Source organism: Lotus japonicus, chromosome 4 (genome assembly GCF_012489685.1).
Source record: "Lotus japonicus ecotype B-129 chromosome 4, LjGifu_v1.2".
NCBI lineage: Eukaryota > Viridiplantae > Streptophyta > Magnoliopsida > Fabales > Fabaceae > Lotus > Lotus japonicus.
In genome coordinates, this window is record NC_080044.1 from 10867282 (window position 1) to 10938962 (window position 71681).

The 71681-nt window shown below is 35.7% G+C and overlaps 6 protein-coding genes across 10 annotated transcripts in view; 3 read left to right on the plus strand and 3 right to left on the minus strand.

The window, feature by feature from the left end:
* The window catches only part of LOC130710416 (uncharacterized), a 6435-nt gene extending 6404 nt beyond the window's left edge, over positions 1-31 (plus strand). Inside the window, exon 8 of the mRNA XM_057559683.1 lies at positions 1-31. This exon is cut by the window's left edge and continues 237 nt beyond it. The gene's annotated coding sequence lies outside the window, so the exon portion shown is untranslated.
* A 1277-nt stretch (positions 32-1308) lies between these two features.
* On the minus strand, positions 1309-4745 carry LOC130710417 (14 kDa zinc-binding protein). 2 transcript variants are annotated; one of them, XM_057559684.1, is made up of 6 exons: positions 4609-4745; positions 4440-4523; positions 2839-2925; positions 2095-2242; positions 1623-1740; positions 1309-1512 (listed from the first exon to the last, which is right to left on the minus strand). In XM_057559684.1, exons 1-6 carry the CDS (start codon positions 4638-4640, stop codon positions 1445-1447), a joined length of 537 nt encoding a protein of 178 aa, XP_057415667.1. In that variant the 5' UTR covers positions 4641-4745; the 3' UTR covers positions 1309-1444. The 2 variants fall into 2 exon arrangements, with proteins under 2 accessions (XP_057415667.1, XP_057415668.1); XM_057559685.1 differs by lacking the exon at positions 4440-4523 and having other exon boundaries at positions 4609-4703.
* A 15-nt stretch (positions 4746-4760) lies between these two features.
* On the plus strand, positions 4761-7170 carry LOC130710418 (sulfiredoxin, chloroplastic/mitochondrial). Its single transcript, XM_057559686.1, has 5 exons — positions 4761-4900; positions 4986-5155; positions 6409-6442; positions 6658-6751; positions 6946-7170. The coding sequence occupies exons 1-5, from the start codon at positions 4792-4794 to the stop codon at positions 6959-6961; spliced, it is 423 nt and encodes a 140-aa protein (XP_057415669.1). The 5' UTR covers positions 4761-4791; the 3' UTR covers positions 6962-7170.
* Positions 7171-11576: 4406 nt separating this feature from the next.
* LOC130710891 (DNA-directed RNA polymerases II, IV and V subunit 3-like) lies at positions 11577-15826 on the plus strand. Its single transcript, XM_057560278.1, has 3 exons — positions 11577-12142; positions 12668-12905; positions 15302-15826. Exons 1-3 carry the CDS (start codon positions 11697-11699, stop codon positions 15572-15574), a joined length of 957 nt encoding a protein of 318 aa, XP_057416261.1. The 5' UTR covers positions 11577-11696; the 3' UTR covers positions 15575-15826.
* Positions 15827-16931: 1105 nt separating this feature from the next.
* Positions 16932-36740, minus strand: LOC130714745 (protein NAP1). Of its 2 annotated transcripts, XM_057564688.1 has the most exons (24): positions 36568-36739; positions 35693-36132; positions 35530-35604; positions 33200-33280; positions 32690-32770; positions 32474-32556; positions 31892-31976; positions 31035-31160; positions 30827-30934; positions 29903-29947; positions 29682-29824; positions 27818-27950; positions 26397-26507; positions 26084-26162; positions 24160-24353; positions 23689-23834; positions 22742-22823; positions 22477-22587; positions 20897-21022; positions 20694-20833; positions 20510-20606; positions 18517-19508; positions 18047-18256; positions 16932-17862 (listed from the first exon to the last, which is right to left on the minus strand). In XM_057564688.1, exons 2-24 carry the CDS (start codon positions 36113-36115, stop codon positions 17382-17384), a joined length of 4152 nt encoding a protein of 1383 aa, XP_057420671.1. In that variant the 5' UTR covers positions 36116-36132; positions 36568-36739; the 3' UTR covers positions 16932-17381. The 2 variants fall into 2 exon arrangements, with proteins under 2 accessions (XP_057420671.1, XP_057420670.1); XM_057564687.1 differs by having other exon boundaries at positions 29682-29947; positions 36568-36740.
* A 2736-nt stretch (positions 36741-39476) lies between these two features.
* Positions 39477-45664, minus strand: LOC130714652 (chaperonin 60 subunit alpha 2, chloroplastic). Of its 3 annotated transcripts, XR_009011373.1 has the most exons (10): positions 45472-45664; positions 45200-45362; positions 44250-44371; positions 43942-44149; positions 43706-43851; positions 43226-43532; positions 42701-42951; positions 41440-41640; positions 39920-40440; positions 39477-39736 (listed from the first exon to the last, which is right to left on the minus strand). XR_009011373.1 is itself a non-coding variant. In XM_057564573.1 (9 exons), the coding sequence occupies exons 1-9, from the start codon at positions 45553-45555 to the stop codon at positions 40153-40155; spliced, it is 1770 nt and encodes a 589-aa protein (XP_057420556.1). In that variant the 5' UTR covers positions 45556-45664; the 3' UTR covers positions 39768-40152. The 3 variants fall into 3 exon arrangements, 2 of the variants coding, with proteins under 2 accessions (XP_057420556.1, XP_057420557.1); XM_057564573.1 differs by lacking the exon at positions 39477-39736 and having other exon boundaries at positions 39768-40440; XM_057564574.1 differs by lacking the exons at positions 39477-39736; positions 45472-45664 and having other exon boundaries at positions 39768-40440; positions 44270-44371; positions 45200-45216.
* Between the last annotated feature and the right edge of the window lie 26017 nt (positions 45665-71681).

Here is a 71681-nt window from a genome sequence, read left to right on the forward strand (position 1 = left end):
TTTCTAATACTAATGAATACTTATGCTTCAACACCGTTATCCAAAAATGAAAAGACCAAACATTTTTACGTCAGTAGTTATACACGAAAGCTCTTATATGTACCACTCCATGTTTTTCCCATAATTATGAATAAAAATGTTTGTAATTATGGGACAACTTTTACAGAACTCTATATAAAAATATTTAGGCACGAATTAATCAGTATTTCCGTCATGATGGATTAGAATGACAAGCCAACAATAGTTTGGTAGATGACAATCAAATGAAAACCAAACAAATAATTAATCAAATAAAGAGGGATCATGGATTAATAATTGAGAGGACAAGTGTAGACAACACCTAATCTATCCCAAATCATAAAAACAACTCAATTATTATTTTTAATTGATTTTCTATGCAAATGTTCGTTAATTTTACTTCTACGTGTTTTTGGTTTAAGGAATTTGTCACATAATTCAATTCCATTCTAAGTTTCGGTCACTCACACACTAATTCAAATTATAAATTACTACATTCGATCCATGTGGATATGATATTCAGTTTGTATCTTTTTTTTTGAAAGTAGTTTGTATCTTTTTATTACTTCATGACAATCAATACACAATTGGAGCCTTAAGACATATCAATTTTATTTCCAAATTTAATTCTCTCGATCTTCTTCTATGATGCAGTTTTCAGAAAACCCAAAGAATTTCCCCCCTAAAAGAAGAAAGAAGCATACCATCACTGTTTTTGAAGGACAAATGTGAGGCATTATTGTTATCCATACCACCATAAAAATGAAATTGAGAAATCGATGAAGGAGATGATTAATTCAGGAATAATACATCACAACCAAAGCACTTTCTCCAGTCCGATTATTTTGGTGAAGAAAAGGGGTGGGAGTTGAAGGATGTGTCTGGGATTAACGAGTCTCGAACAACATAACCATACCAGACAAATTTCTCATAGCTGTGATAACTCGTTTCTTCCAAGTGAAAGAAGGTGGAAGCAGTACAGGGGGACTTAGTGGATCATGATAAGATTCTTTGCCAGAAAGCACAAATAAGCTTGAAAAGTCAAGCAGATAAGAGGAGGGAGCAGTGTTTTTTAAGTTGTTGAATGAGCAATTCTGAAGTTGTGCCCTCATAGACAACATTTCAGCAAGGTATATGAATCTTTTCAAGTCGTCGAACGCTTATGTGCGATAGATTATAAGCTCACGCTTCCTAATTCTTCAAGAATACATCTCGTGTTCCATGTTTCTTCGCTCTCAAGATTTGCTCGTGCGTGAGAATAAGATATTTCTTTGTGAATCATCACAGACATTATGAAAAGGGTGCTCTATTTTATTAAAATAGACCCACAATGCTTCATTTATTTTGAAAGTATAATAAGTTCAGGTTTGCTAATACAATTATTTCTAAACTCTCACAGAAACTAACAAGGATTAACTTTCAACCTTCACCCAGGTGGCCATTTCATTTGTCTCCCACCAAGAACATGCAGGTGCAGATGATACACACTTTGACCTAATAAGAATAAGAAATTGGAATTAGTGGTGCAGAGTGATAAACGGTACCATACCTTATAAGCAAGTGAAGAAAATTTTGAGATGATGGCCACAAGAAAAAGAACTTACAGCCAGCAGGACCACTGTTGATGACGACACGAAATCCATCGAGGATACCTTCTTTCTCGGCTACTATTTTGGCAGCATAGAGGAGCTGACCCAGTATCTCTCCATGTCTAGCTTCAGCCTGCAAATGGAGATTTTCAAGCCTTAGATCAAAATGCTCCTTTGCTCAGTCAGAGAAAGGGCAATGTATTAAGAGATACTAGGAAAAAATCCCAAGATAAAGGATTACATCGAAGAATAATCTAAATAGCTCACATTTAGCTAGAAACTAAATAACGATTGTTCAACTCAAGGACTCAGAGTTAATCTAATTGTTTCAGTTCTTAATTCATAATAGTGGCCATCAATTGATCAAGACTATCTTGTGAGTCTCACGACTAAATTTAACAAGCCATTTGCTATCTTTTTCTTCGTGATAGAAGCCAGATACTTCTAAACAGAATAATCATACAGGACATTCTATTGGTATACATACCTTTGCAAGTTCTGTTAATCCATCTCTAAATTTTGGAATGATCAGAACATGAACCGGAGCCTCTGGATTGATGTCCCGGAATGCTAGGACCTTTTCGTCTTCATATACAACACTTGAAGGGATTTCCTTATTTATGATCTTGTCAAATCTGCAAAGGAAAAATAACATAAAATAATTGTGTGCATGCAAGAGAGAGATTTCCATAGTTTTAGTCTTTATAATTCTAGTGACATTTTACATTTAAAATTAATTAACCGTGAACAACACATGTGTCGTCGAAAGAAAGAAATGGAACATAAATATTGGTGAAATATTTCGAAAAATTTCAACCTTGCATTTATAGCAGTGCTCCCTTTCATTTTGTTTAAAAATGAGATTTTAAAGCAATGATAACTAAACCATAAGGAATTCAGGAATAAGAAAGTAAATTTATTTATTGAAAACTATAACTTCTTTAGTTAGAAATGCATATATGTTGTACTTTTCAATAATTATTTTCTTTTTCTTGATTCCTTAATCAGTATTCAGTACCCACACTCTATAGCAAGAGCCTAAAGAAATAAACTATGCATTTAATGTCAAACCATTCAATGTTCTTTGATTTTTAAGTATCTCGAAAGTTTGTTAGGTGTATTGGTTTGTGAAGAGTCAAATCTACAGTAGTTCCATGTATATGTTTCAGAATGATAAGCACACTCAATGACTTTAAAATGACAATAGTGGGATAAAGTTAAGTGCAGATACATGGTTGGAGCTCCACTATCAGCATTGACAGCAGCTGTTTTAGCTGCAGCCTCTTCATTGTTTGCAGCATTGGTGCTAAAAGGAAACCTGTGAGAAGCAAACAAAATGTCAACAGACATCGATCCACTATAAGTCAATAGCTAGCTACTAATACGAACACAATAAAATAAAAAGGCAAACAAACAGCATAAAAGTGACATAACTTCAAAACAATTCTGGTTCTCAACAAGTTATACTAAAGTTTGTATTGCATGTCATTAGAAAATTGTATTTATTGTTGTAGCTTGATAAGGATTCATATCCAGGAAATGTAGGACCTCGGTTTAATAATTGCCTTGTTAGAATTTGGTTTTAAATTTAATAACCACTATGCAGCAGTTTGTGGAAGTTATGTATTTAAGTTTTAATGGTGTGGTAGACGGTAGGGATAAGGAGACAGTATGAGTATGTTTTCGTGGTTTATGGACAGAGATAATCTCTGCAGGAGATTCTGAACTTTGGGACAGCAAGAACTTGGAGGAGTTACTGTCATTTCTGTATATTGGTGTGATTTAAGCATATTTTATATTTGTGTTCTCTTATATTTGCTTCGACTTGCCAGATAGAAAGGAGGGAATTCCTGTGAGAAGCGACGGGTATGATTATGACACATGCAACGGAGTGACTTCACAAATTGGGACAGAAACTGGAAGGGACAGAAGGCAGGAAGAAAGAGTTGAGATTCGGGTAAGTATGGCTGAGAAATTGGTAAAAATGAGCATAAAAGGCGGCTGTAGACGAGTTCTGAGAAAATACTATTAGGGATGAGAAAATTAATGAGCAAGCGTGCAGAAGAGGAGCAAGGAAGTTTGCTGCATAGAGAAGAAGAAAACAGCGAAGATTCAAGCAATGAATACAATATGGCAGTTAAGAATGTGGAACTTCCATCCTTCAATAGTGAAGACCCTATTGGATGGAACACCTGGGGAGAAACTTATTTTGGAGTTCAAAATATCAGTAAAGAAATGAAGACTAAATTGGCTAAGTTAACCATGGGAGGTTCAATTTTTTTAGGGAAACAAAAGATTGGCTTACATGGGAGAAGTTGAAGAGAGGAATGGTGATATGATTTAGGGGGCCACAGTAAGAATACCCTTTCCATGAACTGGCTGATTTGAAACAAGAGAGGTCGCTGGACGAGTTTATAGCAGCATATTTCTCATTACAAGTTACACGTTTACCCAAAGACCAATATTTGGGTGGGTTCCTACCTGAAATTAAGCACCAAATGCAAACTTTTCATCCCAAAATCAGAATCTAAAGCCTTACTATACTATTGGATGGAATGGGATAGAGTTCATTCCATTTCATCCAATTATAAATAATCCAAATAATAGAATAGATAATTATTTCATTTTGTTCCATCATTTTTCATCAAATATGAACATAGCTTGCTCTAAAGTATCTTTTCAAGGTACTACCTGACTTTTCTGGAAATAGCTAACATGTATAATCATATTTTTGTAAATAGCATTACATTTTTCCATCTCACCAACAAAGCAATTATGAATTTTATGACCTTGTCCAAACAGAAAATTGAAAAAATAAAAATAAAAAAACACCTGCGACATTGAACAAATTTTGAAACACCGAGAATGTTCGCTTTGATAACGAAAGCTCTTTGTGACATCAATGGCGAGTAGCTCCTGTATTTGAATCATTTCACATTCAAATACAAATACAAATACACACACACACATAAAGGAGTGGAATGAAGTGTGAAAAGTTCACCTAAGAAAATTGAAAGGAACCGTCGCTGCCATGTTTGCAACTCCCCTCCAAGCAAGGAGTGAAGCGAGCTTGAAAATTGAGTGTGGACTGGAATAGTAGTATCTTATACAAGAACAATCTCAGCCGTTCAAAATTTTGTGGGGGCCACGCTTCTATGTATATATATATACATAGAAAAAACACATGTGCATAGAAGAAGAAAGAAAACAAAAAAAAAAAATGGCAAATTTTGTTTTGCAGGTTCCAATTACGTTGAGGAGTTTCACAGTGTCTGCATCATCCAACTCCAACGGTGCTCAAATGCTCAATCTTTTTCTTTCTGTAAATTAAAATTTGTATTTTTTTTAATTTTAATTTTAATTGTATTTTTTATTTAGGGGCTCCTCCTGGTGGCTCTGGAAGTGGTTGTGGTGGTGGTGGGGGTCCAGTACTTCTGGAGCTTCCTCTGGATAAGATTAGAAGGCCTTTGATGAGGACAAGAGCAAATGATCAGAAAAAAGTTGAGGAATTAATGGATAGTATTGCTGAAATTGGTCTGCAAGTGCCTGTAAGCACTTTCCCTTTTGCCAAATTTGTTTTTCAAAATCTTTGTGTGGCTTTTGAGTTTATATATTTCTGCTATGCTGGGTTAGACCTTTTATTTAGTTAATCCCATTGGATGTAGTTTGAATTGGACTTTAAGCTGAGATACCCTTTGTAGTTTGAATATGAAGTATTTTTAATGGATTTGTTGGAACTGTTTTTCACTGGAAATTGGAATAGCAATATTTGTGTTGCATGCCACACAATTCATGGCTATTATTTGGGTCAATTATGATAGTTATACTACTTTTGTGAAAGTCACGAGAACGGTTATTGAATTTGTGTCAAGCATGTCTCTTTTCAGAATAAGAAGAATTGTGAAAGTAGACTATTGTGTTTGAATTGTGAAGTCTTAATACGACTTTGCAACAAGAACAAAAAAAACAAAGCTTGACTAATCTTCTAGGGAAACTATTCTGAACAAAATGGGGAATAGATTGTGCATGCTTGCAATCAAAATTGATCACCTTTTATGGATGGGAGACCTCTGCTAATTTTAACACCATTATAACTCTGGTGACTTTGTTTGATCTGTGCAATAACTCTGATGTGTGCATACACCTTCCCACTGTTCAGTAACACTGAATCCATGCCTGAGGGATATGTTTTTTGGGTCCTGCTCCGATAAAGTAAGTATCTCATTTTATAGGGTAAAGTAAGTCACGTTTACCATTGATTGAGTAGATCCATTGACTTTTCAAAGTAGGTAATCATTACTAATGTTCACGATGACTTACTTTACCCTCCAAAGTGACTCTCTCACTTTAGAGGAGCCAAACCCATGTTTTTATTTTTGCTCCATCGGAAGATTCAAACCCATGTTTTGTTGGGTTGCTAAATTTAAGGCCCTGAAATTGATGGTATAAAAGGACATATTTTGAAATTTATATAGCCAATAAAATGCCATACTATTTTTACTTATTTCTTGTTTTCAAAGATTTGAAGGTATTTTGAAAACAGTGCTCTGTTATTGTCACCACTTTCTGCACAAACATTTAGAAACAGAAAACACTAGATAATTTTGTAATTATGATAAAAAACATGAAATGAAATCAGAAAATGTTTTTATGAAATAAAAAACACCCTTAGTTTGGTATGATTTACTTGCATTGTATGTTTTTAAGACCTAGAATTCATCCATTTTCTAATTATATAAATTTCTGATTCATCAAAATATCTTGCTCAGCTGCTAATTTAAGTTGCTTTGAAGTGATACAGATTGACGTCCTTGAGGTCGATGGGGTCTACTATGGTATGTGCATTTCTAGATTGTGTATGACTTTATGGCATCTTATTATATAAAATTGATGTATCTGTATAGCTTTGTCATGCACATTAGCTTAAGACAAATGGAAAGAAAGTTGAAGGACTTGAAACAAAAAACCTAAAATATGTTTGAGGATCAACATGTTTCCTATCAATGGTTTCTCACAGTTAGGCAAAAAATCTATTCTCTTTGGTGTGTAGGTTTCTCTGGCTGTCACCGCTACGAGGCTCACCAGCGCCTTGGACTCCCCACCATCCGTTGCAAAATTCGCCGTGGTACAAAAGAGACTCTAAGGTTAGTTAGAGCCGTTTTGATATGGACTAAAGAACACTTATTGGAGCTTCTTTGCTAAAAAATGCTATAGATAAGCTCCAATAAGTACTCTTTGACTTGCATCCAAATAGGCTCTTGTTTTCTTTACTCTTACAAAAGCATATGTGACTTGGATTCTTTGTCTCGGCTGATAGATTTTCTTTCTCATCATGTAGGCATCATTTGCGCTGAAAAATATCTATACTTTTATCTCTCAAACTAGTGGTTCAGTTCCAAGTAATGACAGAAGTCTCTTGCTTCACATATACAGTGATTCCTGTCGATAATGTACTGTGCTATAGTTGTATACATACATACATGAAGATGAAAATGTTTCCTTTTAATGACCTAGAGGACAATGCTCCTAATCTAATTTTATTGTCCAAGTAATATGTTGTATATGTTACAACCTCCTCCTACCGACAGCTTTTTGAAAGCCGACGAGATCATTATCCACGGCTTTTTGACCGTCGGTAATTAATCATTACTGATGATTCTGATTACCAACAGCCTCAGTTTTTTTCTTGTAGTGTCTGTAGCAACAAAAACAAACCAGGCAGCAACTACAGTCGTAAAACAAAAATAAAAACAAATGCAAAGCGTAGGGAGAAGTAAGAGTGAATGAAGGTGGTGGTGTGGATGCGGGTAAAAATCCAAAAGTCTTGGTTATTATTTCTGATTGGTGTGTTTAAATTTGGATGATGAGGGGATGTAGTTGTGAGCTTCGCATGTTGAACAACAAAGAGAGGAGAAAGATATGAAAGTTGAAAGGTGGTTTTTAAGGTTTAAAACAGTGACACAGTAAATTTATGTGGGGGCAACACATACATAAGTTTTTTTTTTTTTTTGTCTTTGTCACTAGTCTCCACGGAAAAAGGGGCTCTACGTGACTAATCTGATAAATTACTCCCTCTGTTCCTAATTATAAGACCTAGTTTCAAAATTTTCATGTTCCTAAATATAAGACCTCTTACAAAAATCTAGCAAAAGGTTTTGTATTATTTCATATTCACCCCTCACATTAATTGTATGTTTTCAATTCCAAAGTTACCACCTACCATTAATTACTACTATTCCAACTAACTATGAATGCAATGATTATTAGTGAGAGAAAATGACAAAGGGTAAATAGGGAAGAATGTATGCATTTTTAAAAAATCAATACACTAATTAGTCACATTAAGTGCTTTCTTAATAAGCGCAATTTTTTGGAATAGGTCTTATATTTAAGAACGGAGGGAGTATTATTTTTGACCTCAGGGAGGATCGAATCCGGGCCAGAAGCCTAGGCAAAATCCTTTAAGGAATGCACATTCACCACTTGTGCCACCCCTTGTGGTTACTATAATTTAATATATGAATACATACAATAATTGTTCACTAAGAATTTCCATATTTTAAAAATAATTAATAGTTAATTTTATCATTTTATTAATCACAACTCTTACGGTATTGTATCTGACCCATATGTCCTTGGAGCTCCACCTACCTAACTCATATATCTCCAGCTTCTACCACTTGAGCTATCCTACTGGGATGTCTAAACCACACAATATAAATGTTGGGTAAAATTGCCTTTAACATAGGTGGTTCAATAATATTTAATGTGTCTTAGAAAATAAGAGCTGAGAGTAATCACAAGGACATGCCAAATGGGGTTGAATTGTGTCTGTGAGAATTTTTCGTTGGTTGACAACTTTTAATCATTATGAGTTAAAGGTTCTCTTTCTAACGTTTAATCAAAGGGTGGTGCGGCGGATATACGTTTGTGAGCTTGACGATCAGAAAAGGATAGAAGATTTGAAAACTCAAATTTTATACTTTTTTTTAGAAATCAAAATTATATTGATATAATCATGAGGAAATTAGCAAAAAAACACAATAACCCTCCTCAAATGGATCAAAAGCGGGCAAAGTCATATAGCAACACAAATACCTAAACAACAAAAGCCCCCGATGGCGACAAAGCGCCCCAAAAAGAGAAAATCCCAACAAGAGAGAAAAGGGCCCAAGACACTAGGGAAGAAAAACCAAACAGGGGACAAGAAGAGCCGCAACCCAAAAAATCCTAACAAAACCCCAAAAGAGATCCGTCAATATACAAAACCTGATAGGGATCACCATAGAGCCTAGGATGATTAGCAACAATATGTGCGGCCAAACTCTGAATGGCTTCCTCCTCAGAACCCGATGGGGGCGACACCTTATTCACCCAATTGTAGGCTACATTCAATCCTTAGGGCCTGTTTGGTATGTCGTATAGTATAAGGCCTGATAGTATAAGGCTTGATTGTATTAGGTCTGATAGGATAAAGCCTGATAAAATTTTAATACTATACAGCGTTTGGTCATACATTGTATAATTTGGTAGCGACAATAGTGGTGGTATTGGATGGGGATGATGGTGGCGGCGGCGGCGGTGGTGGTAGTAGTGGCGTTAGCGGCGATGGCGGCAGTGGTGGAGGGTGGTGGTGGTGGCGGTGACGACGGTGGTGGTGGCGGCGGGGGTGGTAGTGAAGATAACGATGACAGTATCAACGATGGTGGCAGTGGTGGCGGCGACAGTGGTGGTGGTGGCGGTGGTGGTGGTGGTAGTGAAGATAACGATGACGGTATCAATGATGGTGGCAGTGGTGGAGCGTGGTGGTGGTAGCGTCAGTGGCGGTAGTGGTGGCGGCGGTGGTAGGGAAGGGTGGTGGCGGCGGAGATGGTGGTAGTAGTTGCAATAACGATGACAGTATCAACGATGGTGGTGGAGGGCGGTGGCGGCGACAGTGGTGGTGGCGGTGGCGACGGTACTGGCGGCAGTGGTGGCAGCGGTGGTAGTGGAGAGTGGTGGTGGCGGCGGTTGATTAAATATATTCAAGTAGTTTATACATCACACTCTTATCATGCCTTATCCATCATCTATAGGGTGGATTAAATAATCCATCATTTTAATGTATAAGAGAGGATTGATGTATAAGTTTATACATTACAATGTGAGCACCAAACAATGAATAAGTCAATAATGTATTGTATAAACTTATACTATCATGCATAATACGGTGTAACAAACGGGCCCCTAGTATTTCACCAAGATTTTAACAAGTATTAACAAGGATTTTTCCTACAAATACTATTAAGGATTTGGTTGTTAGGGGCTCTCCTCAAGTATTCTTTACTAAACCTCTCCAGACTTGTTAAGTATTCTTTTCCCAAGTCTTTCTAAGCCTTGATTGAGTGTATTTATATGTAACAAACAATATAAATTAGGATTTCCTTCAATAATATGGTGTTACCAATGAAGAAGAAATATATTGATTTGAACTTGAGTTGTTCTTTAGGTTTGGGTGACATTGTTGTTCTATTAAAAGATGTGATGTCTTTTTCATTGATATTGTTATATTTACGTCATAAAAAGGAGATGTAATGTGCATATTGATCATTGTGTTGGAAGTTCCTATTAAATGTATGCAACCACTAAAATTATTTTTTTCTACATACTTAATTGAATAATAGAGCGACAATCTTGGTTAACCACTAATAAACTCGTTTGACTCAGCCGAGTTCTTTTGAAACCGGTGACTCGACCTGTTGGAAGAACCGGTTGAACTTTGGAAAAATACAGGAAAAAAAGCATTATCCGTGACATAGAGAAAGTAAAAAAAAATGATCCGTGAAATATATATAAGCTCAAATCTATATCATAGATAGAGAAGTTTGTAGATGAAGAGAAAAGTGTGGAAAAAAAAATCAGTGTTATAATGGATGGAGCATGATCTTGACTTGAAGATGAGAATGTCATTTTTTATGGAACTTGGAACCACATTGGTTGAAGGGGATTGGATTTGGAACCTCATCTATTAGATTTGCCACCCCACTTTAAAGTGGAGAAATATGGAACTGTCCCTACGCCTTAACTTCGGAAAATGAATTTTCGGAGAGCTTCGAAAGTTAAAGTTCCGAAGTATATTGGTATTGAACAGAACACGAGGACTCAAACCTTTCACTTTCATATTAGTACTTTGGAACTTTAACTTCAAGTTCCGAAGAGTAGTTCTGACATTTTTTTAAAAGTTTGGGGTGTCCGACCAGGTATCTGGGATGCCAAATACAACTCCCGTGGTTGAATGACATATCTATTCTGATAAAATACGGCACAATGGAGGAGAAGGGAGGCACAATGAACATTTATCTCTTTTTTTTTGTTAGGGTCGATTCTGTTTTGTGGGCTTGTCTGTGTAGGCCCAATCTTGCTTTTTATTTTTATTTTTTAAACCATGCCTATATGGACTAGATTACGAATTAAAAAAGAATAGGTTGTGTCATTTTTTTAATCAATTCAAAATTACAAATCCAAAATTATGCAATGCAAAAAAGTAATACTAAATAATATTTCCCCTCTTTTACACAATCTTCATTTTTTTTATTAATTTTCACACACTCTTTTTTTTTGAAAGGCACACACTCTTTATATACATATTACATACGCATGAGATATATTTTATGAGAATAATATTTTTATGTGGGAAAAAGAGAATAATATACACACACCGAGTTAACCTATCCAACTAATGACTGAGTGGTCAAACCATTAACTCAGTGTCCTGATTGAGTCGATCATTGAGTCGAGTTTAATAACACTGCTTTCAACTCAAAAATGTGAAAACTGAGTTAACCCAATCAACCCGCATTTTAGCGTGTTAATAGCGGTTACCACCTCTACTAAAAACTCATCCAAACTAAGACTTTTTTTATTTATTATTAATTGAAAGGAAAAAATCTACCATATGCCCGCATATGAAGTGAATATACCATATTATCCCTGATGGCACAAGCATTGGGGGGTTTTGAGAAGGGTTTTAAATAACCCTCCATAATTTCCCTTCTTCTCATTCACTCTTTGCTCCGTCGTTCCACAGTAGCAGACACTGAGAAAGAAACGATGGAGGGTGTTTCCTACGCGCGCATGCCGCGAGTGAAAATCCGAGAACTCAAGGACGACATGGCGAGGTTCGAGCTTCGCGACACCGACGCCAGCATCGCCAACGCGCTGCGGCGCGTGATGATATCGGAGGTGCCGACGATAGCCATCGACCTGGTGGAAATCGAGGTGAACTCGTCGGTGCTCAACGACGAGTTCATCGCTCACAGGCTCGGCTTGATTCCGCTCACCAGCGAGCGAGCCATGGCCATGCGATTCTCACGTGACTGCGACGCTTGTGACGGTGATGGACAGTGCGAGTTTTGCTCCGTCGAGTTTCATCTTAGGGTTAAGTGCATGACTGATGAGACGCTTGATGTTACCAGCAAGGATCTCTATAGTTCTGATCACACCGTTGTCCCTGTTGATTTCTCTCCTGATACTTCTTCTGATTCCGCTGTGAACAAGTGATTCATCTGGCTCTTTGCTTGTGTGTTTTTCCTTTTTATACCTTGATTTCAACTGGGTATTTTGTTTTTTCAAATGGGTGTTCTTTGATTTCAACTGGGTATTTGGTTTTTTCAACTGGGTATTTGTTTTTTTCAAATGGGTTTTCTTATTTTTCAACTGGGTATTTGGTTTTTTCAAATGGGTCTTCATGGATTTCAACTGGGTATTTGGGTTTTTCAAATAGGTCTTCTTCGTTTTCAACTAGGTATTTGTTGTTTTTATGTCCTACATTTTCAGTTGGGTATTTTTCTAATCTTGCTCTTGTATAATTGTTGTTTTACTTAGTGCTATGGCTGTATAAATTTTGATTTTGAGCAAGATGATTTTGGAAGTGAAAACTATTTGTTAGTTTCATAAATGGGCTTTGTTCGTATTCAACTTGGTGTTCTTCAGCATTTTGCTGTTTTTCTTTGGTGCTGTGACAATTTAGACTTATGGTTTAATAGGAGCATGCATTTGATATGGGTTTGTGTTCAATATAGGGGGATTATAATTGTCAAGCTGAGGAGAGGACAAGAGCTGAGGCTGAGAGCAATAGCTAGGAAGGGCATTGGCAAAGATCATGCCAAATGGTCGCCTGCAGCAACTGTTTCCTTCATGTATGAACCAGAAATTCACATCAATGATGATTTAATGGAGACATTGACACTTAAGGAGAAAAAAGAATGGGTTGAAAGTTGTCCTACCCATGTGTTTGACATTGATGCAAACACGCAAAAGGTTCGGTTTTTCTCATTTGTTTTCTTATGATTTTGGTTATGGGCTTTTCACTGATTTCATCATTAATGCTAGTTTTACTGTTATCTGATACTTAAGCTCTTTGATTCTTGAATCCTCCTAACAATTACCTTGCATGTCTTCTGCCTTTGGTGCTTATTATTTCTGAACAAATTTGTGATTTTATGCTATGTCTAAACATTTTATAGTATACATTTTGTACCATCTTTATGTTTTGGTTGAAGTAGAAGGAAAGTATAATTTAAGATATCTCTTGTTATCTTTTTGCAATCAATGACTCATTGTGGACTGGTAGACTTCTAGACTCTAGTCCTTTTGAAGTAGGAAGGAAATCATTATCCTGCCTCAGATTGTGGATTGTGCAGATTGCTTGGGGTTAGCTGTGCAACATCATAATATTGCGAGATGCCGTGCTGTTGTCAAGTTTTGGACACCACTAAGTTTGCTAGTTGGGCTGCGCATCCCGACTCCATAAAAACTTATTTATGCATATCGAAACCCTTTAAACCCAATGTCCCTCTCCAGTGTAGCCTCTATTTCCATGTCCATCAAAGTCCAACCCTTCTGAGTGGTGCTATACTCTGGCTTAGTGTACTTCTGTTCATCTTAGATGATTCAATCGATTTTGGTGGTGTTGCCTGGGTCTTCTTTAAGGTGCAACTGAGTGGTGGAATTGTGGGTTGATGGTTGTTTCAATAGTGACTTATGACTCTTTTTTCATTCTGTAGAAGCACCCAAAATGTTTTGGCTGTTTTTCGTAGGTGTTGAAGAAAATATTGTTTCTTAAGTTATGTAAATTATAACTTCAATGAATTTGTGACTTTTGCATAAAATTTTATTTGGAATTTAGTTAAATGTTAGTAAAGGGGAGCCTTGGTATAACAGTTAGAGTCGTTTCCACGTGACTAGGTGTTCAGAGGTTCAATTTGTGGAATCTTCCTCTTGCAAATGCAAGGTAAGGCTGCCTATGGGTCTAACTCTTCCCTAGGCTATGCCATAATGGAAGCTTTAGGCAGTAAGCACCTAGTTGCTTTTCTTTAGGTAACATTAGGTGGTGATTTATTACTATTATTAATTATTATTATTATTATTATTATTTTAGTTGTTGATGTTGTTGGTGGTCGTGTCGTTGTTGTTGTTATTGTTAGATCCTCCAATCTGCTATCTTTCATCCCCCTCCTAATCCTAGGTAGGAACTTGATTTTGACAACCTTGGACTTTTAAGTGCATGGTGCTTCTTTCAAGCAAAATAAATTTTACGTGTTAATAATCTTTTCAAGATTGGTTTTCAATTGTTTATTGAAACTACATGTAATATAGGCTTCCAGAATCACATAGAGAAAGCACATGCAGTAACGAAGAAACAATTATTCTCCATATTTTCTTGAACCTGCGTGTAAAATATTATATTTATTTCCCAGGGTGCAAGCATTAGTGTGCTAACTTCCTGCAAGATTTCTGATCTATCTTAAGAGAAAGAATGTTGTTCAAATATACATAGCCTTAGTGCCTATTCATCCCTTGAACATTATGCCTTCTGTCACTAATATTTTGGAGTCGGAGAAAGTTTTTTTACGTAGTTTCCATCACTTCCAAACTAAGGGGTCATGTAAAAGAAAAATTCTCCTTTGAATTTGAAAATTCAGGGGTAAAATGAGCAACTTCTATGTCGTTCTAGGTTTTCACGACTTGTACTTGATCCCATAAATGTCTTTAAATGTAAGATATAACATCTTAAGTGTAGAATGTGCATAAAGTAAAACATTACAAGAATGAATGTGATAGATTTGCTGTATCTAGACTGGTAAGGTCCTAAGCTAGCAATTTCTAGATGAGTCTTAGGCTGCAAAGAAATTTACAATGAAAAAGACATAGTATCAGGATTTATGATCCTGCTCATGATGGTTGCTGTAGCATGTCTGGGAGCATTATATGTGGAAGATATTGATTCTCTTTTCTGCTTAAGCAACACTTATAAAGAGTTATTGAAATTGTTGATATGATATCTGATCCATCTGGCTGATTTTGTCAACTCCTTAATCCTGAACATACTTTGTCTTTTGTGAACTGTTGATATGGAATGAAAAATTATAATTCTAGCAACACTCACTTCAACACTCATTGATTGGTTGGAATTAATGTTTAGTCCACTACACAAATTTAGTGTGGCTCGCATAAATTTCAACCAATTGTTGAGTGTTGAAAAAAGTGTTAAAGTGAGTGTTGTTACTTGTTTGCACTCCTCATGGTACTTAATACCTGATATCAGGTTCCGTTTGATTTGTTATTATGAATCGTTCCTTCGTGTAATTATGTGTTGTTGAGCGAAAATGTTAAACTTTGACCATTTATCGTTCTAAGCTTTAACCATTTATCAGGTATATGTTCATGAAGCTGAAAATTACTCGTATGATGATGAGGTGATTAAGAAAGCTGAAGCTATGGGCAAGCCCGGGCTTGTAGAAATCACTGCAAAGCAGGATAGCTTCATCTTTATAGTTGAAACTACCGGAGCAGTTAAAGCTTCTCAATTAGTGCTAAATGCCATTGAAATTCTCAAGCAGAAGCTGGATGCCGTGCGGCTATCTGAAGATACGGTGGAGGCTGATGATCAATTTGGTGAGCTAGGTGCACATATGCGAGGAGGATGATCCAGTTAATTAGAAGGATTTAACTTTTTGTTTCACTGAACTTGTTTGTGTGACATGTTGTCTTTAACTGAGTAGCTGCAACATTTGTGTACTCTTTGAGCCAAAGATGCTAATTACTGTTACTACTTGAGAGATTGACTCAGATTATGTCATTCGGCTCGTCTGAAACCAAGGGCTAGCATGTGGTGTTTTTTGAATTGTAATTACAATTTTATCATTCCTGCATCATTTTAAAGACAAAAGTTAGGAACATATTTTCTATCACTATTTTTAATTAAATTCACATAGTTTTACACTTTTACTTAATGGAGAATGACACCTATCAAATAGGAAGTGGTTCTAAAAGGAGCGGAATGGATTTGCTGCTAGTATTTTCTTTTGATTTACAGTCCATGATGCCGAGAATTTATGTTGCAATTTGCTTCTTGTCTTCCTACGCCATCTCTTATAGTCCTCAGCGGGGCCTCCGATCAGTACCTCCAACTCTCTTCTAGTCCTCAGCGGTGCCTCCGATCAGTACCTCCAACTCTTCAACCCGCTGATGAGATTTAACGCATCCACATCTTCAACCCGCCAACTCTCTTCTAGTCCTCAGCGGTGCCTCCGATCAGTACCTCCAACTCTTCAACCCGCTGATGAGATTTAACGCATCCACATCTTCAACCCTCGGGGCATTGAGTTGCTTGCATACTCCACTCCAGCACACAAATGTTGGGAAGAAGAGACTTTTTTTGGTCCACCACAAATAAGTTTACTCTAATTAAGGCTATAAGGTAAAACTTTGAGGTCCAAAATTGGACTTTTTGAAAAAGGACCACATTAGGTGGCACCTATAATGAATATGGTGTTTTAATCCTGACTTAGGGTTTCCCGGCCCACTATCTAGAGCCCAGAGCCCCTTGTGCTATGCATTGTTGTTGTCCTATTGATTATGAAACTACCATACAAAATAAAGTTTTTAGAGGGTGTCTTAGATTTATTTTTATATCTCACGTTATTCTTTATCACATAATTTTTAGACTAATTTTTTTAATATAGATTGTAATGTAAAATAAATAAATAAAAAGTTTGCAAAACTACAAAATAAATCAAGTAGCAGCTTCTCCCATAAACGAAAAAAAAAACACATCTGCATTATCAAAAATCTTTAAAAAAAATTATACCTGTTTTGGAAAATAAAAAGTTGAAAGAGGACGTGCTAACAAAGTAGTAACTTTCTGGCTTTGCAATCTTAAACAGGTGGTGCTATAATGTATTTCTTATAAGCAAATATGATTACTAAACAGTTGATAAATTCAGAACGCCTCTTCCTGCATAGTACATACTACGTGAAACTTTTCGCTAAATGAGCAGGGGATAAAAAAATGCAAACTTGGTTCTTACATATATGGCATTGATTTAAGGTGCATTTGGATGAACATCTTAATTAAGCACTAATAATAATCAATGCTTGAGTAAATGCTTTGGAGAACTGGAGAAGCTTATTGAAATAAGCTCAAAATAGGTTATAGGAAGGCATAAACGCTTATCCATAACCTATTCTGAGCAGCTTATGAAATAAACTCAAAACAGCTTATAGACAAGTCATAAGCTATTTACACAAACTCTTGCAGAAAGGCTCAAACTATAAGATAAACTCTTCCGAAAAAGGGGCCTTAAACTATCTAGGTGACTACAAAAGGACCCTTCAGTGTCATATACATATTGCTAATATCTGTGGGAACCTGCTGAATGATTTATGGTTATGAACAACTTATCACTAACAAGAGATGAATAATTTACCAGCTCATGATGGGTATTTCAATCACTACTTATATGCTAATGGACCAGATCTAGATACTGCAAATCTAGGAAGTGGACTAGGCCCAGTACTCCCAGAAGTTGAGCCTTCAACAGATTTGACCCTGTTACGGCTTGCACTATAATCCAATGGCCCGGAACGACGAGTGTTTCTTATGCTGCCAATATCAGCATCATAGAGGTGCTCCTGACTATGTGATGATGAGCCGCCTTTGAAGTATCCGGAATCATTGCCATAATACGGTGGTGTGGAGTCTCCACGAGGATGCCTCAGCCCAGGAGAAGCATGCGCTAGCAGTATAGCTGGTGAATGACGCGGTGATGCATTCAGCATTGCCAATGGAGTGGATGGAGTGTCTGCATAGTATTGGCTGTATATTGAACGGAGAATGGCGTAGGGAACATGGGTTTCCAGTGAGCTTCGTGGAAGGTATGGTGAAATCTCACAAAGCTGGTCTAGGAAGATGAGCTGGGCAACAAGATGAGCTCTGCACATAAATCCAAACATAACGCATCTTAGAGGAATCAACAAAGTGAAAGGGAAAAAAAGTTTATGTGGAGCCACAGATGAAATTCTGCCATAATATATGGCAGCATTATCCTACCTAATTAATATGAGTGTATATAGTAAACAACCATTTGTGATTTAAGCAAAAATCATATGTATTTTACCTTTGTGTTTCACTCCAAGAATCCAGTATGATCTCTGCAGAGAATTTCACGAATAACTGCAGCGTGGACTTGATACTTGCTTCAGCTGACGTATGACTTGCTAATTCAGGATCCATTCCCTCGGCATGCCCATTTGTTAAAGATTGTCGATGCTGATATTCACGTTCCAATCTGACAAACTCACTTCCGGCAATTACTGCAGAAATGCACCTGCCCGGAAGTATTACATTGTTAGTGAGACAAATGGTGTCAAAAATAAATTTACACGATGGCATCAAAACACTACATAAATGAATAATTTCCAGCTCAATCACCGCATAATTACTAGATAGGAGTTAATCCAATGACATGGGGCCAAATTATAAGCATGCAAACAAAAACTTCAAATCATTGTAAAGTATTAAGTTAAGCTCCACAGTGTTTACAGATACTTAACATTAGTAATTTCAGCTGAAAGATAACAAACTGACCTTGCCAAGCAATGGATATTGTTACTAAAACCCTCTGTGTCAACATTAAATGCTGTTGTGGACCAAATATTAGATGTCATGAACGTGGCAAATAAGTAAGGTAACAAGCTCCATGACCCATCACTTGCACCACCAACTTCCTCTAAAATTGATCTTACCCAAATTGAATCATGATCACTTACAACACCTGCAGTATTTGCTACTGATCTCATTCTCCTGATCTCTTCCTTTTCTGGTACTCCATCAGGTAGATGCTTAACCATCCCAGCTAGCAGTGAATGTATCAAGGGAGCGCCTTCTTCAAGTATGGCACCAGAAGCCTCAGCTAGTAGCCTATCAAAAGCCAGGGCTAGGCCAGCTTGAACACAAAAGCCAATCACAGTTTCCAGATCAACTATTTGCCTCATAGACGCTTCTCTTTCAATTCTATCACCAGCATGCAAACTGGTAACAACTGCTTCTAGCACATCACGATTTGATCGCAATGTGGTGTCAATGCAATTTAAAAGAGCAGCTGTATGTTCTTTTAGCATTCTGTCTAGCCGGTCTACTCCATAGCCACCAAAAATACGTACAAAGGCCTGCAGTTCTCTGAGATCAGTGACTGATTCTGCAAAATATCCACCAACAGGCCTTGTACTCCTGAAGCATTTATGAATTGGAACAAACAATATTCCAGCACCTGATACATCCTTGATTATGTTTTCAATATACCAATTGCATACAGATTCAGTGGCCGATCCTGTATGCTGGTCTGTTGGCTTCTCAAACAAGTGTAGAGAAGAAACTGGCCCTGAAAAGGCTTCTGAAAGCAGTACTTCACGAATACCCTGAGTGATGTCCATGCTGATGTGCTGCTCAGCAAGATGCATAATGCTAACATGCCTCTGAATCAGTGATTCCAGAACAGAGGGCCGCTGAAGATCATTATCAGTTTTCAGAACACCAAGCAATCTTCTTCTGAAATTGCCAAGAATGCATTCTCTCATGTACTGCACAAATAGCTTGAGGTGTTAAACAATTACAAGAACTAGTGTCAGATTTGAATTCCTAGGTTGATTCATTACTTGAGCTACAAGAACTAGTGTCAGATTTGAATTCTCTAAAATGAGTGATGCACTTTAGCAATAAAGAACAGCATTGATAACAATCAACGAGAAAATCATTAACTAGGAATGTATAACATAAAAACATCTACATAAGAGATCATAGATATCTATCTGTATATCTACTCCTTTGATTTCTTATCAGCAAATTGTATATGCATTTTGGCTTTCCAAATTCATTCCTTCAATCATTATTATTATAGAGTGACAAATCCAAGTAATTACATAGTTATTATTATCATCATCTGGATACGGTTTTACAGGTAAGATTTTATCAGCTTGCAAGTTATTATTATTACATTGTATGTTGTGATGTGGGGGTCATGTGAATCTATTATCCAAGAGTTGACAGAACATATGAGGCATTCATGGAAGAAGGGATACCTGAGAGGGCTAGGGAGCAAGGTTCAAATTCTTACATGATGGGGGCAGAATGACAGCAGTGAAGTGGGAGTCACCAAGGTACTAGAAGGCAAATGGTATCTTGCTCCACCTTGACGGGGAGTTTTCAGATTTTATAATGATTTTATTTAGATTTGATCTTATCTTAGTTTCCTTAGTTAGCAGATCTTAATCCCTAAACCTTTTATCAACTTAGTAATTAAATAGAGTACAAAATATGACTGGAATGCACAGAAAATATTCATTATTCATATTCAACTAAAGCAACCAAGACATCTATTTACTACTTCAATTTATTTAATTGGAACTATACCATGCTACAACACATCCCCAGGAGGACAAGTACCCATCAAATCACAGGTCTCTTACTAGGAAACTCTATGCCACTGATACTCTGATTAGTATATCTAGACTGTTCTCAATAGATAAGTAAACATCATAAAGAGGAAAAGATAAGAGGAAGAAAAAGAAAATCAATCCCAAACCTCTCTCAGAACGAAGACATGATTTAAAACACAAATAGGCTCCATATCATTTAAAACTGAGCACAAATTGGTCAACCTCTGCATTGCAGCTTCTAACCTGTCAATAGTAAGAGCTGAAATATTAAGAGCCATAGTTATGTGGTCACACATTTACATCTAGCATGGAATTATTATTATGACATACATTTTGATAGAATTATTATTTTCAGGATAACTTTCATGGCCAGGTAAGGGAACACCAGCAGTCCCTTTTGGAGATTTATATGATGGAATGGCAACTCTTGATGCATAATTCAGATGTGAAGCCGCTTGCTCTGGAAAAAGCTGATGAAATCTGAAAGTTAGTTTTTCAGAAATGAAGTAAACTTGTTAACTAAAAGTATTTACCTGATTCTCTAGGGCGCCAAATCCTCCTTCAGAGTCAAGAATATTTATTAATCCTTCCAATCCTCCCATGATGGACTCAATCAGAGATTCAACGTAGAGAACAGCATCCCTGCCAATTTTTGTAACCTACTTGCAACAAAAAATACATTGACCACCTATATTCAAATTTCCCATATCTTGCTATCTCATGCACGTATGATCAATCAGGCAGTAGTGAAAGGAAGTTTATGCAATCTTTAAGTCAATATGAGGTTTTATTTTTCTAAAAGGTAGTGCCATTCTTTATACTCTGGACCAATGATGTGACGAGAATTTTGGATTTCCAATGACATCAGAACACACTGACCATGTAATCTAAAACAGAACATTTCAGGATTCAATATCATCGAAATTGAAGACATAAAAACATATTTCTAGATGCAAAAGTTAAATAAAGCCTCTCAAATTTGAACCATCCATTTTCAAACAGATCCATGTATACCATTAGCTCTATCTGGTAAAGAATGGGCACGTTGAAATATATCGCATACAGGTACCACACGGTAAGCGTTGGGTATGTGTGGGTACTTACCAGAATAAAATTTAAAATATATATATATATATATATATAATGGGTACTCCTTGGGGACTTGAGTTTTTTCGAGCCCTCTTAGATTTCACATAAAAAATACAGGCTCTAGCCTCCCGCAGCAGCCGCTTGTCTGTCCACCAATACTCGGTCGCTGATTCCTCTGCCTTGTGACTGCAGTCCGGTGTCCGCCGTTCACAGAAGTGTCTCCTTCACAGCAGCAGCTTCCATGCGACTCAAGATGCCCTAAGCTCTTCCTCCACCACTCATAGCCACGACGCCCTGTCATCTGCTGCTTATACCACTCCCACCGATCTGCCCAGTCATCCACCACTTGCAATTCATGGTTACTTGCTTGCTGTGTATTGTCTCCTTCAAGATTGTTTTGTTCCTTTCTTCACAGCTTGTGGTTCCAGGCTTATTTTTCTGATTTTAGTTTGTCAATTTGTTGTTTAGAATCTTTAGATTTTTGTTCTAATTTTTGTTGTTCAGGTAGCATACATAGGTGTTGTCAATGACTTTGGGTTTCTAATTTCTTTACATTCTAATTAGAAGAAGAATGTTTTGGGGGGGGGGGAGGATTACGTGGGTATCAATGGCTTTGTATACAACTCCATAAATAACTTCAGCCATTAAGTACCATACAAAAATTATCGAGTAAAAAGAAGATCTCGGGTCTAGTGTACCCGTACCTTTTTTTTTTTAAATCCCATATCCCTTACCTTACCGTCCGTATCTGTACCATACTCGTATCTGTGCATCCTAGATTCTATCTATTTTTCTAATAAAATGATTCTTCGCTTTCAATAAATAAAAAATATTAACATAAATGAAAGATGGCAATCAAAATTTTGCAGATCAACTCTTCATCATAGAAGCAAAACAAAGCAGCCCCACAATAAAAAAGAAAGCATTGGATAGCTCCATCACAATGAGCAGTTAATGGTTTCAGAACTTTGGTCAATACTCGACAATTCATAGAATAAAACAGCTTGGACAGATTTGTTCTTACCTCTTCTGGAACAATGGGAGATGAACACTCCGGAAAACTACTAGCAATCCCAAGCCAAGCACAGCAATGTTGAGGACGTCCTTCTGGACCAAACATTGTGTTTCTAAAAACCTATTATAGTAACATAGTTTGGCATTTAAAATGAAAAACAATGACAACTAGAATTGAGAATTTAAACAATAAGCCTACAGTCACAGCACAAAATTAGCCATCATTCTAGAGAAATAAGCAAATGAATTAGCTGATAATGAATCAGGAAACTCACTGCCGTGAGATGCTGGTGGTAAAAGTAGAGCTTCCTAAGACTGCCATGCTTTGAAAGTACGGATTCCAATTCATCAACACATCTGCATCAAAACATGATACCATATCTCGTTAGTTTCTAATTTTTTTCAGTACATTTCAGTACAATCAAAACATGATACCATCTCTCTCTCTCTCTCTCTCTCTCTCTCTCTCTCTCTTTTAAAAAAAGAGAGAGAGAGAAAAGAAAAAATTGTCAGGCAGCACTAACTCAATTTTTAAGCTCGGGTAAATGTTTTTAAGACGCACATTACATGTGAGTAACACAACACAAATCATAAGCCCAAAACATAATACGGCATTAGGGCGCACAAGTAGTAATATATATCAAATAACTTCATAAATGAGAATACAAGACTTGTAAGACATCTTTCTGCGCAGCAAAAGGATAGGGACCAGTCTTTATAGATATCTGACAAACTAACATCTTAAGAGATCATAGGTTTAACAAACAAGTAGGCTAAAATCAACTCAATCAAATATAAGGTAGAAAGAATGAAATTTCCGGCAAACATCTAGCATAATTCAATCCTTACAAAATTAAGTTCATCTGCGTGAAGATTTACACTCCCTTGATAGGTTAGTTTCCTATTTAGCAGGTCTGAAGATAAATCAATGGACCCTTAAACAAGGAAATAGATTGATAAATGGAAAGCACTGGGCACAAAAAGACAACGCAGCCCTGCGGATTGGCAAGACAGGTGTGCTGGTAAGTCCTTTTCTCCCTTATATCTTAAACTTTTGTTTGAAATGGAAAAGGGATGGGGAGCGGGGGAAGTGCAAACCAGTTTAAAGAGGGATTAATATGAACATCCCGTGCTATTTCCTTCTAAAAACAAAAATCTCAGCCTCAACTTGAAGATCAACATTGGATTATTGAATTACTCAAGAGTATCAGAATAGCAATACCTGGACCAATTGTACGCAGAATTCCCCTCTGATAACAAGCCTTCTTTGCCAGTGGAAACTGTAGCTTTCTCCAAGTGCCTAATGTTTATAGATGAACGGGAAGATGTGACTATCAATAAAATTGAAAGCCAATCCTTGCGAAAATCCTGAAATTACGGTTAGCATGTGTTGAGTGTACTCAATCATTAGATTGCTAATAACTATGAAAGACTAAAGATAGAAGGATGGGCAGATAAACTACAAACTAAGGTTCTGACCCTAAAAGAGCTATAATGAACATACAATCTTTGCATGCCTCAGAAACTCGCATGACTTCACTATTTTATAAGAAAAATGATAAGCACATGCAATATTGAATGAGATAACTTCCACGAAAGTTATCAGAGTTCATAATGAACTGTAATATTCAAAAGGGATACATTTTACAAGTTCAAGATCTTAGAAAACAGCCTGTGTGCATGTCCCACGTACCGAAAGATCGCAAGTGATAGCAGATACATTTTCACCCTGTGGTTTTGGAAGGTTTTCAAGGTGGTGGACGATTTGCTGAAGAAGTCCTTTCAAAAAAGCATCTATATCAAGAGCCACCATTCCAGGGGTACCCAGTAAAAACCGAATTCTTCCAGCACAGGATGAAAGATACGACAATGAGTAACCTCGGATTGCTGCAATAAAATGAAACTGTGTTCAACATCCAAAATATCCACGAAAAACTAATAAAAGGAGACAGGAACACTATTGTAGCATAGTAATTAAAATCGCATGACTCACAAATTCGAATCTTACAGTTCGATACAGATAAGCAAGCCAATGATTAATATGGTGCGATGAACCACAAATGACTCGAAATCGTGCGATTCATACATCAATCAGTGCGACTCATATCACAGATAAGAATTGCATGATTCAACAATTTGAAATTTCTTATTTCTTGTAGCTTTTCTTTCACCAATTCTCATCAAATAAAAGTCAACCACCACCTCTACCACTAGAGTCTTTTCCCACTTGATGGACTTAGCTAATAATGTAAAATAAATACACCTTGTTTAGCTATTTTATTGCTCTGCTTTAGTTCTTCTAGAATACGAGCCTCACACAAACACTCAATCACTTGCTCACATAGGGACTTTCAGACAATGACTTGCTCACTCTATTCGTAACTTATTTGGCTATACTTTTGCTCTATTTTCATTTTGACTTGTGATATTATAGTATTATACAAACTTAGATTTTGATTTTTCGGCTTCTTAAATTGTTTTATGAAATCCTAATATAAGCTTACTACATCATTTATATGATATATTTTAACAATTTTTATAATACTTCTGAATCCTACAATTCAATACGATTCATGATTCAAAATTAACTTGACAATTCACAATTTCAATCGCGATTTGATAATTGTCTAGTGTAGTACTTAACTCTTGCAAATAAAGCAAACAAATCATCGACTATAATTAGAATTAAAAAAAAAGTATGTTGTAAGATATACAATATAAAACTATTCATGTGTACTCTTCAGCCAACAGCTTAAGCTATTGAGATAGTTAGTTCATCATGACATGGTATCGAAGTCTACGATTCAAGCCTAAGGGGCCCTTGCATTCGGTAGCATGTTACAAATATAATATAAATAAAACCACTTAAATGTCTTCACCTAACAACTTAAGCTATTGGGATAGATTGTTCATCATGACGCATCACGCATGCATTAATTTGAAGCACAGATCATTATTAGTGATAGTCAAGCTCTCAGGAATTTGTTTTCATCAATTTCATCTGTTTCATATTCCACAGCTCCAAAACCAGTGATTTCTCCTGATGTTTATCATTAGAACTATGAGTATTGACAAGTAGCCAAAGGCTCCACAAGAGATCATAGCGGTTTTTTACAATCTTACAACATTAAATGATATGCACCACAAGTGGTGGGTATGAGAGTTCTGTTTTAAAAAAATAGAAGAACTTTAGTTATACTGAATCGGTGTGCGGGGCACGTTAGAACAGCCTTTCTTGGTTCATTGTATAGATTTTGGTAAAATCAAGGAGGCCAAAAGCTTAAAACATTATTTTAGAATATAGATGCAATGCAACCCTTTTGTCCACCAGGTTAGAGCAGAATACAAACATCTTTAATGGTGCCCCCAGCCTCTTAGTAAAAAACTAAAAATCAATACACAATTTCAAATTAAAAATTCAGAATAAGGAAATTGAAGTGTATAATTTAAGGAATATATGAGAGGCTCTAGCACCTTGAAAGTAAAATTTATATTGCTTTCAATGAATATTTCACTGAAGGAAGCATTTTAGCATTATTTGACAAAAATTAAAAATATTATTTAATAGCTTATTCCCTCACCATGGGAGAAATTATTATACATAAAGTCAATCAAACCTGCAATGTATTTGCGCACCAAGCAACATAAATGGTCCATTCCATCTAACAGAAATCCAATGGTTGGATCATTTGGATCCTGCAAAAAATCGTGAAATTTATAGTCAGGTAAACTGCCTTAACATACACAATACAATAAAAGGAAATCAGAAAACACATAATCAGAGTTTTTCACATAATGACAGATCTCTGCCAATAAAAAGTGGTATAATAGTAAATAGTTTCAGTAAGCCATAATTCAATCATTTGTTTACAAAGGAGCATTGATTAGGGAATAAAAAGCCAATGATAGAATAATGAAATAAATGCATACTATGTCCACTGGTACCACACGAGTAGTTTTAGACTTTGACGATGCAACTCCTACATGTTGGAAAAACCAGATCACTTCACATTGCGCTAAAGCCAAGGCAGAAAACACCATCTGCAGAAAACATACCAGTCCTCTCATCAAGATTTTATTTTGAAGAAGTTGAAGAAACATGAAAATATAAAAAAAGAATAAAAAAATACAGAACCGATTCCAAAGCAATAAAGTAAGTATAGTACTAAGCTCAAATTCCCAAGAAAGAGAAACATAATTGGAATATTGGATATACCATAATGAGCCAACAGTGAAGTTTAGGACTGTACATGAAGCTTATAAGCTTCACTAACTAACTGTAACATCTAAGTACACCAATGTATTCTTTTCAACAAGCAAAAGGAGGACCGTAAATAAACGGCAATGTTTGCAAATTATTTGGCCTCAGTGCAGTTTGATTCGTTTCTCACATGCATGAGCTAGAGCATAATCATTAGCTTGTGCATGTTTCAAACAGATTGGTTAAGAACAAAGGAAGACCTTTCTTCACATGTTATTTAGTACTATAGTATACATATTTCTTTATAAGATATGCGGATTGTTCATTTTTTGTTTCAAATAAATCATTGCTGACATGTATTATAGTAAAGAGAGGATCAGAGTCATTTTGAATGAGGCGAACTTTTATGTTTATTTACGCTTCTCAACACATGCTGGACTTCAACAAACTATAAACTAACAAAATATAAGAATAAAAGGTGTGCTCTTCATCACTAGTAAATTGAGACTTTACTTAAAGAAGATAATATAATAGGAATGCTAACTTTTTCTGAAGTTTACCTTAGGACCATAAGGGTGTGTTTGGTTCAATGGAGGGGAGGAGAGGGGAGGGATTTTAATATTTATCATGTTTGGTTCATAGGAGGGGAGAGGAGGGGAAATAACTCAAAAAGCAGTAACAATGATAAGGTATGAACAGAAGGAAAACTATCATCATCATCAGACAACAAACAGAAGTTTCAAAAGCAAATTGCAAACTGAAATCACATAATTATGACAACAAGAACATGCTAATGAAAATAGAAAATTATAAAAAATAAGGGAAGGAACATATTGTAAAATATTATTTAGGAACAATTAACCAACTAGTCAATTAAATACATAAGTGGTGACTCATTAACCGCCCTTGGAACAATATTCCCAAATTGTGTAATCACTTATTCTTAAACTATTCTCTGGAGTTCATTTCTTGTCATTTTTCCAAAGAATTAAATTCTCTTAATGATATGAAACCCCAAAAGAGAAGTAATAACATGCACTTGTGTATAAATGAACGTAGAACATATATACATGAAAAGATAACAGAAGTTTAAGCAATAAATGTCACGCACGCCAATTTTTAAGTATCAAAATGCCAAAAGAAAAGACACCTGGATGTTAGGGGCCAGTAGACTGGGCTGATCAGTAAAAAACAGCACCATTCTCCCAATCTCTTGTTTCAGTAAAATTCTCCTTTCACGATGTATGGCATCACAAGATAATATTGCTTGCTCATGCACTTCACTGAAAATTCAATCATGTTGTGACTATCACAGTCAATTGTAATAATACCATTAACATTTGTTCAAAGTAAAATGTACAAGGAAGACCAAAGGACCAGATATGATGAATGAGAATGAAAAATCAATAACCAAGTTTTTTCCCATTAGCTGAGTTCAGCTCAGCTAGATGTATCAATCAGTGTGTTAATGCCCAGTTGTGCACAAAGTTCAAAGATAAACTGTTTACCTCTAAATATCTCTTCATTGTTTGATCTATAACTTTTCTTAGTCTTCCTCTAACTCTAATTATTGAACTATCCCCCATTAGGTCAACTCTCCTTACCGGTGCTTCTACGAGTCAAATCCATACATGTCCAGAGTCAAGCCAGCTAAAACGAGACTGTACCATCCATCTTTTATGGGTGTTTTAGAATATAAAAAAATAAAAATCTCGTAATATCATGATCATACCTTGGATGGGAGTATCTTACATTATCTTGATCACATCTCAAAGTAATTTAAGATAAGTTTGATATTAGCCTTTAGGATTATTTCCTTACTTCCTTAATTTTCTTATTTAATTAGGAATATAAGTCTTAATTAGTTTCCCTATTTGACTAGAATTAAAGGTCTTCCGACTAAGGTAAGTGTTTTGTTGTTTATAAAATTACACTCAATATATTATATCAATATTCTTTGGATTCCTTTTACTATTTCTATACTAAAAGACCAAACACTATAATTTCATCATGGTATCTAAGCGGTATCATCCTCTGAGACCTCACCTATCACCATTCTGATGTTGAGTTCCCCAACGTTTGAAACTCTGTTTGTACTAATGGCATTCTTTCCCCAACAAGCAACATAGATGATCCTTAATAACCTAACTTTTTTAGTACTTTTGTTCTTATCCCTGTATTTTGGGGTTCCAACTGCTAACAGTGCTGCTGACCCGCAGTATGTTGTCACTTGTCACCACTAAACTAAACCCTAAAATTTCATCTAGGAGCTACCTCAATTTTCTCTCTAATGATTGTGTTCTCGATTCTACCTCGTTTAGTGTAACCATTCATTCAGCATAACATTTTCATTGCTACGACACTGAGTGAACTTTCTTGTTGGTGCCTTACCACCTAACACTAAGTCACATACAACAATTCATGTCTTATAGCTGTGTCGTTAGACTTTCCTATAAGCTTAAGTGGAACTTTTCTGCCACAAATCACACCGAAAGGTTTTCCCAATTACATCCCTCTTACTTGAATTCTAGAATTAACACCTTCCACGTCCTCATCATATTTTGTATGATAGACCTAACATACTTTGTGCCCACACTGAGCAACATCCCACAGAAATAATAAACAGTCAAACTCCATAAAGAACCTAGAAAATCACTGAACCCTATACAATAAAAATTCCATAATGCCAAATCAAACACTTCCTTACCCTAAAAAACACACTGAAAACTTAAAAATGGTACACCACATCATACTATTATACAAACCAGTTACCAAATGGGTTGTAGCTAGTAGCGATACTATAGTATATAATTTTCTATAAATAATCAAGCCATGTCCAGTACCTGAACAGGAATTCAGAAGTACTAATGTAAATTGATTAAGCCATTTAGATTTCAGTCACAAAACCACTGAAAATTGCAAATTGATTAATCATGTACAAGTCACTATATTTGACTATTTTGGCCTCACTCGTTCTCTCTGTACATATATTTAAACAGGAATTCTGAATATACCTTATCATTTTCTCAACCTGCTTCGCAACATTATATTCCAAATCCGCTTCTTTTTGCTTAGTACGCCCAGATTTTGCCATCTTCTTGGATTCTAATATCCGAGGCAGAACGTACAACTGGTAATCCTCATGCAAAAGTATGTACTGTATGTTTATGATTAGAAATTTATCAACTACTGCAATTAAAAGACACTGTTCCAAAACAAATAGAAAAAACTGTACCTCATCTCTGAATAATGTGAGGACTAGATTCTCCTTCAATACAACCTGAAATTCCATCAGCAAACAGAAATTAGGAAGTAAACTCAGCATAATAACCAATCCACATAGTTTCAATCTAATACACTGTTTTAATCGTCACAACGTTGAATGACTAGTGTGAAAGAGTATCATTTTATCTGAAGTGAAAGAACAACGCAAGTTTCAATGCTCAAATTAAACCACTTGGTAAAGGTATCGCAGAAATCAAGAACAAAATTTTACACTGTTTCTTTCTCGAATACTGATATGCATCAACCTCCATACCCCTTGAAAGGCTTACCCAAGCCATTGTCTTAAAGCCAAGCTCAGTTTTTCCATAGCATTCTCATCAAACAAGCTTCTGCCTTAGCAGCACTATTTTTAACTTATACTGTTTCTAAGAATTATGTTAATATTAAAATAATTCTTTAACTTGAAGCTCAGAATATGTTTCTTCCTCAAAAAGATATCCCCCTTGTGAAGCTCATATTTCATATTTTCCTTCTCATCTTCTTTTATGGTGCAATTTTCTGTTTCTTTGTCTTGCATATATAATTATACTGACATACACCCCAAGAAAAGAAAGATAAATAATCCCCACTGGTGTATTCACACTTCAGGATCATCAGTACCTGCATAAGGAATAGGACCACACATAGGCCCTTTCTCTGTATTTTTATCTTCCACTAGTACTACTGTACATGGTTGGCATACTGCTTTATGGTTTATATATTTCAGAGAATATGCTATGCAACATTCAATTCTTGTTTCAATAATTATATTAATATTTTTGGGTTTTCCCTGAGCAAATGCAAACAATTGTAGTACACTCCATATATGGAAAATTCAAATAGAAACTTTTTTAATATGTAGATGATTACAGTTATACAAGCATGGATTATATACCAAAGCAATATCAATGCTAGTGACACGACGCAGCTCATCAGGGCAGACAAGATACCCAAATAACACCCATTCTCGATATGCAGTTACATTTGCTAGATCTTGTGCTCTCTGCAGCGTTTGGTGACGAAAAGAAAATCAGTATAGTTATAGTACACAGCTATCTATTCAAGAAGTCAATATCAACATGGTTCAAAAAAATGAACGTTACCAGCGGATGAGCAGAATTAGTGAGTATATCTGGATACCGAGGGTGATATGGACTTAAAAACCCCTCATTTCTAAGTTTCCTAGTGTCTGTTGATAGAAATATTATAGGGCCTACAGCTTCTAGTACCTGAAAGAAACCTTGAATGACAATATATTAAAAAGCTTTCAAATACAAGCATTCACCTATAATGGAAATTAACTAAGAAATGTATTCATTAATTTTAGACATATATAATATAAAAAACATCTGTGCTTGACCTAACAGTTTAAACTTGAGATAATTAGTATATGGTTAGGTATCAAAGCTTCTATGATCAAGTGGTCTAGTCACTCTTTGCTACCCCCATTCTTCAAATAAGAAGCTGAATTTTAACACTTCAAAGCCCAAAGGACTCGCATGTAAGGATCCCATTAGGCTTATAATATAAAAAATATTCTTGTATCTTGGCCTAATAGCTGTAACTTTCGGATAATTGATTCTGGCAATCACAGACGAGGATATCACGTGTAGCATAAAAAACAGAGATAAATTTTCAATATTCTTTTGCTGCATTAGAAGACATTTTTATTCATTGAAAACATTATTAACTGGTTTTGTCAGTTTATCTTGGACAAAAATCATAATGCACCTGGAAGAAGAAGTTATTCTAATGTCAGTTTTTAATTAACAACTGAACACTCTAGGTCTAGGTTTTAACTTTTGAAAAGCTACAAATATGAAGGCTATACCAACTCATGAAAAGACAGAATCCTGAAGAAAAAGAATTAGTTAGACAACTAGAAAACGTCCTCATTATCTTTAAATATGTATTTAACTATTATTTGTATCAAAGTTATACTTAAAAGGATAATATTAACCTCTCCAATACGAGGGCTCACAAAATTTAGGTCTTCCTGTAGGCCTTTTAGAGGTGGATCATAAGAATCAATGAACTGAACCAAGCTGTAAAGCAGAGAAAGAAACATGTAAGGATTGAAATAATGAATATTTGTTTTCTAAAAAGTAAATAAAAAAATTAACTGATAATCGTAAGGTAAAAATCATATATCAGAAAAAGACTTTAGCATTAAAATAGGCATAAAATTCATTTTTCACCAAACTGTATCAATTTTCATCCCTTAGGGATTTATTATGCCAATTTAATCTTTCGAAACTCAACTCCTCAACAATCCCATCCATTAATTATTTATTTTGGGCTGGGCTTCAGTAACATTACTCATAAGCCATGTATGCATAAATGGACAAGCAAAATGTCTCCTCAGAATTTGTTTGAGATATGTTTTATGCAAATATCTTAATATATTTTCTGGATATAGAAAGTCTTTTTACAAAGAAACTAGATTATACAACATGTTATGCCTGTAAGTGTATGAACACATGTACACCTCTCAATTATTACCAGAAACAAACAAAGACTTAAACTTATCAGAATATCCTACCGATGATAAAAATCACAGTCCCGCTCATTTCTTGACATTACATGTAGAAGGTTATATGTCTGTAGCAACATCTTTCTCGGCATCTGCTAAGAATGCATTGTTCTGGAAATAATTACACTCATATATGGTTCAACAAAAAAATAACTCAGCAACAAAAAAAATACATTTTCAAAATTGAAAATAAAGTTAAGAAAATCAGAGAGGAAGTTAACTTGCCTTCTCGGAAAACAGGTTAACCCGCACAAAGGAGCAAAAGAGATCCATAAATGCATGTAGTATGAGAGAATTCTGATGGGGCTGCAAAACACTGTTCCTAGTTATTTGAGATATACAAGAAAGGTAACCTAATTATTTAATAGTTGATTCAAGTTTGAAGACATATATTAAAATTATTTCACTAAAGTGAATAACTCCAGATGAACAGATAAAAATGGGAAAGAGACAATTCACAAAACCCCATTTCTTATTTTATATTGACATGACACGTTTGTATTTTCAGAAACATTCATAAAGTTGAATGTTTTTCAGGAAATTTTTTATGGAACTACCCACTTCATCATCTTATTAGCCACTAAACATGAGTGGCTACAGTTGAAAGCCACAAAACTTGAGACTCAAGTGAAGGAGGTTAGGCACTCATATATGTTATATGTACAAACCAGTTTCAAGATCCTTGTAACATCAAAGCAATTCGCATTGTATGAAAGCAACAATATTGAGACTCACCAACAACGTAATTACTGTACTACTAAGATCCAATATAAGTCGCAGGGCTTGTTCACGGAATACCATCAAGTCAAGAAGCAGCTGGTGCAAACACAAGAATCATTACCATGTGAGTTCAGGTAACATGCAGCTAAATCGAAAATCTTAAAGATATGGCATAAACAAGCAAGTTTAGATGACATAAATGCACCAATAGAGACCATTTTATTGATCAAGATCATATAATACAAAGATAGAAGAACCTATAAATAATCCATGTAATTAAGGTCAATCAAAGTTGTTAGCAGGAGAATACAGACAGGTATCTTTTTATGAAACTCATGTTTTACTGATGACATTTGCTTCACTCACATAAAAGGGTACATTACACAGAAGATAAACTATAGAAGTTTCAAATAAAATAACTGCAAAGCATAAAGGTAAAATGGACCATTTTTCAATCAACTTATGCTGTTCTCCTCATGAATAAGTAAGTTGTCTTCATATACATAAAACACCAGAGATCTAGATCCTAGCTTGGTTTACTAGAAACCTCTAAAGTTAGAATTGGGGGCATTGTGTTAATTATTATTTATATCGTACTATACTAGGTACTGATCGAATAAACCTAGGCTGGGCTTCTATTGATTGTACTAAATTTGTAACTTAACAAGATTATTAGTTGAGATTGGGGATAAGTTCAGCACTACGTATCAAGACTATTCAGACTTTCTTTGGATAAAACTACAAGTAAGAATTAGAGAGAAGCAAAAGAAAAGTACAAGTGAAGGATCGGGTATCCTTTCTTCAAATCAAAAGATGACAAAGAAATAACAAGAACCCTCATAGTGCACCAAGCTTGTCAAATCTCACTCCATGCCGAAGATGACAACTCCTTTGAAACAGCCATGGGGTACATGGTTCTCAGTAAAAACAGAAAATTATGCAGAAAACACCAAAAATCTGGATTGTGGTAGTGTTACTACAGAAAACAATGCATATTCTTTCTAAAATATATACAGGAATTCGGATAGGAGATGAACAGAAACTGACTTTATTCAAGAATAGAAATGAAACTACAAGGGTTACTAGTATTTGAGAGACTAGCGCTCCCCTTAAATGTCCTTAATTACTGGACTGTGCAGGCCCTTCATAATCATTGGGTCCGCCCAGGAGGCAATTTAGTCCGCAAAGACGCCATTATAGACTCAAGCGGAGATTGAAGCCAGACGTGATGGACCCTTCATAATCATTGCGTCCCGCCCAGGAGGCGATTTAGTCCGCAAAGATGCCATGAGAAGCTTAGGCGAGGCATCCTCCCTCAAAATGGCTATGGTTGTGGCGAGCTGGAAGCTCCTGATGGCGAGCTGGGTAGCGAGAGTCTTTCAGCAGGCGAACTACATGGAGACCAGTTGAAGTCTTTCAGCGTTAACCAGTGTGGATACTTAGGCGATTTACTTACTAGGACGAAATTAGGCATTACGAGTGTTGAGTATTACGAGTCCCAAAAGTCCACTAGATGCAGGTTTAGGGTTTAGACCTATCCACTATAAAAGGGAAAGGCTTATCTTGTAAAGGGATTGGATTCTGATCATACCAAAAGCGGCTAGGTTATTACAAAGCTCTACGTCCGTTAGTGTTTTGGATCTAGACCGTTCTTATTGCTCACTAGACGTGAGCAATTATAACTCAGATACCCTCTTTTTACTCTTCCTCCTATTTATAGCCTATGACCTCTCACTCTCGAATCATCGCCCTAATTAACTTATAATATAAAAAGATATAATATATTGATCATGAATTTAAGGTAATTTAGATTATTCTTTAGGATTGGTTTCTTTATGCTAAGGTCTCACATTAACTAGAGATATAGCCAAACTAGTCCTTACAAAGGGTAGAATCATCCTCATCGCTGAGCTTATTTTTGGAATAAAGTTAGACCAGGGTCTAGCTGTTCAGGCTGGGAAAGCTAGGTCTTCATGCGCGCAAGCCATAGATTTGTTCTTGGTGTAGTGTCAACCACTCTTGTCTCTATTGGAATAATGCTTTCGTCTTCCGATAGAGTAGATAATGCACAAGTCCATCCAACCATACAATGAAATTTTATTTCTACTGAGAAGAAATGTTGCAATAAGAATAAAAATCTAGAGCGTGTGATCATAGAGAATTTGACACTATATCATGATCAAACTAACATAAAAGTTTTAAGTCGTAGGATGAAGTCACATGAATGGTTCTTCTATATCTAACATGAGGGCATGCAGTTGGAATTGAAAACTGAAAAACCTTCAATTAACTGCTTGCAGTTTATGAATGGGGAATAAATGGAAGAACCAGTATAGAAGTAGCACCTGCACCCATGGTTCCAAGCTCTGTAAATGAAGTTCTGCATGATCTTGCATCGAGTCCCAAGCAATCTTATCTATCTGCATTCGTTTTCTTCCAAAATATTAAAAACCACAGAGACCTTAATTAACATTGAAAATGTAAAGCATATCAGACATCACTTCTTACGCGTTCAATCTGCAACTTGCTGGAGTGTTCTGGAAATTTCTTCGACAGCAACACGCAGACTCTAGGATGGTTAGGGAACACACCGGCTTTCCAAAACCCGTCCGAAAACACATGATTAACAGGATCCGGATAATCCAAAAGCTGATTTAACCTATACATCTTAGCCATAAGACCCTCAGCAACTTCAGTGAGCTGGACAACCCACTGCATGTTAAGACCCTTGCCGGACTGCGACGACGGTGTGTTTCCCTGAGACTGTCCATCATGAAACAAATTCCTGGAGCTGGTAGACGACACTGGAGAGGACACATCAGGTCCAAGGTAGTCCGCCCATCGCGACGGACCATCCAACTCCCTCGATCTCGCCGCGGTAGGTGACAGCGACGAATCCTGGTTTATTAACTTTTGCCTTGACCTTGCCATGAACTTATAATAAGCCTCTACACATCAAATAAATTTTCCAGAAATCAAACTCATGACCAACACCAATTAACTTGTCTCACTTCACAATGCCATTATATATCACATTTCATATCCAATTCCAAGTTCAATTCCATTACCAAAACAAAAACTACCTAAAATGCTGTTCAATTGTAAACCTAAAAAGCAAAAACAGTGAGTTTCATTCAAGCATGAAAAACCTAAATTCTATTTCTGGTCCCTTGTGTGATAACGGTGAAAAAGGTTAGCGGACGAATTACCAAAAACAGCAAGTGTGAAATGAAGAAGGAATCAGACATTGTTGATCTAACAAAGAAAATCAGCACAACAAAAAGCAAATGCAATTTCATTTCATTTCATTGAAGAGAGTCAAAATCGAATTGAAGTTGAAATGGATTTTGCACATTTTCTAGAGAGAGAGAGAGAGAGCTTACAGTTGCAGTAGAGAGAGAGAGAGAGAGAGAGAGAGAGAGAGAGAGAGAGAGAAGGTGGAAGCAGAGAGTGTCAGATCTGAGAGTGGGTGCTTCGTGTTTATGGTTATTACTGCAGGGAGTGAATGAATGTGCGGGAGGGAAGGAGGTGCATATTTTCAGCGAAGATATTATTAATTATTAATGTGAGCACTTACTTAGTTAACACTGGCTTTGTTTGTAGGAGTAATAATTAGTAGTTAGATTTTACTTTAATTAAATATGGAAGAAGACAGATCAGAGTCGTAATGTTAATGCTTATGTTGGCATTTGTTTTCAATTTCAATTTATAGTTCTGAAGCCTATTTCTTCGCTTTTACTTCTACACGACGTGCCTATGTGTCCCTATCCTCGCTCTGTCACATACTTTTCTGTATACCACTATATCTACGTACGTCGGTATTAACTTTTATTTTATTAAATTGAACAAATAAGTCAATTTGATACTCGATCAACTGTCATATTATATTTAGCATCTGATGTCAATTTTAATATTTTTAACTCTAAAAATTACTCACTTTTATTCTCGTACAATTGTTACGTTTAGAAAAGAAATAGAAAAGGGAGAAAGAAGATGAGTAGAAAGAAAAAATATGAGACATAGAGTAGATTTTGAAGATTGTTTATTATGATAGAAAGATAATAGAAATGAAAGAGAAAGAATGAGGTAGATGAGAGAGAAAAGATATTTTTATATACAACTTACATAATTCCGACTGTTTGAATGTATAATTGTTTGTGGCGGTTTAGCACCGCCACTTTACATAATAGAAAAAAAGGCACACTCAAAAGTTTCTTTACAATTTGCGAAGACTAAAAAATGTAAATTGGGTCACCTTCAAACTTCATCTCGTCTACATTAAAAAGCAACCAAATAAGAGGTGTTGAGGTCCTCTCAATTCTTTCTCTCACCTGAATCTCTCTTCAAAATTGGTTCAACCAAACAAAGTGGTAACAACCTTCATTTCCCAAAACATTACTTTTACATACTATTCACAAACATACTTATTCTTTTAAACTTAACTAATTATATCAAACTTAATTTTACCCAATTTCAAAACAAAGAACCCTAAATATATATATATATATATATATATATAATTTCATAAAATATCTGTATTTTAGGTATATTTAATAATAATATTTAAGTAAATACGAGTATTGTAGGGATTAAAAAACTCTATTGTTTTATAGACTCCATAATTAGGTTGCATAGACCTCATAAATGTATCATCCCATATCAACGAGGCCATGATGACTAAAAAGAGATTAATAACCACGCCATTGGTGACAGCCACTGTACGAGGTATAGATAGTATATTTGGTGGGTCATAAAACTGCTGTACTAAAAATATTTAATTAGCAATTAATTCATTAATTAACCATCTTGTTTGTTTAATACTTAATGCTTATGCAGGTAACTGAATGCTATTATTGCAATAGTTGATCCCCATCGTATTAAACCATATATGGAAAATGGAAAGGTGTAGTGGGTGGAGGCATTTGTAGAACAATAATGATGTAGGGTCACACAATGTGTATTTTTTTAGTACATAAATCTAAGTAAAAATCATTGCATATATTGCCTAGTGCCTAGTGGGAATATAGTGAGTGGGCAAAATGAAACTTTGAAGCCAAGTGCTGTATCTTTGAAGCATTATTTTCTGCCCCTGATTAACAGGCTTGGCTTGGACATCAAGCTACCATCATTCATTGATGGTTTAAATATTAAGTGTTTAATCTATATTAGTTATTCAATGAAGAATAGTTGAGAAGTGAAGGTTTATCAACTATGGAGGGTTGTATTATTTAATGTGCTGACACTGAAACGATATTTTAATACAACTCTCCTACAGGCTATAAGAATACATAGTTAATACCAAAGAAAAAAATTGCAACTCATTTGCCGCTTTACCAAGATGAGAAAACTTCTGAGTTTTAAAATTCAATTTTGAGAACTTATTTAAGAAAATTAAGAATACATTGCTTGAACCAACCTACAGTAGTTTATCACGTCTGCATATACAACATAAAATAATTTTGGTACTAGCAACCTGTTCACTATAAATAATAAATCTATAATAAAATCAGTTAGTATAGTAGTTTAACATTTTGTCCCTTAAATAACTAGTTGAAAGTTCGAATCACAACTTTTGAGAATAAAAAATTCCTTGAGCAACCTCCACTTTTTTAATACACTAATTGTGAGAAAAGAGATTAGTCTCACTGCTACCGACTATATAATACCTTAGCAAAGAAAAAAAATAACTGAAAAACAGTCTATTTAAGGATGGCAATAGGTTGGCCGCAAATTATTTTGCAAAAACATTTATGAAGATATCTTTTTACATTAAATTGAGTAATATCATATTTTGATAAAGATCCTGTTAGCACTTAACAGGACAATCTCTAGTATACTTTTCGCTATTATTAGACATTATTACCATATCTTACCAAATCTAGAGTGAAACTCTTCTAAATTCTAATATAGTGGATCTAAGCGTTTTTGTATTCCTCTCCTTTATTAGACTTTAATCAAATGCCATGAGAAGTGAATTTCGAAGTACATCAGTATATTAATCTGAATATGTAACACCGGGTAAACTTGTAGAATAAACGTTTAAGTATTTGAAATAATTTATGTAATAATCAACCAAATGAGGTTTTATAAGCAGTTTTGAGTTTATTTTTATATGTTCAGATCAGTGAATGAATAAATCTTGTAGCCTTGTACTTACCTATAACTTATTCTCAACTTAGATAAGTTGATCAAATTTTTTGAAATTAAATTTATCAAATTAGCTTATAAATAAATAATTATGCGATAAATATTTATTGCTATAAGCATTTAATTAAGTTGTTCACCCAATTATAATATATGACCATAAGTTTTATTTTAAGGCTCGTTTTGGACTTAAATTTTTCAACAAAAGGGTCTCAAGCCCAACGTCTGAAACATCAAACACTCGAATACCTGTAAATGTTTCTCGAGCACTAAACCTGTTTAATATCCGTTAAACGGGTACCCGTTTGGTTGAATATTCGAATCAATTAAGCCAAGAGTCCGAGACAACTGAAGGTAACCCGTGTTTCCTGATTTCGAAGCATAGAGTTTATCAGGAGAGGAAAGTACCTGTTCAAGCAGATTCCATGATACGGCTAAATCAGAGTTTATAAACATTCCCTTGACAATATCATATTAAAGCTCTTACGGAACAAAACTATTGTCAGCTAAGTGTCACTGTAAAATGAATCAATAAAATGGGGAAAGAAACCTAACACTACACAACTTCCTTCAATCAAAATTGAACTTCACCTGTTGGCTGTTGCTAATTGTTCCTTTTGCTTCATGATACGTGGGTTTCATCAAATCATAACCCAAGAGTAAGAAGCAGTAACCCTCATTTTTCCATCCTTGAAGGAACATTCTAATTGCAGCACGAGTATTAATCAACCCGAGGGACATTCACAATATTTGACTCGACCAACGGCGTACACATCAGAGAAGACTTCAACTCCGTGTTCAAAATTGTAATTGCTCTCCCTATTTTAGAGATTTATACCAGGGAGCATGGGCACAGGTGGCTTGGGTGTCTTTATTTTTTCCACCAATATAGCTTGAGTTGTTAGAACCACGCCGGCAACAGATACCGCACTTTGAAGAGCACATCTTGCAACTCGACTAGGATCAGCTACTCCAGCATTCAAAAGATCTTCATATGTGCCAGTCATTGCATTATATCCAATTCTCCAATCAAATATTCTAATCTTCTGGACAACAACATCTCCATCAACTCCAGCGTTAGTTGCAATTGATTTTGCAGGTTCAAGGAGTGCCTGCCATTATTCAAGTGCAACCTCTCACAAATATGTAAAAGCATACAAGACAAGTTCATAAGTAATATTACCTTTCACAGAACTAGTCTCAATCCAGCTATATGTGAGGGAAATAGTAAGAAAAAAATCATTTTTACCAGAAACTAAAAATAAGAACTAATATCTCAGCTAAAAAAATTATATTCCATTATCTTGGGGAGTGGATGATGCTACATGGTGAATCCTAAACCCACTAGAATAATGCACACTTGCACAGGAGACTTGACACACCCCTCAAACTCTTAATGCAAACTTCACACGACTGTAGATAGTGGAGTTTCTCCAATGTCCAAGTTTGGACAATCCACAAAGTGAATCAAGTGATAACTAGATATTTTTGACATTGATGACGATCAACTTGAGATTCCACTATTCTACAGCATTTAGAATTGCTTGAGAGAGTTCCTCAGCCTAATTGAGTTTATATTTCAGTGTTCCTAAATGGCAGGGATCCATAAATAGGAGATCACAAGAGACTTTCTACTTCCCTAATTCTGAAACCTACTATAACAATCAGGGATACTATTTACAATAATCTACTTTCCTAATTCTGAAAGTACATTTGTTATAGTTGTCACGTGAAGTTGAGATGGCAGTCATTGACATTAAATCCCATGCCAACACAATCACAAAAGACAATCTTTGCGTAGGCCATGACAAATTTATGAAATTGATATTATTGAACACAACATAAATATTTGATTGTGAGTTGACAAGGGATAAAGTGCCAATAACTGAATAACATTCAAGGCCGATGGGGCTTGGGTTATCCCTCTACAATCACTATCAGATTCAGATGCAATATATAAGAAATTGCAATTTCAGATCATCAGCCTCTTTGATTTAAGACAAACCATAGTGATTTTTTCGTGATGAGTCATTCTGAGGAAAATATTTTTTTGGCTCCCTCAATTATTTTCTTCAAGCTTTGATACTGTAGATTAACATATATAATTTTACCTTTGCCACAATATCAGCACCAATTTGCTCATCTCGATCTTCCATGGAGTTCCTTATTGTAGGTATCAAGTCCAACAGATGGACATATGTAGCCCCCCCTCCAGGAACAATCCCTTCATTTATGGCAGCAAATGTAGCATTTTTGGCATCCTCGATTCTAAGTTTTCTATCTTCAAGTTCCAGCTCAGTGTGTGCACCTACCTACATAATGGTTTATTGCATTAAGCAGTTAACACTAGAATATAATGCTAATGTTACATATTCTGAGCAAAATTCAAGATCACAGCTATTTGTTTCTGTATAACAAATTGCAATCAAGACATCATGAATATCGAAAACAAATGAAAGTTAGTATGATCCATGCAATTAACACAATGGGTTTCTTGGTTCATGCATATCCTAAACAAGGATCAAGGGATACTGCATTCAATCAACACATCTTTTATAGGACCCAAACTAATGGTGAGTAAAGCCCTTCTAAAAAGAAATAAATGCAACTTCTATTTTGACTACAACAGTAACAGCAACAAAAGCTTTTTTCTATTAGGTGGGATCGGCTATATGGTTCAAATGACACGTCTTAAAGTCATATCACAATCGTAAATCATACAGAATGATAAATCATTTAAATATAAATCTTGCTTCATGGTTTAGGACATAGTTTCAAATTTCAATTTTTATTCATATTTTTTATTTTCTAAAATCTTCATACAAAAGTATTATGACTATCGTACACATGGTGCAATATCTAGAATCAATTTCATAGAATTCAGAGAAACAATAAGATAAAAATAGAATGACTTGAGTCATTACGACAGGCAGTGGGACATCTAGAGTTCTTGGAGAAATAGAAAATATAAATGCTATTGTAATATTTGATTTGATTTAGAAAAAAATATAAAGTAGAAGAAAATATATAAAGGAGAAGATAAATATCACACAGATGAAATAATATTAAAGATAAATAAAACATCAGTGATAGTATGACATAGAAGTGAAAAAACTTCACAGGATTTTACTTATATAAGGAATACATCATAAAGGGCTAGTAGGTACTAAAACTTCCAAGATGACCATGTTTAAGATTAATAATCTAATATCCATTTCTCAAGTTACATGCAGGTTGAAATGCATAGGAATAATGTATGATTCAATAAAACTCAAGAATTTATAAAATCAGAAAAGAGTAAGAAATAGTAGCAAAGTAAAGAGTGATGATCAGAGTACAGACAACCCATGACACTTGCATTGAATTAGGTACCTTTATAACAGCTATACCACCCGAGAGTTTTGCAATTCTCTCTGAGAGCTTTTTCGAAAGGTTCGCATTATCTATTCCCATAAGATCCTTTTTTATCTGTAAAATTCTAGCCTGAATTTCAGCCTTAGTGCTAGGATCAGCAATTATAGTTGTTGCATTACTGGTTATTGTTACTTTCAGTGCATTGCCAAGCTGGTCTGATGTGGCGCCATCAAGAGTGAGACCCAAATCTCCAGCAAGAAAATCACCACCTGTGATGTTAATGTCAACATGAGGTGAAACATGCAGATCTTAGCAACTAAAATAAGAAAATTATTAAATAAGAAAGTGGTATTATTGCCTTAGTACCCAAGGCAGGCTCTCTGCCAAACTAAAATTGATAAATGAAAACGAAAAGCAATGTCATAGAAAAGCTTCTTGTCAGTATACTTGGTCAGTCAATAGTAGCAAAAGAAGCAACTATTTGTGTGTAGGCTTCATGACAATAATTTGAAAATAGAAAAGCATAGTGCCATAGGAACTCACCTGTCATAAGCGCAATATCTTGCAATATAGCTTTCTTTGCATCTCCAAATCCTGGACATTTTACAACTGCAACTCTTAGTAACCCTTGTGCTTTGTTCACTACTAATGTTTCCAACACTTGTTTTGCGATATCCTCTGCAATAATTACGAGTGGAGCATTCAACTGCATAGCCTTTTCCAGCAAGGGAATGATTTCTTTGACATTTGAAATCTTTTGATCAGTTACCAAAATTTTAGCATTGTCAAACTCCACAATGGACTTCTCCTGGTTTGTGATGAAGTGAGGAGACATATAACCCTTATCAATCTGTACAGAAAGAACAAATAGCTATAATAGTGAAAAATACAAGGGCAACAATCATTCAGATCTGACAAAGAAGAATTGACGCCTGTCATTGAGAAATATTTTATTATTATTATTATTATTATTATTATTATTATTATTATTATTATTATTATTATTATTATCATCATCAATACCTTCATCCCTTTTTCAATTATGACGGAGGTTTCAGATGTTGAAGATGTCTCAATGGAGATCACCCCATCAGAACCAATCTTCTCTATAGCTTCAGCAATCAAATTGCCAACATACTCATCATTTCCAGCAGATATTGATGCTACAGCTGCAAAAGCAGGGAAATAAATAGCTTCAAATACTTCCTATGTGAAAAAAATATTACCTTAACAAAACAAAAACAGGCAGAAGAAAAGACCTTTAATGTGATCCCTTCCTTCAACAGGAACGCTTCTCGTCTTCAAGAACTTGATCAAATCTTTTACAGTCTTTTCCATCCCTTTCCTCAACGAAATAGGATTAGCCCCAAATGCAACAGATAATAGCCCATATTTAATCATGGCTCGAGCCAAAATAATTGCAGTGCTAGTACCATCTCCAGCCAAATCATTCATTTTACTCGCAACCTACAAGCAGGAAACATAGAAACCTAAATACATCTGTGGTAACTTTTGTCTCAAGTTTCAACCTTTTAACCCGTGGCAAAACCTAACAACTATGATCAACCTCTTGAATTAGCATGGCACCTGCATTCTCAATTGCGTCGGCAAGCTCTATGGATCGTGCAATTGTAACACCGTCATTAATTACTTTAAGCTTCCCAGATTCAGAAAGAATAACATTACGGCCTGTGTGGTTAGGAGTGAAACAAATAAGCATGAACGGTAAAAAAAACATTGAACCATAATCAGTCAAAGTACCACATAATATAGAGCTTCAAGTGCAAGCAATCTGCAGCTTGAACATAATTAAAAGCAATAGTGAATCTTAGGGTGTGTTTCACTAGATGTTACCCAAAATGTAAAAGCACATTCATCTCAATACACCCCCTAAGCAGGGTTTTAAATTGCAGCCCGCAACTGTAATTGTGTCCGCAATGTAAAGGGATTTTGAGTGCATCATGGCCGCAATTGTGGTTGCATCAACCTGCATTTGTCTGCAATTCTAACACTCTTACTTCGATTGGTTAAAATTCATACAATTCCCACCAAATTGGTAGTGGAGCCCATATAATTTAGTGGACACTACATGGATTTTAACCAGGCAAGGACAGAGTGTTAGAAAGAGAGTGCCAAAGAGAGAGTTGCTAGAATTTCTCTTCTGGAATATAACCACAACCACGACTGCAATTTAAAACCATGGTTTATGGAACCGAATGAAGCGAAAGTCCATCAAAACAAACACACACTTGGTTATTGTTTGGATTAGCTTATTTATAGCTAAAACAACTTATAATCAAAACCGTAAAGACACTAAAATCTAATTCAAACCAAACATGCACTTAAATTAATACAATGGAGAAATGCATATAACAGTGATAAAAAAATATTCTAGTGATTAAGCAATGCAACAAATTAAATAAAATAAAAATGACCACACTTTAATTTAATTGCTAACCTAAGTCATTAGTAGCATATAAGACATAAAAAAAAGAGGAGAATTTTGAAATTTGAAACCTTTGGGTCCTACAGTAAGAGAGACAGCATCAGCGAGTTTATCCATGCCTACTAGCAAAGCCTCTCTGCATTCCTTACCGAATGATATCTTCTTAGCACCAGCGCGCACCACAAAGTGTGGGTTTTTCCGAACCCTAATTGCCATTTGGTTCCAACGAAAAGACTGCAACAGCGTAAAGTCAGAAAAAACGAAAAGAAAAGAAGCATATATATGTATATGGCATGGACCAAAGTGAGGGTGAGAGTGTTGCAGAGCGAGCAAAGAGACTTACAGAGGATGAAGATGAAGTGAAAGGGTTTCGATTCGGAGGGAAGAAGAAGAATGAAGAGAGACATGTATGAGCTTGTGTTTGCATATTCGTCTCGTTTCGAAACTCGGTACTACTCACCCTGGCAAAGGTGCAGCTACTCAAAAATACTGCCTCACCAAGACAAATTTTCTTCCCACCCCATTAACCAAAAGAGAGTTGGTATACTTATACCCCACATCTATTGATGCGGGTAGTTGTTATTCCGATCACCCCACATCTAATTTTACCTTCCTAAGGCGTGAAAAGATAAAAATGCTATTTTGAAAAGTAAATTTCTAAAACTACCACCACTCCAATTTCATTTCAAATTTTCCCTCTAAACCACCCATCCCTGTTTCAATTTCATTTCAGATCTTGTTCCTCTTCCCTCTTGGAGTCTTGGGTTTCTTTTTCCTCTTCCTCTCGTGTTTTTGTTTCCGTTCCTTTCATTTTCCTCTTGTTTTTGTTGATCGACTTTCGCACACACCGCCACGCCCACCGCCGGTTCTCGCCTCCACAACAACCCTATCGCCGGTTCTTTCCCCCACAACAGTCGTCATTGTTGCGCCCACCGCCTTTTCATTTCTCTCAAATTAGCGTTCAACCAGTAAGCTTTCTTGCACTTTTGGTTAACTTTCGCACTTTCGGAAGCGTGACCTTCGCACCTTAAAGTGTGTTGCCTTCGCACTTGAAAGTGCGTGTTAGCAGTTCAATAAACTATATGTTATTATATTTGAACCAGATCCTAACTTTTGATGCAGACGATAAGGACAAAAAATCTAAATCACCAGGAGTTGAGTTGGTATCTAATTATCTAGGATTCGTGTGTTGTGTTTTAGGATTTGAGTATGAAAAACTGTATTTGTGATTCATGTATTCATGTGTTGTATGGTTATTTTTACTGTGTTTGTGACAATTATGGTAACGCACTTAGAGATGGCAGGAAAGCACACACCCATGGGGCCCCACTCGAACCCAACCCGAAATTTCGGGAGAAACCCGATTTCGTTGGGTTTGGGTTTAGGTCTGGGTTTCACCCAGATTTTTAAACTTATTTGGGTTCGGGTGTGGGATTGATTAAACCGCACCCAAACCCGAAGCCTTATGCATGCAATTAACAGCGCTTATATACTAGGATTTTCTTTAACGTAAAAAAAACTTCGCGTGATGCGTGCTCTATTTTCGGCTTCATCTTCAATCATCAATGTTGCCCAACCGAGCCTTCATCTTCGCGTGCTCTGTTCTTGGCTTCATCTTCAATCATCAACATTGTCCAACTTTCAACTTCGCGTGCTCTGTTCTCGGCTTCATCTTCACAATCATCTTCGCCTTGATCTTCAATCATTAACACATTAACTATATTTTTTCCTTTGTATTGGAAAGATGATGAGGTTTAATCAGTTTATGCTCATGTTTTTCTCTTATGTACATGTTGTTTCCAAGTCGGGTTTTTGGGTTTTTTGCCAGTTCGGTGCTCACATCGAAGTTTGGGTTCAGGTAACCTAAAACCCAAGGGTTTGGGTTTAGGTCAACTTTTGCACCCATATTGGGTTTGGGTTTGGGTGTTAAGTTTAGGTTTGGGTGTGGGAATGGCCAAACCTGCATCCACGGGGCCCTTGCCAACCCTAAACGCACTTGTTTGTTTTTTATAATTTGTATGGATTTTAGTTTAATGATTCTTGTTCTGTATTGTGTTTGATTGTTGTAATTTTGGATGGATGTTAGTTCAATGATTCCTGGATTCTGTCATACCATATGTATGTTCAGCCAGCAGACAAGTATACGAACTTTAAAGTGTGTAGCTAACGCATGTTAAAGTGCGTAGCTAACACACTTTTACAATGCGTAGCTAACACATTTTAAAGTGCATAAGTAACGCACTTTAAAGTGCGTAGTTAACGCAGTTTTAAGTGCGTTGTGAAATTGTGAATTACAGTACAGAAATATAATACAGTACAATAAACAAAATATAATACATAACACCTGAGAATCCATTTCTTAAACAAAAGTCCAATAGTACATTTACAATAAACCCTAAACCCTAAACTTGTTACTCAAACTAACCCCTAGACCTCAATCTTCCTCTTCTTTAAGTCTCTTGATTCTGTTAATCCGGGACCTGGTGGCTCATGAGTTGGTTCGTTGACTCATATTCATGGGACCAACGTTCTATCAGATACCATCATATTTAGTTCCTTTGTGTACTCCAAATAAGGAAGGATTGTGACCCCCTACATTAACTTCTTTGGAACTCTGAATCTAAATATCTGCATTCAAAGTGCACAAAGGAGCTAAGGTTGGGGATGAAATCCAGAGAACACAAACCTTTGTTACCTAGAAGAAAAATACAGAAGAATAAGAAGGAGGAACAAGGGAGAAGAAGATAAGGAGGAACATCTGAGGGCAAGGAAGAATGCAAAAGAAAATGGACACCTATTTATATAATCTTATTTAGCATAGGAAATAACGGTCAACATAGTGTTTAACATGTGGGTTAATTGGAAATTGGAAGCTTCAAAATTTGCATAAGTTACAGTCAAAATGGCCAGTGCACCTACGCAGTTTGAAAGTGCATAACCTACGTAGTTTGAAAGTGATTTAGCTAAGCACTTCTAAGTGCGATCGATAAATAAATTAAGGGTGTTTCGGGTTTCACTACTTTATGGGTGGCATTAATAAATGTCGGGCTGGTGGGAATAACGACTACCATTCATGCCATCATAAAGTTGTGAAAATACTAAAATACCCTTAATGAAAAAATATTCACCTCAATTCCCCACCACCCACCCTCACCACTTGCCATCCTCTTTCCTTCCTTATTCTACCCTTACCCACACCACCTACACTACCCATACCCATCTCCCTACCTTATTTGTCACTTTACGACCCTCATCGTTGCTCGCATTCGCTCTCGTTGATGTAGCTCGCTCTGTCGACATCGTTGTTCCACTTGTAGGTAGCTTGTCGTCGTTTACCACCATGTTTGTTCTACAACACACTTTAAAGAGCGTCAATAACACACTTTAAAAAACTGTTAGTTGAGGCTGACAGTAGATTGTTGACAATTTTTATCATTGTTTTCCCATTGTAGAAGCTACTACTATGGTCCAGTTAAGTTAGAGGAGGTCGATAAACCCGATAAGTCATCACCTTTGGAGAAAGTCAAGGTAAAGGATGTAGCAATTTATGTGGATTGTACACATGCATTCACCATAGATAAAGTATCTATTTGGCTGAGTTGTTTACTATTATATTGTTAAGTGACCTTGTAATGACCAATATCTTTGTGTTTGCATGTTTTTGCATCCCGTGATGAGCTTTTTAACTAGGCTTGGAATGTTGGAAAGGATAAAGGTTTCGTTGTTGTTATTGCGAGGTATGACTACGGGAGCCTTACAATGAAGGAATTTATGACACTAGGATGTGAACGGGTGGAAAATACAAGTCGTACAAAACAATCTTGGAGTGTCTGGGCACGTGAACAAAAAGTGTGAGTGTCCTTTCAAGCTAAAAGCGAGATCTAGGAAGGAGGACTCTACAATGGTCAAGTAAAAAGCTATATAAAATGAAAGTAATCCATCAAGTCAGAAGTCTGTTCAACATAGTTTCCTTTTCCGAAGAAGAAGCATAGACTACAACGTCACATAAACTACTGTTGATATCACTTTATTAGAAGTGCTCCTCGTCATAACCTGTAAAATGTCAAAAGCACTTAATGCAGAGTAGGGAAATATTGAAGAACGAATCGTTGAGGAAGCTCTCATTCTCACCCAAGCAAAGTTTTGCTCAAAGCTTACAAAGTAAAATCTTGAAGGTTAAAGATAGGAGTCATTGAAACTCAATGAGAAAGACTGAAGCAAGAGTAGTTGTTCCATCCTTAAAGCTGCAAGCCATGATTCAAATGACAAAATAACATAACCCTAAGAATAGACACAACAACGATCATATTTCTCACATGAATATATAAAAATGGGATCAAGTTGAAGATGGTGTGATGGTACAAGTGACGAAAAATGTAGAAGATCAAGAGCACCAAGTGTTCAAACACCACCAAGTACAAGGTGCTAAGAGGGTGATATGTGTATCAAAAAGAAAGATTTATAACAGACATATAGAAAAATCAAGAGAGAAGGCTCAAAATAATACTTTTTTGGCTATTCCTAAACACATCATTCCAAAAGTATTCAAGGGCACTAGGTTAATTTAGTAAATTTTATAAATTCTCTAAGAATTTTCTTTGTTTGACTGAAGGTTGGCTATTTATTTAATTAATTGGTAGAATTGAAACAATTTCCTTATTTTAAGTGACATATGCGTGGCATATGTGCATATATTTCCTAGGGAAAATGCTTATTTGGTTGGTTATTATATTTGTGGTTTAATTTAGTAATTAAATTGATAAGAGATAAAAATTTAAAAAAAAATATTTTCTAAGAGAAGAAGCCAAGTTTTATTTATTTATTTATTTATTAATTTTTATTTTGTTACTTGGAGAGGGTAACACCCAGACCCATTTTAAACTATAAATAGATCTCTTTATGCTCTTGGAAATTCATCACTTGGAGCTCTACCTTTTCCCTCACCAAAGATTTCTCTTACTTAAGGAAATAATCAACCCTCAATCTCTCTCTCACTCTCTCAAAATCTCTACCGCTTTTCTTTTTGGAGAACTCATGCCTTCCTCACTTTGAGATCAAGTTCGTGAGGAGCACCTTTTTGGAATGCACAATTCATAGTTTCTTGAAGAACTTCATTGGATTCTTATCCTTTTTGTTGATCTTTGTCGTATTCTTGTTTGAGGCATTTGTTTAATCTACCTAAGTTGCAATTTTTCTTCATAGACTCGCTTTTCTATGATTTTAAGATCAAGAGGATATTATATGGACTTTTTGATGTAAACATTATTTTAAGTTAACAAGTTATGTTCTTGGCGTTCTTCAGAAGTCTTCATAATATTGTTCCTAAGTTGTGGTTGGATCTTTAATTTTTTTTTCTCTTCCCTTGTTGTAAATGTGTCGCAACCAGACATGTAGTTTTGGTAGTTTCTTTTCTAACTTAATTGATGATGCTATAATTTGTTAGGTTGATAGTTATTTTGAAATTGTGATTAATGAGATATGGTTAGTAATTTAATTATCTAACTTAAAATACGAAATTATAATGGAATGTAAATAATTTACGACATGAGGAGATTAGATTTGTTAAAAACAAGATATGATAGTTATTAGATTGACTTTTGAATTTTAAATTGACGTAATTATTAAACATAAGCATAATTGATTAAAGAAATTGGATTAAACAAATTGGCATATATATATAGATGATGGATGCCAACAACAATCTTTCTCGAAAAGGGGAGTATCACCCAATAAGACATCAACACAAGGATAACCCAAAGAATAGACCACCCAACAAAGCACCCACAAAAGAGGGAAAAAAACGGCACCCTCTGAAGCCAAAACAACACCAAAAGAACAATCGTCTTAGCACGATAAAAATAAAGGCTCAAAAACTAAAACAAAGGTCAAAGAATCGCTAACAATTTAACTATCATTTTGAACTCAAATCAAACATTTGTATCAACTCCATATTTAATTTACATATAAATTTTCAAACTAAATAATTAATTATAAATCCTGACTACCCTAGATTCAAAACAATTATATTTAAAGATCCATTCACACAATCTGTGTCAGTAATTCAATAACTGTTTATTCCTCCTTTACTGAAAATTTGCAGCCATTGTTATTAAAACCACAATTTTCCAAAATCTCCATAGAAAGACAAACGAAATACTGATTTCAAGCGAGTAAAGCGCACCATTAGACACTAGAACAAGTTGTTCATTCGCTTACAGAGTACACCAATATTTAATTTTTTGTTGGGTATGTTGTCCTTGGCGTATTGGCTACATGTATCATAAAAAATACACCACAAGTAAGATGTTAAAAATATATATGATAAAAGTGAGCATCATTACATTTTCATCTAGTTAACGCTAGTTCAAAATAAAGGAAAGTGAGTCTTTTCCAAACCACCAAAAAGACTTTATTTATAATTCAAAGGTCTGAACAAACTATGATTGAAAATTCATAACTTCATAAGTATATTAAATTATATACTAAATCCATCTTTCACAATAATTATAAAATGAAATTAACAAGGAGTTTTAAAATGAAACTGAATTGCAAGAAAGAACTTCATAAAAAATAATTTCTATAATGTCATTCAACAACGAAAAAGGACCGCAACTATAGTTAATATTAAATTCCTTGTAAATTACATGCAAACGAAGAAAGCAAACAAAATCCTATGAGATGCTTCTTAAGTTCAATTAGAAGATACCACATCTTTTTTTTAAGTTAAAATTTATTGAAAGAGAAATCAGACTGGGAACAAACTCTCCCAGTTGAGGAACAACTTCAAAACAAAATAAACTAGGGGACCCCTACAAAAACAAAAAACACTAAACGCACCAGTACAGAACAACCACATCTTGACAATACAACATTTTCATTATAAGGAACCAGTAGAGGGGTTTCAAGCATCGGTGACCGAAGACATGGGTGAATGGTGCAAGTCTCACCCTTTTGAAGAGTGCGTGTATTTTACGGTTTTGGAGGATTGGAAACAGGTCCCAATTGATGATCATTGGATTGTTGTCCAGTGTGCTTCTGAACAAAGTCCTTAAAATCTTTTTTGCTTACAATATAGACTGGAAAATTTCCTTTGTTCTTACTAGTTTTTTCCACACCTAGATAGTCTTTATTGTAGTATTTTGAGCTCCCCATTTCAAATACGCACACACTAGAATAAAGACTTTGAAAATTCCAACAAGATACTCCAAAGAACTTTAAATTTTGTAAATACTAAATACCACGAATCAAAACTTAATTTATCCTAAAACTCAAAGATTTTCACAAGTAAGAGATTAGAAAATGAGACTTTGAAGAATAACAAGAAGCATAAGATGAAGGAGAGACAAAAGAAGAATGAAAGAAAGTGATGAAGAAAGAAGCAAATGATGATGATTTTATAGTATTCTTCATCAATTAGAAATGAAAGATGGAAAGTTAAATGAAAGTTCATAATGAGTTGGTCAAAGTTACATTAAGTCTCCATTGTGAGTTGGCCAACGACAGATATAAGTTTAAGGGCTCGTTTGGTAGTCAGATAAGATATGATAGGATATGATATGTGAACATGATATCAACATGATAGGATAAGAGCATGATAGACTCTTATCATATCCTGTGTTTGAGGTGCACATGATAAGGACATGATATGATAAGGAAAAATATATCAAATTTATATTTGAATAATAAATACATTTAAAATTTGATCACTCTATTAAGTTCAATTTTTTATACATTTTCATGGATGAGTCTATCTTTTAAAATAACTAAAATTAATTTAAATTTTATTAATTATCCTATTTTATTGTTTTTTTTACTTGTTTTATTGTTTTGAAGATAGCTTATATTTCAAATAAAATTATGCACTTAACTAATTGGTTTTCGCTAATTAGTTGTAACACGTGATAATTAACAATAAAAGTTAACTAAATTAAGAATATTATTATTTCAAAAGTATTTTATATTTAAATTATAAAATATTATATAAATAGATAAATAATTTTAAATAACAAGAGATGAAAATAGAAAATTAGTATATTACTATTAAAAAATCAAAATTTGTAACCAATTGGTTTTCACTAAATTGTGAAACGTGATAAATAAGAAAAATTAACTAAATTCAAAATATTATTGTTTTCAAATTAATTTATATTTAAATTATTATATAAGTAGAAAAATAATTTTTAAATAATTGGAGATGAAAATATTAAATTAGTCTATTACTATTAATAAATCAATATTTGTAAGTGAGTAGAGTATTTTACTATTTATGAATAATAATTTTTTTATTTTTTATTTTATTTTAATTAATATTTTATATTTATTAATTAATATTATTATAAGTTATAAATTATATAATATTAAAATAATTTAATTTGGAATCAAGATACTGAAAGAAAGTATATAATTGATATCCTATCATGTTCTATCATAGCTCCCCCCTCGGGATAATTTTTACACATGATGGACAAGATAGGATAGGAGACAAGATAGTGTTATCTTATCCTGCTAGCGCAACAAACAACAGATAACAACATGATATGATTACTATTCTGTCATATCATATCCTGTCCTGACCACCAAACGGGCCAAAAAATATATAATATACTTTATGATATATTTACATTTTTATATAGAATACCATACATATGATATGAGTAGTTTAAAATAAATTTATATTTTTCTACTTCAAAAGTTTGACCGGGCTTTTTTATTTGAAAGATATTTAGTAGTTTTACATTTTTTACCATTAAATATATTTTTATATAAATTTTTTTAGTCAATTATTATTTTAAAGTTGCTTGTTGAAATATATTTGTTAAAAACTATTTATATATTTGATAGGAGATGAACACTATTTATATATTTTTAATTTTTTTAACCTTGGTTAATAAATATAATTAAATATTTTATATTTTCAAATCAATAATTATTTTTAAATTCAAGCATTGGTTTAAGTAATTATGCTTAATAAATATTTAAAAATCACAAAATAAATTTATCAATAGTAGTTTCAATGCATAAATTATACTTAAGTGTCATTAGGTATGCAAATTTATTTTTTAATTCACGACAATCATATTTTGTGAGAATAATGTTTCTTCGAATCATTATCCTTTTTGAAATATATAAAATACTTTTGGTAAGTCTAAAGTATACTTAGAAATGAAATATTAGATATTCAAGAAATTCTTCTTTCCCGCATTCGGTTTATATATATTTTTTCTCAAGAAATTGTGATATTTGTTTTTTGAATAATACACTTTCTAATTTCTTAAAATAACTTTTCATTCTTCTTTATAGTTGAGCACCTTCACTTGGTTATTTGATCTTTAAAAAAACTTCTCTTCCTTTGTTGTTGGTCAGTCGCGACCAGACATGTAGTTTTGCGAGTTTCTTTTCTAACTTTATTAATGATGATATAATTTGTTTGGTTGATAGTTATTTTGAAGGAAAATGCTAAATGTTATGAGTCTTTTACTTTACGAAAGTTACAAGTTTATGGGTGGCAGTTGTACATTGGTTTATAATAAAGAAGAGCATGTGACTTCCGTTAAAATAATACTGTTCATGAAAAAAGTCTCAACATTCGTGTGTTTCGTTTTCATACCACCTATAGCATTGCTCTATTTTGAAATTGTAATTGATGATATATGGATAGTAATTTAATCATCTAACTTAAAATCAAAAATTAAAATGCAATTTAACTAGTTTACGACATTAGGAGATTAGGTTTGTTAGAAACAAAATATGATAGTTATTAGATTGATTTTTGAATTTTAAGTTGACGAAATTATCAAATAGAAGGATAATTGATAAATTAAATTGGAGTTAATATATAGATGATGGATGCCAACAACAATCTTTCTCGAAATGGGTAAAAACCACCCAAAAAGACATCAACACAAGGATAGAATAACTACCCCACAAAAGTTTCAAAAAAAAAAAAAAAAAACTACCCCACAAAGCACCCAAAAAAGAGAAAGAAAACACCACCCTTTGAAGCCAAAACAAAAGAACAATCTCCTCAACACGATAAAAGAGGCCCGAAAACTAAAACAAAGGCCAAAAGAACCGCTAACAATTTAACGTCCATTTTGAATTCAAATCTTAAATTTATATGAACTCCATGTTTCATTTAAACGTTAATTTCCAAACTAAATAATTAATTATAAATCCTGACTACCCTTAATTCAAAGCAATTATATTTGAAGATCCACTCACACAATCTGTTCCAGTAATTCAATAACCACTCTTCTCTTATACTAAAAACATGCAGCCATTGCTATTAAAATAACGCATTTCCAAAATGTCCTTATAAAGACAAACGAAATACTTGTTTCACGCGAATAAAGCGCATTATTTGCCACTTGAACAAGTTGTCATTCACTGACATAGCACACCGTTGTTTAATTTTTTGTTGGGTCTGTTGTTCTTGGTGTATTGTAATAGGCTACATGTAACATAAAGTATACACCACAAGTCAGATGTTAAAATTATATATGAAAAAAGTGCATAATTACTTATTTCTTCTAGTTAACGCTAGTTAAAAATAGATGTAGGTAAATCATTTTGAAACCACCACAAAGATTTTGTTTATTTTTTTTTTAAGAATCAAATATTATTGAATCAAGACAGTCAAAGTACAAAAAACATAGTGCCAGATGGTTCAAGAATGAACCTGGGCACTATCCCAAAAGAGGAACCGTCCCTTCATGAGAAGGGGTTCCAAAATCCAATCTACAGCGTTCAAGGTACAAATAAAGAATAAAAAGGGAATTAAAATCTAAAATCCTGAAACATTTATAGTTGATCCCTATTCTCTTCTAACAGAACCCAAATAGGATCATGTCCCTCACAACCCAAGTTTGCCAAATGGTCAGCTACGTCATTTCCTTCTCTGTAAGTATGCCTTATTTCCAAACAGTAAATTTCATCCATGAGAAGGTCGATTTGGTTCAAATCATTGAGCAGTTTCCAGGGTCTTTTTTCTCGAGAAAGAACCCATCCAATAGCCATTTTCGAATCACTCTCAAGAATTACATTCTTGAGGAGGAACTGTTGGCAAAACTGCAGTCCATACAGCATAGCTTTGACTTCAGCTTCATGAGCCCACCCAAAACCAATTCCTAATGCAAAAAAACCCAAAAACTTTTTGTGAGAATCCCTTATAACCCCACCTACTCCACTGATGCCAGGATTGCCTTTGGAAGCTCCATCTACGTTAAGCTTCAACAAACCAATTTCAGGAGGAGCCCAAGATACAGTTCTGGGCGCGCGTTGGGGACAAGGGAACTTGATGCTTTCCAGATTTCTTGTGATCTGATCCAGCTCAAAGGGACAGCCAGGCCACGAGTTTTTTATCCACCAAGCTAGTCTGATTAGATGCATGTCCCTCACCTCTTGCATACTTACCACTTTACCTTTGAAGATGATGTTATTCCTCTCCAGCCACAATGACCAAATGAGTGAGTAAGGTAAGAGTTTCCAAATTAATTTGTCCATACTTGAAGAGAAGCTATCCCATTCTTCTTGTACAGCAATCAAAGTGCTTGGGCAAGCCCATGATATTCCTTCTTTTCTGATAATGCTGTTCCAGATGTCATGAACACACACACAAGTCAGGAAAAGGTGGTCATTGGTCTCATCTTGTAGATTGCAGAAGCAGCATATCCTCTGCTCTTCTGGTATTACACCTCTACTCCACAAATTCATTTTCGTTGCAAGTTTATTCTGACAGGCTTGCCAATATAACATACCAACCTTCGGGGGAATAATTCTCTTGATCTTTTCTGGGATCACAAACTCTTCTACTTCTGCCAGATTCTCATCAGCCCAACTGCATAAACCTTTCACTGTAAAATAACCATTGCCACTCCCGCACCAGATCAGAAAATCATTTGAGTTTGCTGCTGGGATTTTTGCATTGATCAGGTTCAAAAATTCAGTGTATATTTCTGTTTCCCAACCAAAGAAATAAATCAAAGTTATGAGAAAACTTTGATTAAAAATTGATAACTTCATAAGTATATTAAAATGAAATTAAATTGCAAGAAAGAACTTCATAACAAATCATTTCCATAATCTGATTCAATCCAATAACGAAAAAGGACCGCAACTATAGTTATTATAAAATTCCTTAAAAAATCCTATATGATGTTTCTTAACTTCAATTAGAAGGGACCACGCTTTTTTTTTTTGAATGTTAAAATTTATTAAAAGAGAAATCAGACTGGGAACAAACTCTCCCAGTTGAGGAACAAGTTCAAAACAAAATAAACTAGGGGACTCCTACAAAGCAAGACAAAAACAAAACGAACTAAACGCACTAGTACATAACAACCACATCTTAACAATACAACATTGTAATTATGAGGAACCAATTGAGGGGTTTTAAGCATTGGTGGCCTTCGGACATGGGTGAATGATGCCAGTCTCACCCTTTTTAAGAGTGCATGTGTTTTATGGTTTTGGAGGATTGGAAACATGTCCCAATTGATGATCATTGGATTGTTGTGTGTGCTTCTGAACAAAATCCTTAAAATAATTTTTGCTTACAAAATAAACAGGAAAATTTCCTTTGTTCTTACTAGTTTTTTCCACACCTAGATAGTCTTTATTGTAGTATTTTGAGCTCCCCATTTCAAAGACGCACACACTATAATAAAGACTTTGAAAATTCCAACAAGGATACTCCAAAGAACTTTAAATTTTGTAAATACTAAAAACCACGAACCAAAACTTAATATAAATGAGGAGTTGTGAAAATTAGGAAAAAATGAGCCCCACTGGCTCTGCTAGGGCAGGTTTTGGAATGTTTTCCGGCAAGGGAAGAATGGCAGGGTGCAACTTTGTTCATTGATACTATAGGGGATGACACATCTTACTTGGACTTCAGGAGTTTTTTGCACTAGCAGGGTGCATTAAGAGGGTGTTTTTGTCGATGGCACTAAATCCAGGAAAGAGGTCACGATTTGGTTTTTTTAGATATGTATTCGATGATATTAATGAGGGAGCAGTGAAGCAGTTTGATGGGACTCTGCTGCATGAGGCGTTGTTGTCGGTGAGCTTTGTCAAATTTTCGGTAAAACAACATGCGAATAGAGGAAGGGTGGCTACGGGTTGGAGTCCAGGGCAGGTTGAAAAAACAATGGGTGCCAAAAGCTCCTAAGAAAAATATGGTGTGGCAGAGTAAGGATGGAGGTGGACAGAAAGTGAGCTTGAGGGAAACGAAACCAGACTTTATTTTCAAAACAAAAGAAGCTGAGAGGGAACATATTCAAAGAATGGTTGAAGCTACATTGTGGGGAGAGGGGAGAAAAGAGATGGTGCAAGATTTTTTTATTAGGAATGGATTCACTAACATTGGGGTGATATCCATGGGGGCGCGGGAGGTGATTTTTTCGAATTTCCCTCAAGAGATGAAATGGTTGAAACGCTTTAGGAGAGAAGAGATTTTCTTAGCCAAATGTTTCATGTGTTGAAGCCATGTTCAAGTGGTTAGGTTATATGGGGTACCGGTGGTGGCATGGTTCTTCGAGTTTTTCCAGGCTCTAGCGAGTGTGTTGGGTAATTTGGTATGCTAGGATGGAGCTACATCTAGCTGGTCTTGGTTGGATGTTGCAAGAATTTTGGTGGAATGGACGGCGTCGATGGTACATGAGGGAGTCTATATGGTTCTGCAAGATGACAAAATTGTGCCAATTACGGTTGTCATGGATCCGGTGAATGGGTCGGATGATTCTTTGTCAGAGGCATGGGCGGAGGATCAGGCGTTAGCGGCAACTATGGATGAGGAGTTTGGGAGCGGTTACGAAGCTTGTGAGAAGGAGGGGAGACAATAGGTGTTGAGTTTGAATTTGGGGGGAATAATATGGAAACGTTGAGCGTGGATACCGGGTGGACTTACACCTTATTGATTACAATAGATTCTCAAATTTAAATGGGAGAGAGGTTACAATGTTTAGGGGCGTCAAAAGAGGCTGGGGCTACTAATCTTATTTTGAGTTGGTGTTGGTTGAGGGGAACATTTTAAATATTTTCCAGTCCCCCGCAGACAAGGGTTACTACTAGTGTTAATGTGGATCATGGAGACTAACGGTGTAGTGTGTGGTTACAACATGAGGAGATTAGGCTTGTTGGGAAAAGGATATGATAGTTATTTGATTGATATTGAATTTTAAGTTGACGTAGTTATTAAATAGAAGGATAATTTAGTAATTAAATTGAAGTTAAAAAATAATATATATATATATATATATACCAATTTAACATCTTTTGAATTCAAATCTTACATTTGTATCAACTCCATGATTCATTTACATATAAATTTCCAAACTAAATAATTAATTATAAATCTTGACTACCCTTAATTTAAAACAATTACATTTAAAGATCCATTCACACAATCTGTGCCAGTAATTAAATAACCACTATTTTCTCCTCTATTGAAAACTCGCAGTCGTTGCCATTAATATCACACCTTTCCAAAATCTCCATATAAATACAAACAAAATTCTGATTTCAAGCGAATAGATCGCACCATTAACCACTTGAACAAGTTGTTCATTCACTTACAGAGCACACCGTTGTTTAATTTTTTGTTGGGTATGTTGTCCTTGGTGTATTGTAATAGGCTACATGTAACATAAAAAATACACCACAAGTAAGATGTTAAAAATATATATGAAAAAATGAGTATCATTATTTTCATCTAGTTAACGCTAGTTCAAAATAAAGGTAAGTGAGTCTTTTCCATACCATCAAAAAGACTTTATTTATAATTCAAAGTTATAAACAAACTATGATTGAAAATTAATAACTTCATAAGTATATTAAATTATATACTAAATTTATCTTTCACCATAATGATACATGAAATTAACAATTCAGGAAGTATGGAGGCGTATATGCCAAGAACATGATGAACTTGCAAGGTTCATGCAGGATGGCAGGGGCAACGATGAAGGCGGCTGGATGTGTAGTAGATGGGTATTACCTCCAGAAGGGAAAATCAACTTGTGTGTCGATGGGAGCTACAGAATTCAGGAACGATGTATGAGCTCAAGAGGTCTTGTTCGTGACGTGCAAGGGCGGTGGGTATTTGGCTTCCGGCTTTTCAGGAAGGAGGTAATGAGTTGATCTCATAAACTTGTGCGTTGAATCATGGGTTTCTCATGGTGTGGGAGCGCGGGTTCCGCGACATGATATGCAATGTGGACTGTAGAAACCTTCTACGATCACTCGAGGATGAGGAGAGTCGTTGGTTTCTACCAATTCTTGCTAATATCAAAGAGTTCATGAACATGGACTGGAATATTTTGTTGGTGCACGTTAGCCAGGAGTGTAATGACCCTGCAGATTGGTTAGCAAGGAAAGGAACAACCACAACCTCTATACCCTTTGGCGTGATAGAGAACCCTCCTTTGGAGTTAACAATCCTTATTCTGAGGGATCGGTTAGCAGTTGTTTAGTTTCGTTTTGTTGTTAAGTTTCTGTTGTATAAAAAAAGTGAAATTAACAATGAGTTTTAAAATGAAATTGAATTGCAAGAAAGAACTTCATAACAAATAATTTCCATAATCTCATTCAACGGCAAAAAAGGATCGCAACTATAGTTATTATAAAATTTCTTGTAAATTACATGCAAAAGAAGAAAGCGAAAAAAATCCTAAGACATGTTTCTTAAGTTCAATTAGAAGAGACCACATCTTTTTTTTTTTTTTGAAAGTTAAAATTTATTGAAAGAGAAATCAGACTGGGAACAAACTTTCCCAGTTGAGGAACAAGTTCAAAACAAAATAAACTTGGGGACCCCTACAAAGCAAGACAAAAACAAAAAACACTAAACGTACCAGTACAGAACAACCACATCTTGACAATACAACATTTTCATTATGAGGAACCAGTAGAGGGGTTTCAAGCATCGATGACCAGCAAACATGGGTGAATGGTGCAAGTCTCACCCTTTTGAAGAGTGCATGTGTTTTACGGTTTTGGAGGATTGGAAACAGGTCCTAATTGATGATCATTGGATTGTTGTCCGGTGTGCTTCTGAACAAAATCCTTAAAATCTTCCTTGCTTACTAGATAGACAGGAAAATTTCCTTTTTTGTTACTAGTTTTTTCCACACCTAGATAGTCTTTATTGTAGTATTTTGAGCTCCCCATTTCAAAGATGCACACGCTAGAATATAGACTTTGAAAATTCCAACAAGGATACTCCCAAGAACTTCAAATTTTGTAAATACTAAATACCACTAACCAAAACTTAATTTATCCTAAAACTCAAAGATTTTCACAAGTAACAGGATTAGAAAATGAGACTTTGAAGAATAACAAGAAGCATAAGATGAATGAGAGACAAAAGAATAATGAAAGAAAGTGATGAAGAAAGAAGCAAATGATGATGATTTTATAGTATTCTTCATCAGTGAGAAATGAAAGATGGAAGTTCGTGATGAGATAGTCAAAGTGAACAATAAGTCTCCATTGTGACTTGACCAACGACTTGGTAGATATAAGTTAAAAAATATATAATATACTTTTTTATATAGAATACCATACATATGATATGGGTATTTTTAAATAAAATTATATTTTTCTACTTTAAAAGTTTGACCTGACTTTTTTATTTTAAAGATATTTGGTGATTTTCAATTTTTTTACCTTAAAATATATTTTTATATTAGTTTTTTTTTTGGTCAATTATTATTTTAAAGTTGCTTGTTGAAATATATTTTTTTGAAGATATCTAAAACTATTTTTACCACTTAAAAACCTTATCAATAATAATTTATATATATTAATCTCAATAACTATTTATATATTTTTAATTTTCTTTAACCTTGGTTAATAAGTATCATTAATTATTTAATATTTTCAAATAAATAATTATATTTTTTAAATAAAATCATTGGTTTAGGTAATTATGTTTAATAATGTTTAAAAAACAATATAAATTTACTTATAATACTTTTGAATGCATAAACTATGCTCAGGTGTCTTTAGGTGTGCGAGTTTTATTTTTAATTTACAAGATCTATCATATGCGCACAAAGTCAAACTATCTATTGAAAAGATAAAGAAGCAAGGCTTACAAACCTACATCATCTACAAGACATCACCAAAAGCATTACAAGTACGTTCAAGTTTAGAATGTCAGCTTGATTTTTGGACAACATGAAACATCAATTGTATGTCAAAGATAAATTCCTCGTCTTTAAAAGTAAATAACATGGAAAAGGGAACACGTTGTACGCTAAAATATCTAGTATGATGAGGAGCATTTCCTGAATGATAGCTCAAGTGATATGAGCTAGGGGACTTATGTGTTGGGTGGGGGAAGTCCATGGATTAATCCCTGGAAGGTGAAATTTATCTTTCCGATGTACCAAAATGATGAGAGTATTTGAAAATAAAATGAGCTTTTATTTTATATTTGAAAATTATAAAGGAATTTACCCTGAAAATAAAAGAAGACTTTATCAACATTGAGCCAAGCACCATGTGCAGCAGCCGGTCCAGGAACATGCACCATCAAATTCTTCCCTTGATTTGTGGCACTTGATTTATGGGTCCCATCCTTCGTCGTGGTTACGCCTAGGGTTTGTCCCTTTCTCCATTGCTTGTTCTTAGTCCGCCTTCACTGACTTTGCTGTCGCCGACTTGGGTGAGACACCCTGGGTTTTCGTCGGGGCAGCAATGGAATTTCGCTGCATGTGACCATATTAGCCGCACGTTGGGCACAAAAGATATAACCCTTCATATTCAATGTTATACCGTGTTTCCTCCAAGTAAAGTGTTCCAACCACAAGTTCATCCAAATCAATCTCTACGCAAATCCTTACGAATTCCTCTCACCGAATATCAATGATACCCATGTCAACTTTGATTGGTGTGCGTGTGCCCACACCCTAAATCGGGTATATGTCAACCGTAATTTCGCTGCATGTGACCATAGTAGCCACACGTTGGGTACAAAAGATATAAACCTTCATATTCAATGTTAAACCATGTTTCCCTTAAGCAAAGTGTTCCAACCACGTGTTCATCAAAATCAATCTCTACGCAAATCCTTGCGAATTCCCCTCAGAAAATATCAACGATACTAATTTTAGGGTCATTATGATTCTTTCATCGTAGAACTCCAACCCTAAATCAGGTATGTGTATCCAAACCATTGTGGTATTGATGCGCGAGTTGGCAGCCACAAACCCTTTTTTCCACGGTTTGACGGACATATAATGGTCAAAGATTAGCCGCTGCACTCTGGTTAACACCCTTTCACGGTTTGCCTTCTGAAAAAATTGTACCATGTAGTATTAATGATGGACATCCATAACCTCAAAACAACATGTTGGTTTCCACAACCGTCGTAGCTTCTCACACATGACCGATTGACCGTGTATCCGATTATCTTTCCCAGTAGCTTAATTACCAGACACTCTGCCCATGGCTGACTTATATATGATTCAACATTTTTGGTTCAATCCTAAACTTAGGGAAGAGTTGATTGTTCTCCACAAGCTCCCTTCGCATGATGCCCTTGTCAACAAGATTCTCCGCATCTTTTGGTTCACAGGCCTCCTTCCCTAGCATTGTTTTTCTTGAATGTTGGTTTTCTAGTCGTGGTTGTTCTTCCACCTCCGCCATTAGCCTCCGTCAGCGGCTCCCCGTTATGTATGCTCGCGTCTCCCATGCCTTAATTCTCGTAAACTTGTCAGATTTTCGTTAACGATGTTTATGGTAGTTGTTATTGCCACCTCCTCACATCTAGTTCACCCCCCTTAAAAGTGTGAAAAATACTAAAATGCCATTAATAAAAAAGTGAAAATACTAAAATACCATTAATGAAAAAAAAAACATAACAGCTCTCCACCTCCACCCTCACATCCTCTTTCCTCTTTCTTTCCTCACCCACAACACTCATCTTCATCTCATCTTCATCCTATCTTCATACTCATCTCCAAACTCAATCTCCATCTTCTCCTCTCTCCTTCTTCTAACGTCGTCGTCACCCATTCCCATTTGTTCGTCATCGTCGCCACCCCATTGTTGGTCGTCACCGTTACTGTCGTCGTTTTTAGATTTGTTTTTTTTTTCCTGCAACTAAACACTTTAAAGTGTGTGACTCACGCACTAAGTATGTTGAAGGAATAATTGATATCAAATGATTTTTAAAAATTATGAAGGAATTTTGGGTCTGTGACATAGCTCTTGTGGCGAAGCGACAAACGTGCAATTACTTTATTTTTCTCTTCAACTTTGTAGTTGACTCGGTCTTGATCAGAAACCGTAAAAAAATCAATTTTTGAGACCGAAACGTTGGAAATCTTCAATTTTCGCAGTGCACACACTTTATAGTGAGAATGAGAAAATTTTCAGTGTTGTTTTTAGGTTTTACGAATATAAGGAGATATAAATTTTTTTTTTGGTACATCGGAAAGATAAATTGCACCCGCTAGGAATCGATCCCTGGACCTCCCCTACCCAACCCATATGTCCTTCAAACTAAGCAGAGTCTCTTCAGAGGGTCTGAATGCTGATCTGGTTCTGACTGGTTCATCTTTGTTTCCCAGAATCAACTCCTTAGGGTGAGAGGCAACAATTCTGCTCTTCTTCTGAGGCTGTGAATCAGAGGGACCAACTTCCTCTGGAGAGTCTTCCTCTGGCTCAGCTTCCTCTGGAGCTTTGCCTTTATCAGAAACATTTATACTCATATCTGCAAACTTTTCAACTAGCTTTGACTGATTAGAGTCAAACTTATCATCAAATCTAACATGAATAGATTCTTCAATAGTTTTAGTATCAATATTATAAATTCTAAAGCCTTTAGAACGATCAGAGTAACCAAGTAATATACATTTAGAAGATTTAGAATCAAACTTATGCAATCTATCCTTAGTATTCAGAGCATAGCAGACACAACCAAAAGGATGAAAGTAAGAAATGTTGGGCTTTATTTTCTTCCATAATTCATAAGGAGTCTTATTCATAATTGATCTGATATAGATCCTGTTCTGAATGTAACATGTTGTGTTTACTGCCTCAGCCCAGAAGTGCTTTGCCATGTCAGTTTCTTGAAGCATGGTTCTAGCCATCTCTTGAAGAGTTCTATTCTTCCTCTCAACAACACTATTCTGTTGAGGAGTTCTAGGACAAGAGAAATCATGTGCAATTCCATAGGAATCAAACAGACTCTCAAACTCATGATCACTTCTGACACGCATTATCCTGCAAGCCTTCTCATTTTGCACTTGGGCAATAAAGGTAGAGAACACAGAATGAGACTCATCCTTGCAGGATAGAAATTTTACCCATGTCCAACGGCTATAGTCGTCAATAATGACCATCCCATATCTCTTGCCACCTATAGACTCAGTTTTCACTGGTCCAAAAAGGTCGATATGCAGAAGTTCCAACAGCCTTGAGGTGGAAACAACATTATTTGCCTTGAAAGGGACTTTTGTAAATTTGCCTTTCTGACATGCTTCACAAAGAGCATCTGAAGAGAACTTCAGAGTGGGTAAGCCCCTGACAAGGTCAAGCTTACTCAGCTGAGAAATCTTTCTCATACTGGCATGCCCTAACAGTCTATGCCATACCCATTGCTCCTCATTAACAGAAAGAAGACACTTTACTTTCTGAGTTTCCAACTCAGACAATATGATCTTATAAGTGTTGTTCCTCTTCTTGCTGTTAAACAGAACAGAGCCATCAATCTGACTTACAGCCCTGCAAGACTTTTGATTGAAGATAATATCATAACCCTTGTCAGCTAATTGACTTATAGACAATAAGTTATGATTTAAGCCATCTACCAACAGAACATTATCAATGCATGGACTATTATCAACACCAATAGTACCAGAACCAACAATTTTACCCTTCTCATTGCCACCAAAGCCAACTTCGCCTCCAGGCTTAAGTTTTAGCTCTTGGAACATACGCCTTTCTCCCGTCATGTGACGCGAGCATCCACTGTCCAGATACCATGATTGGTGTTTCAGTGGAGCGATCAAGGATATCTGCAACATAGATAATCTTATCCTTAGGTACCCATTTTCTGGGTCCTTTCTTGTTAGTTACCCCAGAGGTTCTGACAACCTTGGGTTTCTCAACATGATAATGTAAAGGAATTTGAGCATGACATTTAAGCATAGAGAGAGTTCCCTTCTTAGGAGGGGGGTTAGCAACTTTAACAGGCAATATAGTACCAGAGGGTACACAATGTTCATACAAAGGTTTAGCCTTAGGCATAGGAGACTCATTTCTACTGGGTCCAGAATAGCCAATGCCACACATTCCATTTCTGCTTGCGCCATAGATCATTGAAGCCATCAAGCTTCTGTCTACGCTTTTAGCTAGGAATCTTTGAAAAGATTTTTCATATTTGGATTCATTTTTAATATCATAGGCATCACAAGCAACAACTTCTTCTAACTAAATAATCTGGTTCTTAAGCACAGAGTTGGAGTTTACTAAAGCATGATTATTCTCTTTTAACTCAGAAATAATTTTATCATGTTCAGCAGAAGTCTTAGAAACAGCAGAGAAATCCTTTGTCAACCTTTTTATGCTTAGTCAGGAGAGAGTTAAATTTATCCATGATATTAGACAAAGCACATTTAGGTTAAGAGGTTGAGAAAGAAGCGAATACCTCATTTTCATCGTCAGAGTCTGGATCTTCCTCTGACGCAGATTCAGAGTTAGTTGCTTCTTTTGACTCTGCTTCCTTGTTCTTGACAATAGCCATGAGTCCTTCAACAACTTCTCCATCACAGTCAACATCCTCTGACTCTGATTCATCAAAAGTCACCATGAGGCCTTTCTTAGCTTTGAAATGCTTCTTTGACTTCTTGTCCTTTTTCAGCTTAGGACAATCACTCTTGTAGTGCCCTGATTCTTTACATTCAAAGCATGTGACTTCCTTTGATGAAGACTTCTTATGACCAGAAGAGGATTCATTCTTTCCTTTAGTCTTTCCAGAGCCTCTGTACTTGCTCTGCCTATGCTTCCAGATGCGGTTGAGCTTTCTGGAGATCAAGGTTAGCTCATCTTCATCAGAATCTTCAGAGTTTTCTTCAGATTCTTCTTCTTTCAAGGCTATAGACTTCTTCTTCTGATCCTGATGTTCATCACGCTTCAGTTCATGACACTTCAGTATGCTTATGAGTTCTTCCAGACTCATCTGATCAACATCTCTTGTGAGCTCCAAGGAAGTTATCAGAGGCATCCAGCTTTCAGGAAGACCTCTAAGAATCCTCATGACATGATCAGCAGTTGTGTAACTTTTGTTGAGGGGTCCAATTCCAGCAATGAGTAACTGAAATCTGGAGAACATGTCCTCAATGGATTCACTGGATTCCATTTGGAAGGATTCATACTTCCTGATCAAGGACAACGCCTTTGAATCTTTCACCTTCTTGTTTCCTTCATGGGTCATCTTCAAGGAATCAAAGATACCCTTAGCATACTCAGGATCTGTGATCTTTTGGTATTCTTCATAAGAAATAGCACTGAGAAGAATCGTTCTAGCTTTATGATGCAGTGAGTAAAGCTTCTTCTGCTCTGCAGTCATCTCTATTCTGGAGATCTTCTTACCATCACTATCAACTAGACGCTCGTAGCCATCCGCTATAATATCACAGAGATCTGCATCAAAGCCCAGATAAAAGCTTTCGATCCTGTCTTTCCAGTACTCAAATCTTTGACCATCGAACATAGGAGGCTTTGCACTGTAGACATCTTTTTGCGATTCAATGGTGGTAGCCATCTTAGTTTTTCACACCGGTCCGGATCACTGAACACTGTTAGGTGTGGTAATCAGAACTTGCGCTCTGATACCAATTGAGGGTATGAAAAACGATAGAAAGGGGGGGTGTTTGAATAGCGTTTTCAATCTAAAACCTTTCTCACTTGAGATTTTAACAAATCTCTTCAAACACCAAAGATAAAAGTGCTAAGATAAGAGTTGAGGAAAGCACACAATGATTTTATCCTGGTTCACTTGATAAATCCCTCAAGCTAATCCAGTCCACCCGTTAAGGTGATTTCTTCCTTCTTAGAATGAAGGCAATCCACTAATCAGAGTTTGTTACAACTGCACTTGCAACCTGCAAAGTGACTAACAATACACTGACTTAGCTATCACTAAGATTCACTCTCTTAGTCTTCTCAAGAATCCGACCAACCTTGGTCTCCTTAAGGAAAATCAAACAACTGTTTGAAAGTTTGAGTTTACAAAGAAATGCTTCTCAGAAAGCTAATAGTAAACACAATAAGTACAATGTGAAGAAAGATTGCTTAAAAGAATATTTCAATTTCGTGTGAGCTTGACAGAGTTTCTTCTCAAAAAAGCATCTTTCATCTTCAGCCTCTTTATATACTCCAAGGACTAAGGTTTGGAAGTTTGGATGGAATGCTACCATTGGAGGGCAGATCTGGGTTTTCCTGGTTCTGCTGTGGCTGAATAAGTTAGGTAAGGTCGTCAGGAATGGTACAATTGCTTTTGTACTTTGGATAGTGACATGACCTTTATCCTAGTTGACTTCTGATCAAAGCGACGCTTCATATTGGAACTTGTGAAGCTTGGTGATCAGAGTCAGAGGGAAGCTTGGATCCTCTGACCTTTGTACCTTCTGCTTCTGGACTCAGAGGAGAAGTACTTGGTCTTCAGAGCCAGCTTACTCTTGGACTTCAGAGTCTTCACTACTCAGCTTCTGGACCTTCAGAGCTTCTGGACCTTCAGAGCTTCTGATCCTTCAGAGCTTCTAGTGAACTGAATCCATATCAGAGCTTTACTATCTTCAGATCTTCTGGAGCTTAATCTACTGTTCAGAATGAACATAGTAAGTGCGAAAGCGTTGCGGAGATTACTCTTTGAGCATAGTGCTTCTGAATTATGTGAAATAAGACCAGAGTCATAGCCTGTCATTAGAACACTCAGAAAACAACGTTAGAGTACCATAATTGTTCATACACAATAGTTAACATGTAATCATCAAAACATAGAGTTGTACTACTAGATCAAAACTTTATCTTACAGTATTGATGCGCGAGTTGGCAGCCACAAACCCTTTTTTCCACGGTTTGACGGACATATAATGGTCAAAGATTAGTCGCTGCACTCTGGTTAACACCCTTTAACGGTCTGCCTTCTGAACAAATTGTACCATGTAGTATTAATGATGGACATCCATAACCTCAAAACAACATGTTGGTTTCCACAACCGTCGTAGCTTCTCACACATGACCGATTGACCGTGTATCCGATTATCTTTCCCAGTAGCTTAATTACCAGACACTCTGTCCATGGCTGACTTATATATGATTCAACATTGTTGGTTCAATCCTAAACTTAGGGAAGAGTTGATTGCTCTCCACAAGCTCCCTTCGCATGATGCCCTTGTCAACAAGATTCTCCGCATCTTTTGGTTCACAAGCCTCCTTCCCTAGCACCTTTTTCATGAATGTTGGTTTTCTAGTCGTGGTTGTTCTTCCACCTCCGCCATTAGCCTCCGTCAGCGGCTCCCCATTATGTATGCTCGCGTCTCCCATGCCCTAGTTCTCGTAAACTTGTCAGATTTTCGTTAATGATGTTTATGGTAGTTGTTATTGCCACCTCCTCACATCTAGTTTCACCCCCCTTAAAAGTGCGAAAAATACTGAAATGCCATTAATGAAAAAGTGAAAATACTAAAATACCATTAATGAAAAAAAAAACATAACAACTCTCCACCCCCACCCTCACATCCTCTTTCCTCTTTCTTTCCTCTCCCACAACACTCATCTTCATCTCATCTTCATCCTATCTTCATACTCATCTCCAAACTCAATCTCCATCTTCTCCTCTCTCCTTTTTCTAACGTCGTCGTCGCCCATTCCCATTTGTTCGTCATCGTCGCCACCCCATCGTTGGTCGTCATCGTTACAGTCGTCGTTTTTAGATTTTTTTTTTTACAACTAAACACTTTAAAGTGCGTGACTCACACACTTTAAAGTATGTTTAGCCGCAAATTTCAACATAATTGATATCATATGATTTTTTAAAATTATGAAGGACTTTTGGGTCTGTGACATAGCTCTTGTGGCGAAGCGACAAACGTGCAATTACTTTATTTTTCTCTTCAACTTTGTAGTTGACTCGGTCTTGATCAAAGACTGTAAAAAAAATCAATTTTTGAGACTGAAACGTTGGAAATCTTCAATTTTCGCAGCACACTTTATAGTGGGAAAGAGAAAAGTTTTAATGGTGTTTTCAGGTTTTATGAATATAAGGAGATATAATTTTTTTTTGTACATCGAAAAGATAAATTGTACCCGCCAGGCGCCAGGAATCGATCTCTGGACCTCCCCATACCCAACCTATATGTCCCCCAGCTCCTACCACTTAAGTTATCCTACGGTGACATATAAGAAGATATAAATATATGTAAGAGGGTGACAATAACAATTTGGGTTAAGCATCATATTGGTCCCTGTTTTTGTGTCGCCGTCTGACCTAGGTCCCTCGCCGGAAAAATTATTGTAAAAGATCCCCTTCTTTGTAAATCGTTTGGAGCAGGTCCTCGCCGGAGCTCCAGTAATGATTTGGCATGCTGATTATATTAATAATGCTGACATGGATTTAAAATAAATAAAAATAAATAACACATCAGATAGTTTAACCCAATTAACAAAAATAAAACCTATTAACAAATCTAACCCTAATCTAATTAACAAAATCAATTTCCCCCAAATTAACTCATTTCCAATCAAATTAGGGTTCTTCTTCTTCTCATCTTCTGGCATCATAGATCTGAAAATTCTTGAATAAACCAACAAGAAGCAAAACCCAGTTCTGAAAATGGAAGCACCATGCGCATAGCACCATGCTCCTCTTCTTTTTGCAACTTCTCCCCTATCCTACCTACAAAATCAGCAAACCCAAATAACCCAGAAACTCCACCCCCAATCCAACAAACCCAGTAACTGACCCACCACAACAGAGCCAGTCAAAAAGACATGGCAGATTTAAAAACCCTGGTGCGAAAGAGAAAGGGAAGGGAAGAAGAAAGAGGGAACCTCAAAGTAAAGATTTATATTTTTGAGGAATCAAAGTGAGTTTGTGAGAAGAGAAAACCCCAAACCATACGATGGCCACATTGCGAATATGGCTTCAGGGCAGCGAACCTGGCTGTAGGGATGAGGGACCCAGATCTGGTTCGATTTTTGCTTAGGTTGGGGTGTTTGTCACGACGGCGCTGCGGCGATGATGGTGGAGTTGAATCGGAGATTGGTGAATGGGGAATGGAGGATACCGTGGCGCTTTGCAGCGACGTTGGGTTGGGTCTTCTCTTCTCCCATCCATGGCTTCCTCTTCTTCTCTTCCTCTTTCTCTGTTTCTCAATCCTCTCCCTTGTTTGTCACCGTAGTCATGGCAAAAAAGGAACACAAAAGAAGAATCAAAGGGTAATGCCACCGTAGTCATGGCCAGTAATGGATGATGACAATTAGAAGCTGAAAGATTTAGGTGATTTAGGATTTAGGTTTTTTGTTTTTTAAAATGAGGAT

Coding starts and splice junctions, on each gene's coding strand:
- LOC130710417 (XM_057559684.1), bottom strand. CDS start 4,640: ATGGCAGCGACGGTTCCTTTCAATTTTCTTAG. Junction 4,524..4,608: donor GTTCCTTTCAATTTTCTTAG/GTGAACTTTTCA, acceptor ATTCAAATACAG/GAGCTACTCGCCATTGATGT. Junction 2,243..2,838: donor GATAGTGGAGCTCCAACCAT/GTATCTGCACTT, acceptor TTTCCTTTGCAG/ATTTGACAAGATCATAAATA.
- LOC130710418 (XM_057559686.1), top strand. CDS start 4,792: ATGTGCATAGAAGAAGAAAGAAAACAAAAAAAAAAAATGGCAAATTTT. Junction 5,156..6,408: donor AAATTGGTCTGCAAGTGCCT/GTAAGCACTTTC, acceptor GAAGTGATACAG/ATTGACGTCCTTGAGGTCGA. Junction 6,443..6,657: donor GGTCGATGGGGTCTACTATG/GTATGTGCATTT, acceptor TTTGGTGTGTAG/GTTTCTCTGGCTGTCACCGC.
- LOC130710891 (XM_057560278.1), top strand. CDS start 11,697: ATGGAGGGTGTTTCCTACGCGCGCATGCCGCGAGTGAAAATCCGAGAA. Junction 12,143..12,667: donor TCTGATTCCGCTGTGAACAA/GTGATTCATCTG, acceptor TGTTCAATATAG/GGGGATTATAATTGTCAAGC. Junction 12,906..15,301: donor TTGATGCAAACACGCAAAAG/GTTCGGTTTTTC, acceptor ACCATTTATCAG/GTATATGTTCATGAAGCTGA.
- LOC130714745 (XM_057564687.1), bottom strand. CDS start 36,115: ATGGCAAGGTCAAGGCAAAAGTTAATAAACCAGGATTCGTCGCTGTCA. Junction 26,163..26,396: donor GTGTGGTACCAGTGGACATA/GTATGCATTTAT, acceptor GATTTTTTGCAG/GATCCAAATGATCCAACCAT. Junction 23,835..24,159: donor CTATCACTTGCGATCTTTCG/GTACGTGGGACA, acceptor CCGTAATTTCAG/GATTTTCGCAAGGATTGGCT.
- LOC130714652 (XM_057564573.1), bottom strand. CDS start 45,555: ATGCAAACACAAGCTCATACATGTCTCTCTTCATTCTTCTTCTTCCCT. Junction 44,372..45,199: donor TCTTACTGTAGGACCCAAAG/GTTTCAAATTTC, acceptor CTAACCACACAG/GCCGTAATGTTATTCTTTCT. Junction 41,641..42,700: donor GTGGTATAGCTGTTATAAAG/GTACCTAATTCA, acceptor ACCATTATGTAG/GTAGGTGCACACACTGAGCT.